At 45.6% G+C, this 67,185-nt stretch overlaps 8 protein-coding genes and 1 non-coding gene across 21 annotated transcripts in view; 3 read left to right on the top strand and 6 right to left on the bottom strand.

Annotated features, from left to right (window-relative positions):
• The window catches only part of fgfr1a (fibroblast growth factor receptor 1a), a 22,866-nt gene extending 7,858 nt beyond the window's left edge, over positions 1–15,008 (bottom strand). For 2 of the 5 annotated variants that reach the window (XM_076730419.1, XM_076730421.1), the window contains exons 1-8: positions 14,871–15,008; positions 10,365–10,545; positions 5,326–5,568; positions 5,032–5,121; positions 3,845–4,017; positions 1,834–1,957; positions 768–958; positions 363–516 (exon numbers count right to left, since the gene is read on the bottom strand). In XM_076730419.1, the coding sequence (XP_076586534.1) occupies positions 363–516; positions 768–958; positions 1,834–1,957; positions 3,845–4,017; positions 5,032–5,121; positions 5,326–5,568; positions 10,365–10,518 (1,129 nt within the window). In that variant the 5' untranslated portion in view covers positions 10,519–10,545; positions 14,871–15,008. Of the gene's footprint in view, positions 1–362; positions 517–767; positions 959–1,833; positions 1,958–3,844; positions 4,018–5,031; positions 5,122–5,325; positions 5,569–10,364; positions 10,546–11,426; positions 11,532–14,870 lie in introns of those variants that run through there. The other 3 variants (XM_076730422.1, XM_076730423.1, XM_076730420.1) reach the window with 2 other exon arrangements.
• Positions 15,009–23,896: 8,888 nt separating this feature from the next.
• Positions 23,897–26,290, bottom strand: ankrd39 (ankyrin repeat domain 39). Its single transcript, XM_076729910.1, has 4 exons — positions 25,843–26,290; positions 25,526–25,629; positions 25,225–25,428; positions 23,897–25,129 (listed from the first exon to the last, which is right to left on the bottom strand). The coding sequence occupies exons 1-4, from the start codon at positions 25,934–25,936 to the stop codon at positions 24,983–24,985; spliced, it is 549 nt and encodes a 182-aa protein (XP_076586025.1). The 5' UTR covers positions 25,937–26,290; the 3' UTR covers positions 23,897–24,982.
• A 1,101-nt stretch (positions 26,291–27,391) lies between these two features.
• On the bottom strand, positions 27,392–33,773 carry LOC143320545 (fibroblast growth factor receptor 1-A-like). Of its 2 annotated transcripts, XM_076730301.1 has the most exons (12): positions 33,690–33,773; positions 33,467–33,612; positions 31,707–31,884; positions 30,738–30,928; positions 30,427–30,571; positions 29,899–30,012; positions 29,423–29,613; positions 29,112–29,256; positions 28,584–28,697; positions 28,108–28,298; positions 27,796–27,940; positions 27,392–27,466 (listed from the first exon to the last, which is right to left on the bottom strand). In XM_076730301.1, the coding sequence occupies exons 3-12, from the start codon at positions 31,855–31,857 to the stop codon at positions 27,462–27,464; spliced, it is 1,392 nt and encodes a 463-aa protein (XP_076586416.1). In that variant the 5' UTR covers positions 31,858–31,884; positions 33,467–33,612; positions 33,690–33,773; the 3' UTR covers positions 27,392–27,461. The 2 variants fall into 2 exon arrangements, with proteins under 2 accessions (XP_076586416.1, XP_076586415.1); XM_076730300.1 differs by having other exon boundaries at positions 27,398–27,940.
• trnaa-agc (transfer RNA alanine (anticodon AGC)) lies at positions 32,792–32,864 on the bottom strand. Its single transcript has one exon. It is a non-coding gene; the product is annotated as a tRNA-Ala (tRNA).
• Positions 33,607–38,131, top strand: LOC143320548 (rho-related GTP-binding protein RhoF-like). Of its 3 annotated transcripts, XM_076730304.1 has the most exons (7): positions 33,607–33,643; positions 34,263–34,327; positions 36,709–36,846; positions 37,006–37,093; positions 37,355–37,464; positions 37,619–37,753; positions 37,847–38,131. In XM_076730304.1, exons 3-7 carry the CDS (start codon positions 36,712–36,714, stop codon positions 38,000–38,002), a joined length of 624 nt encoding a protein of 207 aa, XP_076586419.1. In that variant the 5' UTR covers positions 33,607–33,643; positions 34,263–34,327; positions 36,709–36,711; the 3' UTR covers positions 38,003–38,131. The 3 variants fall into 3 exon arrangements, with proteins under 3 accessions (XP_076586419.1, XP_076586421.1, XP_076586420.1); XM_076730306.1 differs by lacking the exon at positions 33,607–33,643 and having other exon boundaries at positions 34,251–34,327; XM_076730305.1 differs by lacking the exons at positions 33,607–33,643; positions 34,263–34,327 and adding an exon at positions 35,716–35,793.
• Positions 38,132–38,217: 86 nt separating this feature from the next.
• LOC143320547 (calcium release-activated calcium channel protein 1-like) lies at positions 38,218–42,723 on the bottom strand. Of its 2 annotated transcripts, none has more exons than XM_076730302.1 (2): positions 42,379–42,723; positions 38,218–41,096 (listed from the first exon to the last, which is right to left on the bottom strand). In XM_076730302.1, the coding sequence occupies exons 1-2, from the start codon at positions 42,490–42,492 to the stop codon at positions 40,548–40,550; spliced, it is 663 nt and encodes a 220-aa protein (XP_076586417.1). In that variant the 5' UTR covers positions 42,493–42,723; the 3' UTR covers positions 38,218–40,547. The 2 variants fall into 2 exon arrangements, with proteins under 2 accessions (XP_076586417.1, XP_076586418.1); XM_076730303.1 differs by lacking the exon at positions 42,379–42,723 and adding an exon at positions 42,117–42,174 and having other exon boundaries at positions 38,224–41,096.
• A 2,327-nt stretch (positions 42,724–45,050) lies between these two features.
• Positions 45,051–54,321, top strand: kdm2ba (lysine (K)-specific demethylase 2Ba). 3 transcript variants are annotated; one of them, XM_076730298.1, is made up of 10 exons: positions 45,051–45,207; positions 48,455–48,679; positions 48,824–48,967; positions 49,799–49,885; positions 50,276–50,554; positions 50,647–51,467; positions 51,598–51,761; positions 51,848–52,009; positions 52,141–52,359; positions 53,099–54,321. In XM_076730298.1, the coding sequence occupies exons 1-10, from the start codon at positions 45,154–45,156 to the stop codon at positions 53,278–53,280; spliced, it is 2,337 nt and encodes a 778-aa protein (XP_076586413.1). In that variant the 5' UTR covers positions 45,051–45,153; the 3' UTR covers positions 53,281–54,321. The 3 variants fall into 3 exon arrangements, with proteins under 3 accessions (XP_076586413.1, XP_076586411.1, XP_076586412.1); XM_076730296.1 differs by having other exon boundaries at positions 49,799–49,887; positions 50,269–50,554; XM_076730297.1 differs by having other exon boundaries at positions 45,066–45,207; positions 48,458–48,679; positions 49,799–49,887; positions 50,269–50,554.
• A 924-nt stretch (positions 54,322–55,245) lies between these two features.
• rnf34a (ring finger protein 34a) lies at positions 55,246–61,718 on the bottom strand. 3 transcript variants are annotated; one of them, XM_076731701.1, is made up of 8 exons: positions 61,557–61,718; positions 60,713–60,931; positions 59,411–59,797; positions 58,723–58,785; positions 58,100–58,301; positions 57,907–57,936; positions 57,625–57,672; positions 55,246–57,142 (listed from the first exon to the last, which is right to left on the bottom strand). In XM_076731701.1, the coding sequence occupies exons 1-8, from the start codon at positions 61,560–61,562 to the stop codon at positions 56,955–56,957; spliced, it is 1,143 nt and encodes a 380-aa protein (XP_076587816.1). In that variant the 5' UTR covers positions 61,563–61,718; the 3' UTR covers positions 55,246–56,954. The 3 variants fall into 3 exon arrangements, with proteins under 3 accessions (XP_076587816.1, XP_076587817.1, XP_076587818.1); XM_076731702.1 differs by lacking the exon at positions 57,625–57,672 and having other exon boundaries at positions 61,557–61,705; XM_076731703.1 differs by lacking the exon at positions 60,713–60,931 and having other exon boundaries at positions 61,557–61,705.
• A 763-nt stretch (positions 61,719–62,481) lies between these two features.
• c5h5orf34 (chromosome 5 C5orf34 homolog) lies at positions 62,482–65,821 on the top strand. The gene is made up of 11 exons (XM_076731371.1): positions 62,482–62,708; positions 63,326–63,415; positions 63,509–63,859; positions 63,941–64,203; positions 64,302–64,400; positions 64,558–64,678; positions 64,808–64,899; positions 64,980–65,049; positions 65,139–65,236; positions 65,332–65,378; positions 65,528–65,821. The coding sequence occupies exons 1-11, from the start codon at positions 62,505–62,507 to the stop codon at positions 65,707–65,709; spliced, it is 1,617 nt and encodes a 538-aa protein (XP_076587486.1). The 5' UTR covers positions 62,482–62,504; the 3' UTR covers positions 65,710–65,821.
• The last annotated feature ends 1,364 nt before the right edge of the window (positions 65,822–67,185 follow it).

Raw genomic sequence — 67,185 nt, 5'->3', positions numbered from 1 at the left:
AAACAGAGGGGAGAGAGAGCCCAAGAGCTGTGCTCGGAGGACTTTGAAGGGCAGAGGAGCGAGAGTAATAGAAGAGGATGGCAAGAGAGGCCCTTATTAGGAGGGCAGAGCACAGGCATGGGGCAGGAATGAGAACGGGTCCAACATAAACCTGAGACTAAACACTTTCAACTGTTCTGCTGGGAATTTTCCATAGCGTCATTTACAGTCAGGAGCACTGAGGCAGGAGAGAGGGAGGGAGAAACGGAGGGAGGGAGGAGAGAAACAGCTGAGGTTGTCTCCGTTTATACGGCCCTAGTTTCCCCCAGTGGTCCCAGAAGCGCCTCCAGTGTGTCGTCCCGGTGCTGCTGCGTGGTGGTTACCTGTGGACTGTGGGTATCTGGTGACAGTCAGCCAGGCCGACTGATTGGCCTGTCCTATATAATTGGACACTTTACATATATACTCTCCGCTCTCCTCCTCAGTCACATTGTAGAGGGTCAGCACCTGAGCGTCCGAGCTATTGACCCCAGAATGCTGGAAATAAAAACATGTCATTTGCAGCACAGAAAAAAGCAGCGGACACAGGATCAAAGCAGAGCAAAGGATTCACGAAAAGACGTTTTTGAGTCATGTTCAGAGATAAAACAGCAAGATAAAGTTCATATTTTTACAGACAGTGGTGGGTATCTAGGAAGAGAATTCCTCCATTTTCCTATTTAGCTTCACAAAAAAAGGCTTGATCTGGCTTGTTGCAGCAGGATTGGTCACAGTAAGTAAGCTCCTACCTTGAGGACGCGGACATACGGTAAACCATCAGGACCGACTCGGCTCCCGTTGAGCTCAATGTGCTTCAGCCACTGGATGTGAGGCTGGGGGTCGCTGAACACCTTGCACTCAAACTCCACGTCGCTGCCCACCACCGCGGTGCGATTCGCCGGCAGGCCGGCCTGCAGGATCGGCCTGTGGGGCGAACGCTCTGCAACACAACAAAAACATACAGCTTCAGCAAAGCAAACAGGCAATATCAAACACAAACACACGTGCAATCATTCCAAAGTACACACGGCTGACAAATAAAACCTGCCGCAAGTCAAGGTTTTGTTACTGGAAAGGACGGAACAGATGGCAAATAAGGTCGCCCGTATCATTTGATCTGACGCTGTGTGATTTCACAGTCACAGCCTCTAATTCCTCATATGGAGAATTCAAGTTGCTACTTCTCGGCTCTATTCTGCCAGTGTGATTATTAAGACTTGGCCACAACAGACTGGAAGGCAAGTGAAGTGTTTGATCTGCAGCCGTTACTGTGAAACAGAATGTTCCTGCGGCTCCATTTTGATGACTGATAACTCTCTAAAGTAAACTTACAAGCCAAGCATCTGGCAGAATGTCAACTGTCCAGGCTTCTCTAACCAAGACGTCCGTGGGGACGGGGGGGGGACGGGGCACTTGTGACAAAGCTCTGCCTTCACTGAAGCGATCTCACTGCTTAGGGTCTAGACTGAGGTCAGGCGAAGCTCGGGGGACAGCGGTGACGGAGGGACTGTGATTTATAGAGCCGCTGGTGTGGCAGGGCAGGTCCCTCAGGACCAATCACGTCTCTGCTGTACATGGATCCAACACTCAAACCACAAATAAATGGTCTTTATCTATCCAATGACGGACTAACAGACCCGGTTCACCCAGGTCAAAGGCTTTTGGGATCAGGATCACATTCGATTGGTGCACTGAGGGGAGAGCTTTGTGAAACTGACTGAACAAGAACAATCGTGAATATTCAACATGTGATTAAACCGCGATCAAGACTTCCTTCCAAGGTCCACGCCAACGATGACAAGAGCCGACACTTACCGACAACGTCCAGCTGGTAGGTGTGATTGATGCTGCCGTGCTGGTTCTCCACCACACAGGTGTAGTTTCCCTTGTCAGAGGGTACTACAGACTCCATGATGATGGTCCACACGTGGTCACGGACCTAAAACGATCAAAGTGACAGTGGTCAGCGTACACAACGGGACTTGATAACCTCGAGCAAAAATCAGACAGTCTAGAAGGAATTTGAAGGTCATTAAGCTCTCGTCCAGGGTCGAAATGCTAAGAATAAGCAGCACAACACTGAACAGCTCCACGAATCATTTGTTGGACTCAAAGCCAAAATGTTTTCAATCAAGTGTAATGAAGAGAGATGAGGGCAGCAGGGGGCCGGTCATGGCAGCGGAGTCTGGACTTAATGCACAAACCTGAAACAACTGGTGACTTTTTCTGCCTTCTGCTCGTATGAATCATCATAAATCAAATTTAGTTCATTTTGAAGCAACGGCTAACAAGGTCAATGATGTGTCATGTGATGATAACAAGATAACGCACTACTCCCTCTTCCTGTGACACCACCCGACGCTTCAATCAGCAGATCTTTGTCCTACTGAACACAGTCGGCAGGAAAACGGGTACAAGTTTTATATACATCTGCCCCAACCTGTCTTATTAGAACCAACTGATGTCTGGCTCTTTTTTCCAAGACATATTACAGTTTAACTTCCATAAATCTGCCAGGACCGGCAGTGTGTGATTAGCCAACGGACCTCTAAGGCAATGGCAACATCAAACATGCATACACACACACTGAGCCATACGGTTTCCCTCATTTAGCTAAAAACGTGATGAGGGAGTCCAGCTGCCTGCTGCCAGATGTGCTGTGCTTGGCTTCATATACATGTGGTCCACATTATTCCCTCCCTCCTGCACGTCTCGATGCAGACGATATGAACAATAGAAGCCGGGCCATAAAAGCAAGCGTGTGGGAGGGATGAGAGACGTCCCCGGCCGCCGATGCAGACCTTTGCACCTTGACTGAAAAAACAGCAGCCAGATGGTTAAGTACGCTGCCTGGCTGGGTGGGGGTCTTGGGGACGAAGGGAGCAGGCAGCTGAGGGGAAACTCCTAAATGTGTCCCAGCTGGGGAAGGAGATGGGCCGGGGAAGCACGAGACGAGGCTGGACTAGAACGCACCTTGATGGGAAGAGCAGATGCAGGGAAGCAGGAACAGGCACGTAGAGCCCACACCTGTGAGGCGACTGCCACGGAGAGCAGCCATTCACAGAGTCAGAGTAAAGGTGCAAACAGCACATTTACTGCCTCCCAACACGTAATCCTGTGTTATATGTCCTTTGATAAGGTTGTGTATTAACATAATGACTTTCATAACTTCCTTAAACCCAACAGGAAATGACTGATGGCACGAATTCAGCTTCGTTACGATCATCTCTGAGGGTCATGATGCCGTTTACAATAAATGGAGCCAGTATACAACAGATCCGGGCTGCACCCCTCACCTGCCTCACCTCTGCTGAGTAAACCCAGAGGCTGCAGTAAACCGTCTTATCAACGGTTATAACCTCACAGTTTATCAGCAGCCTGCCTGGAAATGGGAAGCTATCACACCACACAGCAGTCAAGTGGCACAGATACTGCAGGTATCACAGTAAATGTACTGCTGCATGGATGTAATTACAGTACAGACTGATACCCAGAATGAGGACAGCCAGTGTCAGCCGTCATCCACACGCATGGGTTGGATTGCCCACCTGGAGGTATCACTGCTAAGGTACAACGTTCCTTTTTGTGGCACGCGGTGTCATCTTGCATCGTTTCTCAGGTCAAATGTGAAACACGCCTCTGTTTCACTTGCAGGAAGTGTTTCTCACTCCTCGGGGGCGGTGGGGGGGAGGGTTGATCTAATGTGAAGATGAGATCACTGACACATCTTCCCCCCTCGTGGTGAATGAGTTTGGAGTGATTCGATAAGAAATGCTAAGGAGGGTGGAGTGTGACGAGGAAGACGGAGATGATTCTCATTGTTCACCTTGAAGCCTCCGATGCGATGGTCTCTCTTGAACTCCTTTCCATTCTTGTACCATTTCAGAGTGGGAGTCGGGTTGCCGCTGGCCTGGCAGCGAAACTTCACGGTCTTACTGGCTGGAACAGCGTGAAGCTTTTTCTCCATTTTTTCCGGATGCGCCCACTGTGGTGCCATCGCTAAAGAATAAGACAGACAGAGATCGTTAGCACATGAGCGGCGGGTACAATCAGGTGTGTTTTCTCAAAGTAAACACATTAAACTACAGCTCAAAGTTCTTTAAAGGACCCTGAACAAGCAGCTTTTACAGAGGACAGGTCCTGGTAGGGTCCCAGGTAAGGGAACAGAGCACATTCTGAACCTGAGTGGTGTGACTGGACTGCTGTGCTTGTCATGGATTGGCCGTGTTTGAAAACAGGGCGATTCATAGGTGAACCAGAACACCTTCCTCTGGAGGTTTCTCTCCCCCTGGGGGAGAATGGGAACATGCTGGAGAGATTATTTATCTTATCTGGCTTGTGAGCGCCTCAAGATCCTCCAGGAGAGGCTGGAAGAGTTTGAGGAGAGAGGGACATCTGGACTACCCAGCCTCAGATCAGAGGCAGAAAACAGATTACATGATACGAGTTCACCCAAAATAAGAATTTAAATTATAGTCACAGGGCTTGATGACAGTGGATGAGTGCAGACTTTATGCTTCTTCAAATAAAAGGAAAATCACTTTTTTAAGCTGTTGCTTTAAGATGTTATGTCATGATGTGGAGGTTTGGGGGGGGCTAAGCTCTGGAGGCTGAGGCTTGAGGTCGGCTTGTTTGCCACGCTCGGTGGCCCCTGGATGCTTTGTGGGCAGAGTGGGCAGCAGAAGCCAGATGATGAGGCCTGAGTGTCTTAATTACTCCAGAGACAAATTGGAAGACATCTAAGGTTAACCACAGTGAGTCACCGCAGTGACATTCCTCTTGTAAGAGCTGTCACTGAGGTAGTGAAAACTCTGATTCAGAGTGAAATCATTCACACAAACGTGACCCACCCACACACACACACACACACACACACAGCGGGCCCGTAACTGAATCAAAATGCTCTCAAATCGCCGACCACGGCCGTTACTCATAGCCCCGTGACTCGGGCCCAGCGGGCGATGACCATTTGTTGCAGCAGCATTAGTAACGTGAAGAGATCAGCACACTCACGCAGCAGTTTTTGACTTCCCAGCAGCTTGGCTTCCTCCGACGAAGACTCTTCATCTTCATCATCATCCTCAGATGAGGCCAGGGTATCGACTAGTGAAAGAGAAAGCAACACAAGAGCAAAGCAGTGAGCCAAGTTCAGCGTCACTGAAGGGTCGGCGTGCACATTTGATGATACACAGACTGAAGCTGGAGACACGATTAACACTTTCTGATGATTACAGGTTAGTCTGAAAAATGGAACAGTCTATAATCTATCTAATCTATAATGTCTCTGCACCTTTTCGACGACTTTACCTGTGACGTTGAAGTAGACGCTGTGGTTGCCGAAGGTAGTGCAGGCATACAGACCGGAGTCCATCAGCTCCACGGTCTCGATCTCCAGCTGGCCGTTGCGGATGCGCGTGTGTTCTCCATCCACGACTGCCACGTGGTCTTTGGTCCAGTTGACGGCGTGGACGGGGTCCCTGGCAGGGCAGCTCAGATCCAGACGATCCCCAAGACAGAGCGTGAACAGCTCTGCTTGCGTTTCTACAGAGACTACCACGGAAAACAGGAGAATGGCGCCGTGAATGCATGAAAGACTTAATGTCTTTGGCCCAAACGAACTATAGGATCCATACTGGAAGTCATTCACAGCAGGACTGTTCCCACTCAAATAAACTGCACATATCTCTGACTAAATAATAAATAGTGACGGGGAACAGAGTGTCTGAAGTGTCCACAGAGCGCTCGCACAGAACAGGGCTGCAGACACATCGAAAAGCACTTCAATCATAAAACAAGACAAAACAGAGAGACAGCAGAAAAGTCCGTGTTTGGTTTCCTCTTCGCGAACCGCCGGCCGAATCTCTCCCCCAAATTAAATCACATCCCAAATTAGTTAAGGCCCTTTTGTCAGGCAGGGAAGGAGCTACTTTGGAAGGGAAGGTGAAATTCAATTAGAGGATTGAAGAGAGGGGAGGTGTCACGGAGCGAGACACCTGAGCCCCCCTGTTCTAAATGACTACATATTCTGCAAGGGGGAGGGGGTAACCCAATTATGCTGACACGCTGTCCATCACAATGGTGTTGTTTGTCCAGTTACAAAAGGTAAGATCGTCACTGGACAACTTGACATTCTTGCTCTCAGGTCGCATTCATGCCAAAAACGTGCTCACAGTCCACTGATCATCAGCTGATCGGCTCCATCACTTGATGTGAGGAGATTGTGAATATGCAAAACAACTTCCCAGAAAAGTATGAATACAGAGGGCAAGCAGAGACAAGCAGAAAACCCTGCACCTGAGAAGTTCTGAGTCTCAGAAATGACCCAAATGCATCATTGATTATTCAAACAGCTGTCGATTATCTTTTCCTTGACTGTTCGATTGATTGATTGATTGATTAATTGTTTCAGCTTGAGTTGACAGACTTCTGTTGTCACCATAAAACAACCCCCTGTGGCAGCACCATAACCTAAAATCTAACTCGCTTTTCTCATCCTCCTTTCCCGTTTCCCACAGTCCCTTCGGCATAATAACAAGACAAACTGAAGTGGATGATCAAATGCTGCGGACGTAAGCGATCCCTCGTGATGAGATTATTCTGAAGCGTTCCCAAAGCAACACCGTGTGTTTGTACGTGCACTTCCTTACAACAGGAGGCACGTCTATAGAGCACAACATCGGCCGATCCCTCCCACCGTCGTAACAAAAGCCTCCAAACAATAAAGGGGAAGAGGGAGCCGGCGAGCATGTGCACGGGAGCGAGCCGGCGAGGGCCTGCAGCGGCAGGTTCGAGTGCCAGTTGCTATGGTGACCCCACTTGGGCCTAGTAAAGGTATTTCCTGGATCACATATGTCTGACAGGCCCTTAATCCCAGCAGGAAAGGGGGCCAGGGGGTAGGATCAACTTTCTCCTCAAAAACAAAACCAAAGCAGAGGAGGCATTCAGTGATGGGCTGCAGCCATCAGACCTGGACACAGCGTTTAAAGCAAGGTGTCCTCACTGTGTGTGTGTGTGTGTGTGTGTGTGTGGGGGGGGGGGGGGGGGGGGGGGGGGGGCGCACCAGCATGTTTTTGCTGTCCCTCCCCTGTAAATGGAGATACCACTGATAAGACTGTGTCAACATCCCAGCTGTTAATCTAGCTGCAGACATCATAAAGACGGCCGTAAAAGCTGTAAAATGTGCTGGTCGCTTTACTGTCGGCCACCGTCGGGACCATTTGTGCTTCTGTGACAACCCTCTTGAAACTGGAGCGAGAGAAATCCACCCCGCCGACGTCCAACAACAACAAGAGGCGATGCATTTGTGAGGGAGCGGGTGCAGAAACATTAAGCTAACAGTAGTATCGCTCACAGTAAATGTGTTTTCAGCTCTTCACACTGATCTGACTGCCAAGTTTCCAGCATTTCCTTTGAATCTGAGGATGTTTCATCTCAATTAATCCTCCTGCTGCCGTGATTGGATTAAAATGGATTAAGGAACATATTTTCAGAGAGCGGCCCATCTGGAACGGTCTCTCGTGTGTTCTTCCGACCGTTTGGAAAAATTGATTGACATCGTTTAAAATCAGCCTAATTACACAAACCATGAGAGGAATTTTGCTCAGAAGAAAGCAGGAGAGGTTTTAAACTGGAGGGGGGGGGGCTCACTAGTCTGTAAATACAAGGCCAACTAAAAGGAAGAGTTGGCGCCAGTCTATGGAACCTTCTCCGGCTACGAGATAGGAAGCAATATGCCGCGTGAATGACTTGTGGGATTTCCTGGCCTCAGTGCAGTGATGGTTGAATGCAGTGAAGTCGGGCTGGTTGAGGCGCTGTGGTGGCACATGCAGGAAAATGACTGTGGCAAGTTTCCTCTGCTGGTTTGACGGAGGCAGAGCGAAGGGGAGGGTGGCGTGGAGAGGGGGCTGATAAGAGACAAAAGGCAGGACTCGCAGGAAGCAAAAAGAATAGGACAATGCCTATTAGCAAGCCCCCAAAAAGTCCAGCGAGCGAGTGTCCCTCCTGAAAGCACTCCAGTGGAGGACCTTTTCAATCCTAAATGAGCCGCTGACAATCAGCATGGATTAACACATGGGAGCTACAAGGATTGCTGTGCTCTGCAGAGCCGGTCCAGTGTCATTCAAATGAGCTCAGCTACATTTAGCTTCACATTATGGCTCTAATGAACAAACAGGAAAAGCAGGAGCCCTGAAAAGCATCACACTTCATATGCTGATCCAGTTCTGTTGCTACTGTCTGCTCTGCTGCAGGTTTGTTAGGAGCCAGAGTCTGAAAACATCTTTAAATGGTCTGCAGAGACTCTGCTGCCACACAGACTGAAGTAACCCTCAAACATCATGTGTGCTTCCTCACACAAAGGTAACAATCAGGACAACTGATTAAGCTAAGCTACTAAGATGTAATAGTTTAGTTATTTTACAGCACATTACTGTTCCTCTAGCTTCAGCTCTTTGTGTTATGTGAGGACTTTTATTGTCATACATGGCTTTTATTCATCAGGCACCATTTAAAGTTCAATTTTAAGTGGTTTTGTGCACAGATGTTGAATTTCTGAACACATTTTCCACCATTACTTCTTACACTTTTTCACTTTTGTGTTGCTAGCACCATGCTAATGCACCATCACAATATACTTTCACAGACAGATGATGAACAATACGCAATAAAATGTGGAAACGAATGCCAGCAGGGAAACAGTCAAATGAAGCTGGCGTTATCCTTGAAGGCAGTTCACTCTCAGTGTCAGCAGAGCCGAGCTCCTCCGGGCCCCGTCACTGTCTGAGGAGCCGCTGGCCCTCCGCTGAAGGGTCAGCGGCTCGTCTGCTTTGACTGACAGCAGAGCATCAAGTCAAAGAAATCCTCCAGAAGCACCAAAAATACTTTCACTGTCGCAACCACAAAATATGTACCAGCGTCGGCAAAAAGCCCAGCAGAGATCCTCTGAAGGGCCACGCTGAGGAAACGTTAAAGCCCTGTAATCGTCTGAATGTCTGTCTGTGAGGCCCTCGATGAAATTCAATGACATGAATTTGTTGGCTGAATATTCTTTTCTCATGTGAACAACCCACAACGGAAAGCCGCAAGACAAACAAAGAAGCACGCATAAAACATGAGCGCTTCCATATAACTATTTTGTTTCCCAACAAGGACAAAAGGAATGCAACCAAATGCTTCTGCTGTGATTGTTTGTCGACAGCTGAAGCCATCCGTCACCCAGCGGGGAAGCGGGGGGGAAAGTGAAGCATTCCCAAGCAGGAGTCAGCGGGGGAGCAGCAGGCGAAGCACAGAGGCGCATAGATAGTACCTGGCCATTTGGTGATTAAGAGCTGGGTGGAGCGGCAAATGCATCAGACACCCCCCACCCCACCGCACCCCACCCCGCTGGAAATTTATGGCTCACCTCAGAAGACAAACATGCTGCTCAGAAACTCTATCCTTCAGGAAAAAGGAGGGCTCACAGAAGCATCTTAGCTGGCTTTTTTAGAAAAAAACAGGCTAATTTATAGCTTCCCTGGCAGTTAACTCCTCTCTCAGTGACAACAAATACCTTTTCATTACAAAGGAGGAGAGGAGCAGGGACTGCGAGGTAGAGGGCTGCCCTCGGGCTACACATGGGAGTCATTTACTCCTCCCTGTCCCACTGTTGGCTTAAACACAGCCGCACCAAGTTTATTTTAGGGCTTACAGCCCAAGAGAGACCCTCTTGCTTAATTACTCTAATTATAATGCAGAGCTTTATCATATTCTTTAGCTGCTCTCCACTTCCGACTGCAGAGTGTAAACATCCAAACCCATCTACCCACAAGTCCAGGCAGCTATTACACTGCTGGACCGTTTCCAAGAGACACATTTTTAAGGATTCGATTTCAGTGCCTCTTTCCCCTTTTCAGAGCTTGTGTAACAGCCATACGGGATAACTTCTTTGTGGGAAATCTTTAAGTTGAACTAACCGGTTTAAGAACCAAATGAAACTATTAGACCTAAAGTTCAGTCGGCATTAAGCTCAGAGGATGAATTGGTTTAGCGAGGGAGCACAGAAAAGGTTTTCCTGATCGTCAGAAACACTCTGAAGTTACATCTGACGCAGTAAAATGCCCTCAAACAACACCAGACTCAAACGGGGGTGGTGGAGGAAACACTGACGCTACAAAGGACAGACTTCACCAAAGCCTGGAGTCTGTTACGCTTACATTCCTGCACTCAGAACAAAGCTTTGATTATCAAGATAAAACAGACTTAAGATGTTTAGGAGTTCAAACAGTTGCATGATATTTAATAATGCTGCACCCAGAACGAGCAGCAGCGGAATAAAGCCAGAGCAGCTTTAAGTTATCAAGCCGTCTTACCTTCACCAGCGTTGGCGGGCTGGCACTGGGTCCTTAAAACTTGGGCGAATAAAGCCAGAAACAGAAGCACACTTGGCCTCATCAGCATCCTGCTGAGGGAGCTACAACCACTGACGTCTCTGCGACTGGAACTCCATTCAGACCTTTGGGGCATCAGCGGCGGGTCATTCACAGTGCTCAGCTAAAAACACAGAAAATAATAGGAGACAAATGAATGCACGACCACGTCAGCGAGCTTCAACGGTCTGAGTAAGAAAAACAGTGAGTCAGAATCGAATCAGGGACCAGTTTGTGAGGCAGAAGCACACGTTCACTTGGAGGACGCTGGTGGAAAATAAACTTTGATATGCAACAATGAAAGTGGGCCACTTCGAATCTTCGGTTCCTGGAACAAAGCAGCTGAATAAACTCTTTAAAACTGTATTTTCTTTTCACAAACAACACTTTTATTGACATGGAAATTCCTCACAGGTCAGAAAAGAAGAGAATATTCTGTGTCTCGAGGTTCAAGGTGGGTACTTCAGCTCTGAGGCCTGCCTGTACAAAAACACTGATAAGCAGCAGGAACGCTGCGATAGCTCGGGCTAACAGACAGCGCACACGTCTTCATCGTGGCTGAGCTCGGACCACCAATCCTGCGTGAGGAGCTTTTGCTTTTGCCTCTGGACCAAAGTGGAAGGACGTGCAGCCCCCTCAGTGCAGCGGGTGACCGTCACATGAACATCTGCTCGCATCATCACCTCTGCAGCATCTGGCCACAGAGATTAACACTTGCCCCTAACCCCCAGAGCCCCCCTTGAGGAATTTGTTTAAGACCAGAAAAAAAACTACAGTCTGTTACATGACACCCTTGTAGGGAGAGACCGCCAGCCCATCATTTCCACGCTGAGAGATCTATCACCTAACAGTTGGTTTTGGTCCCCGAGCCCAAAATGACCCCCCTGCAACCATTTGCTCCCGAAAAGGGTCAAACAAATGCTGGTTTTTAAGCAACGACGACTCTTAAAATCAATAGTGAGGCAGCAGCGGCGTCACATCTGGATCGAAGAGCCCCCGACTCACGTTCTCATTCACAGTCACGTTCAGATGCAGCTGTGGTTTCCTTTAAGAGGCGAAGGCTCGTGCGAGTGTTCATCGCTCAAACGTTCGCTGTGCTCTCCTCAAAACCAATTTCACTTTCCAAGAATGGTCCAGTGTTCCAGCAGCAGAGCTGGGTCAGGGGGGTCCGGGGGGGATAAAGAAGCTTGGTCATCGCGGCTCTGTAAGCAGTGAGTCAGTGTTTGGGAAAGCTCCAAGAAAAGTGCTTCTGCTGCCAGACAGAAGGAAGCGACCACGCTCCCCCGGCCCTCATCACCACGAGGACCGTCAATAATCCAGAGGAGGAAGCAGCTTCTTCAAAGTGTGACACAACGCGGTGTCATCGGCCGCTCCCACGGGAGCAAGAGTTAAACACACAGAGCGTCTTACGATGCCACGAGCCGTGAGCGGGTCCGAGCACAGACTGGACGATATCATCGGCCGATACTACAACCAGCGAGAGGAACTGCAGTACATAAAAGTAAAGGCTCCGTTTGACCCCACTTTGCCTGATTGATTTACTTACAATCCAGTTTTTACTTACAGTCACTAATAGAGCCAAAGCCATAAATCAGCCTGGCTAATATTAGCTAACTGCAGATATATCAGATTGTCACACACACACAGAAATGAAATGTGAGTTTATATAACAGTAAAATATCCCATTCAGCATGAATTTAACACAAATCCTTTAAAAAAACAGGACTGTTGTTCATATAATGTGTATTCTGTGTTTATCAGCGATTCTATATTCTGTCATCAGATATCTTAAACTTCCAGGTGTCAATACACTTACAATAATTTAATTTTCAGAGACATTTATTAATCAAAAATGACTGTTTTTTGTACCTGCTGTCATTAGTTTATTGTGTAACAGCCTCAGGACCCAGTATCTAGATTCCCACATCACCTTTCTCACACCTGTGAGTTGACAGGCCTCTACTCTGACCAGTAAGCAACGAACAACCCATCTGGTATTAAACTGGGAGACATTTCACAGATAATAAATGACCTGGTCTCGCCTTCGTGCTTCCACCTGGTATTTTTATGTGTTCTGGTTATCCTCACTGAGATTAGATCTCTGTCCTCCAGAGCAAAGAGCAAAATCAGCCCCAGTCTTCCTTAAGAAATCATAGAGTATGAGGACTTGTTGAGTTTTGGGAAACTTTAAGGACTTTGTGAAACACTGTCCACAACAAATTCTTCATTATTTGTTCCCTCTTTTAAATTCGGCACATTGAATGCATCAAATTATTAATTTGTCGGTACAAAACCTGCTTGATCTGGTGCGTTGCAGCACTGCAGACGTCTCTGTGACTGTCTGCCTTCTCTGAATTTGAACCACCTAAATTTTAAGTTAGCTAGTGTTAAACTCAGTGTGGATGTCAGCATGTTGTATGGATTATGTTCACGCCTCAGATCCAAACACAGTGCAAACCAAACATCTGATCACACTTTGATCAGGATGCATTCACACCTTGTACTAACACGTCTACTGGTTCTGTATTCACCTCAAACTTAACCAAACTGGTGCAGTAACACACTGACTGACAGGTAAGTCTAACCACCTCGCAGTGTTAGACTTGAACTGAAATACCCCGACCGACACACATCCATAGATTAACTGTTTCATTCCTCATTTCAGCGCACACACACACACACACACACACACACACACACACACACACACACACACACATCTCCACCTTCATTTTGAGACCTTTCATTATCACTCATACCTGCTGAACTGCTGCCGTGGCATGAAAACACAGCAGCTCACATTTTCCAGGAAGCAACTTGTAAACGTATGAAATTAAACCGAGTAAGAAGATGGAAGTAAAATCCATCATCTGATAAACACATTCTGCTCGGAAAATAACGGATAAGAATAAAAAAAAAGTGCATTTGCTTCATTAGAAAAGCCAAACATCACCTTTTCAACACAACCTCTCGTTTTTGAAGAGCTCGTAGGAGATGTGAACACAGGACTGAAAATCTTGCCACTGAAAGAGGTTAAACTAAACACATTAGAACATGCAAGACGCATTGAGCTTCTCTCATTATTCAAAGACAAAGGTTAGAGGCCTAACCCACAACACGGCCCGCACCGTAATTACTGTTCACTGCCATCCATGCATAAAATTCCTCAGCTCCCAAATTCTGGAGCCCCCTGCCCGGAAAAGGCTGCGGCCCCAGCCAGCAGCAGCAGGCCGGTCTGCACACGGCTGCAGTTCATGGGAGCATCAGACCATTTCCCCGAGGCTGCTGTTTTCACAAAAACACACACTTCTGGGTTTTTCTCTGCAGCCTCTCAATCTGAAGCGCTGCCTTCCCACCGGAGGGGGATCAGGTGTCATGAGATTACGCTCAAACGTAAAGACAGCTAATGTAAAGCCGTCATTTGGCTGGTGCGTAGATCTAAAGCGCTTTGTCCTTCACAGTGTGCATGAATGTGTGTTTTCCCAATCCAGACACAGGATTTGAGTTCAAACTGCATAAAACTTCCAATTGTGAAGGATGAGTGTCTGTAATTTCCCTCCTGCAAGGAAAAAATGTAACTCCACACCACACTTCTTGGTGGATCCAGTTATAATAAATACAATCATACAGTCCAAGTGACAATAATTCGGTGCCATGGGAGCAGCCGAGTAAATTAAAGGGCAGGGCTGCTCCTCACTTCCCATTATATGGTTGAGGAGAAAACTTTTTTCCTCCTGGCTAACTAACTCCCTGTGGGGATGCTGCTTTCCTCAACCATCCATCTTCTCCTTCTCCCTCTCTATCATAACATTTAGACATTTACAGAACACACTTCACGACGGATGTGGCGGAGACGTTTAAAAATGAAAATGTGATTTGTCTCTGGGTTTGAATGGCAGAAATGCTGGGTTTTAAGGGTTGTGTTGGACGCTTTGGTCTGTGTTTTAAATGCTGCAGACAAAACTCAGGATGGAAGAGGGGACGAGGACCATTTCTGAGGACAAGCAGCACAATTTATAACACAACAAAAACACATATCGAGATAATACAGAAGGTCAGAGAGGAGTTATGGATGCATGAAGGCAAACTAAAGCCATGGTGCGCAGTTTTTAGAGATGATTTAATGTGATTTAAGGCCAAAGCAGGTTCCTGCAGGCAACATTTGGGCCTTCAGTCTGAAGAGTGGAGGAGATGGAGGAGGTTTGACTGCACATGAAGCAAACTGAGCTCCTGAAGACAGGAAATTATGGACAGGCTTCCTTTCTTACTGCTAACTAACTAACACGTTCCAACATAGAAAACAGGTGGTTGAACGTTAGAAATGAATGAGGTGCTTGTCTTTGAACGTGTCCCGTTCAGGAGATGTTCATCAGTAAAGTCAGCTCGATTCAAAGAACCTGAGCACGTAAACACACCACGAAGTGACGCTAAATCAAAGTGAAATCTCACCTTTGCTGGCGGCTGTTGGTCTGACGAGGAACCGACGAGCTGAGGCTGGATGCAGGAAAACTTCCCGAGAAACAGACCCGATAGATCCAGATTTAACGAGCGGTCCGTGAACGAAGCTCACTGACTCCGAGCTATCGGCGTTCGGCTAACAGGTTTGCGCATATTTCTGCCAAACTTGTGCGGCAGAAGAAAAGAATGTGCGTCCCCCACTCCGAGAAAAAACCCAAATAACCACCGGAGCGGAAAAAACTTCCGACGCGGTTATAACTTCGCTTTTTTAGTTTAATTTTAAAGTCTTTCCTTCGCGACAAGCTTCTTTTATCCCACCTAGCTAACCTTAACAGATCCAAAGAAACTGCGCGAGTGTGCGGGAGTTTTCTGCTCGTCCCTTTATCCCAAAACGTTTCTCCTCACCTCCGAAAACTGAGTCCTAAAGTTCTTCAACTCACTCGGACGAAATATCCGAAGAAAAAACGGTGTTCGCGGTTAAATTCTTACAAAAGAGCGATTCTGAAAGGAATCCTGGAAAGTATTTGGTCCGTTCCTGGCGGAGAAATGCTGTTAAACAACGAGAGTCCGGGCCGCTCCAAACCTCCCCCCTTAAATCTGAGAATATGCGCATCCTCCGGACCAGCGTCAAGACAGCGACAGTCACACAGCCAAGCTTCCGGTGTCTGCTCACAAATTAAAAGCCAATATAAACAACATCCGGCGAACTGGGGCTGCTCGAAAACAGTTATCGGGCTAATTAGATCTGCCTTGTGAGACAGATCACAGGCTAGCTTATTATTTTATTATTTTTATTTAGTTTTGTTCTCTTTGTGAAGCGTCTTTGAGTGTCCTGAAAAGCGCTATGTAAGTTTAATGTTTTATTATTATTAGATTTTTATTATTATCATCTTCAGAGTTAGCACATTGAAGTGTTTCAGAGTGGGGCTTAAAGGGAAAATACTGTTTAGATGAAGCAGGAAATCGCTGGGGAGGTTTTATTTATTGAGGATGTGCTTTCTTTGATAAGATAAGACTTTATTGATCCCAATCCAGGGAAATTAACTTGTTAGAGCCATCAAGTATTACAAAAAGCAGAAAAACAGTGGCACAAAAGGATAGCAAGATAACAAAAAGTGTACAGGATACAGAATAGAAAAACTACTATGCATATGTACATTATGTACAGATTATAAAAATGCTGAATGCCATAAAAATCTTACAGCCATAAAAAGTACTATTGCCAATATTCTAATGAGAAAAAAAAAACTGTTAAAGTCATATGTTGTAGTGCACTTGAGAAATACTGTTGCATTGAAATGACATTGAATTTCATGAATCTATGTGTATACACAACATATACAGTTTATAGAAATACTGTTGCCAACATGGATAATAAAGAGTGTTTTCCACAGTTGAGATGGTTACTGATTAGAGCTAAAACAGAGGAGCACATTCAATCAAAATGGAGAGCAAACGTTACCAAAGTGTTGTCACTTAAAAATGTTTTGTTAAGGTTTTACTCTTTGTCTAACTTTTTTTGTTGGAATTAATTTCTTGCTCGTCAAAGTTTCTTTATCGTGTGTTTTGTTTGTTAAGCTCACCTTTCATAAGAGGGAAATTCGACTAGAACTATGGCGCATGTTAAAATGTGACTCATTCTTTGCACAATATATTCACTCCACGTTGTTGTTTTACCTGAAAGTGCAACCGTTATTTTGAATGTCACCCAGCCGGAAGTCGGGCGTTATTTATGTTGTTACTTTCCAGCTTGACGCAGGTTTGGGAGAAACCTGGCTCCCCCTGGCTCCCCCTGCCATCCACAGCGCCTCTCCTGCAGAGCTCCACAGTCTCACGGCGCTCTTTGCATTGTGGGACGCACACAGCACAGGCTAATACTGTGATTATGAATAATTATAGTACTCCTGCGTTACATTTCAAATACCATATAATTTTCAGAAACTCACAACAAACTCAGTCCTGATCACAACAAAACGCTAACAGAAATGCGCACATGAATATATAAGAAATATCAAATAAATATAAAACTAAAGAGTTCAGTAAGATCCCTGTGAGATGTTTGAATTCAACAGACACTTTTATTTTGAAGGGATGCTGAGAAAAGTTCCATGTAGACTCAACAATGATAAAAATGTTTGCTGCATTTTACAGAGGAGTTGAGCTCTTATTGAAAACTTTCATGACAAATTAAAAGTGTATTGTTCTTTAAAAAGTGGAAGCTGAGCGTAGATCATCAGCAGATGTGGAGAGATGCTCGCTGACAGAACGTGTGGCCGACAACACCAGAACGCCTCTGAGGTTGTTTTCTTTGCAGGATTCCGACTGACATGAACGCAAATGCAGAGAAAATAAAGCACTTTCATCAACTTGGCGTTCAAGGCAACGATAAAGCAGCTTCATTGTGCTGGCGTGAAGATCATATGCTTTGGCAGCATTTCAAAGAGCATCAGAATTTCAAGTGTATCTGCCAACTCAGCACAAACACAAGTTTGCTCTGCCTGATCAAACACATAGTTCATATCTGCAGAGCTCATATGGTCTTTGATTTCACGACACGGTTGACAAATGATTGACGACTGAAGCTGCAGACACATGAATCCCAGCTTGGTATTTAGATTAAAGAATGGGACGACAAAGAAACAGACTTGTGTTTCAACATGTGTTTGCCTTTCATCTTCCATGCAGCGTGAACCTTGTGTGAAGACGAGGACGTTTGGAAATGAGGCGACCTTATTATTTGCTTTATTAGAAATCCAAATTGTGTACTTTGAAGAGCAGTCCAGGAGCGTCGCACATAAACACTGAGGCTCCGACAAAGATGCTCCTGCTTTGAGTCTGTAGGTGCTGAACTTCTCTGATACCTGTAGAAAACAACATGACCTTCCTGCTGTTACACTGACCGTAACAAAAGCCCCAAACTGAGCTCCTATCAGCAGACGCAGGATAATCTTGGCGTGACAGTACAGGATGTGTCTGCTTTGACTCATCCTGATTAGATTAAGTGTCATTGATCTGCTTAAAATTTGAATTTTATTTGTGAAAGTAGAGAACAATATAAACAATAGGTTTATAAGCCAAACCTCCTGCAGCCGGACACAAACGCTGCCTTTAAGTGCAGCACGCAGAAGAGTTTAGAGGAGGATTTACACGATTGTTTTGTTCACTTTGACACTCGTGTTATTAGTTTAAAACTTCTGCTCAGTGTCAGAAGCTGCACTGACTTCCTGGAGTTGTGTCATTGCCATCAGATTATCAGGCAACAAGCAGAGAAAGAAGAAGTAGTTTGGCAGATGACCCCATAACCTCTGTCTGCAGTGCTAAGCTAAGCTAACCGGCTGCATGTAACACCCAGCAGCACAGCCGTCTTCACACTTCAGTGTTTGTGTGGATTAAAAAACGAGACGTGGAGCTTTAGAGATGCTGGTTGGTGGATTTTGTTTTCTTTGGACAGTCAGGATAGTAAAGAAAGCTCTTTGTGCTAAGCTAAGCTGACGGACGGCAGCTTACAAAACAGACATGAGCACGGTTTACCTCTTCAACTCTTGGCAAAAGGGCAAATATGTGTATTTCCCAGAGTGCCGAGCGTGATCCCAGAGGACAAACTTCATGTTGTCATGTTTCAGATCGGTGTGTTCTGGTCAGACACTTGTGGATTTTGGGCTGAAGCTGACTTCACAGGAGCTGCTGACTTTGGAGCAGATGGAGTGTGAATCTGACAACCGCACACATACCAGAGAGCGAGCAAGCGTGTTTATTAGAGTAACGAACAGTGAGAGTTAACGTGCCATCGGCCACATCTGACGAGCTCGGAGCATCAAAACACGGCTGAAGATCTTTGATGCAGCAGCAGTTTGGAAGCAGACATTTTATGGACGTTTCTTCTTCTTCTTTCTGTGTCACTGATAAAGAGCCGCCTGCAGACGTGAGCTCTTAATGACGAGTTCTGCACAGGACGCCAACGCTTGGGCCCAATCCAAAACACATGGTGACTGTTTGTTCCTCTGGTTGCTTATTGTGTCGCTGTGATGACAGGAGGTGAGCGATGCGTCTCAAACTCTGTTAATCTCCACCGCAGTCTGAGCAGACACAGATTTGGGTGGTAAAATTTGTGCAAAACAGATTAGGCAAAGTTAAAAAACGGCAATTGCAGACCAATAAAAGACGGTCTCTGGTTGTTTATAGCGGCACGGGGGAGACGTGCTGTCTGTTGTTCTGTCCTGGCACACTGAAGGGAATGAAAGCAGGACTTTAATCATTAACTCGTGCCTGTGATGTGTGCATGCCACGGTCACCCAAGAAACATACGTACAGGTCAGCTGAAAGGCTCTAAAGTGAAGGCCTGAATCAAAATGACACGTTCTACCTGTGAGGACAGGTAAAATGTGTTCACAGGTCGTCTGCAGGGGCTGAGCGCAGACACAGGAGTCAGTGAGCTGAGGTGGGACCTGGACTGCGACGGCCTTAAAGTCAGTTGAACGTGGACGCGGTCTGTTTTAAGACGAGCTGGGGCGTTTCTGATCGCTCCTCACTTCCTTTCAGCGTAAGGAAATGTGCCGGACACCATTAAAGCCGGGGATACCTTATGCAAAAGCAAACCGAAGGCAGGCTAAGCCACACATCAGCATGCGGACAAACAGGGAGTCATGCAATCCTCAGAGTGAACAATGTCTCCCCCGGGGACGCTTTGCATGATCATTTCCCTAGCAGCTTCTTCATCGTCCCAAAGTGGTGTTTTATTGTCCTCGCGCTCCGTGTTTGCATTCCATTGTTACTGGGCGAGTACAAATATCCTCCTTTATGCACAAAAACCTCAGACGGGCCCTCCACTCGAGCCCGGCCCTCATCCATCCATCAGCGGCGCCCCTGTTCTACACGGGGCCCCCCAAGCCGGGCCCACCGCCCCCAGCCTGCTCTTTGACATAACGCTGTTGTGGCTTTCCGGGCCTTTATGCTGGCTGTTGTCTGAGGCAGATTGAAGACCCTTTGTGTGCGTCAGCCCCTGTCCTGAGCGGCCGGGAGGAACCTGCTGGGCTGCGAGCGGAGAGACAGGAATGCGCGTATGAATGGGCCAGTGTGCGCCGGGCACCTGCTGACAGAGGGCCGGCGTGCCTCCCCGAGTGCTGCTTCATCAGCGTAACCATCTTGTTCGATTACACGTGCGGCGCGGTGTTGCGTTCCCTCGTCATTCACACTGAATGGGAGTGTTGTCACTGCAGTTGTGAATATTTTGGGGTTGTAGAGGAATATCTGAACAAACGTGACGTCAGCTGCTTTGTTAGCTGTGAGAAATTATCACCAGCTCAGTTCTGCCTTTCTGTTGTTCTGTATTCCACTGATGTCTGACTGCTGTGAGGAATCTGATTGGTCTGCACTGATTTCTACAAACGAGGGCTTGATTTTACATGAAATCTGCCTCCATTTCCACCAAAGAATGAGTATGACATCACTCTTTGACCACTTCTTATGACCTGAATCACACTTTCCTTTAACTTGAGCAGTGGTGGAGGAAGAATTCTTAACTTCAGTAAAAGTAATGATCCCACTCTACAAAAATACTCCAAGTCCTGCATTTAAGATGTTAATGAAGTAAAAGTCTTGTCAGAAACAATGAAAGTACACATCATGTGCAGAAGAAGGTGTCTGTGTGAGGGTCAGAATTCATATTATTATACTGGATTAATATCATGAACACATTAATGTGGATGAAGTGGAACTAACTTTAATATCTTTATGTGTTCTTAGACAGTTTAATTCTATGATAACATCTAATTTTTATTCTACGTTCATCATATACATCATGTGTCCAAACAGAGACGAAGTATAAAACAGGTGAAATACTCAGTTAAGTACTCTCAGTTTGTACTTCACAGCCATCCTGCACTCGCCTGCACACACAGAAACACACTGATGGTCTTGGCTGTGATGAAAAAGAGGAAACTAAGATTCAGTGATGTATTTTAAATAGTTGCTCAGTTTTATGTGACTCACAGTGTGTTTGTGTCACTTTGAAGTTAAATGACATTTGAACACGTTGGATAGCTGGTGCACATCAACATATTTACATACTAAATGTTTTCTTTCTTGTTAGCAACCAGCTAACAGAGGATCAACATCAGCATTGAATAAGGTCATGTTTCAGTCCTCCTGATGAGTCCAGCGTTCACGCTCCTCTCAGCGGATCCTGGCGTCCACTCCTGAGGGGAACGTCTGCTAACTGTTCACCAGCTAGCTGCTCCGCTTTACGTTGTCTGACAGTCTTTAAACACTCATGTGAAACCAACCTTACTGACAGTTTGATCTGTGAGGATTTACTGTGTAAAACAGCAGACTGAGAGTGAAACCTGATGAATTCACAGAGCTGAAAATGTGACTTTAAGCTCCACTGTGGACGACATGAACAACATGCTGGAGCTCCACTGCAGCGACCAGCAGGAGATTTACTGAGTTCCTCTGCAAATTTGGCAGATGATACATAATAATTTGATTTCTAAAAACAGTCTGGTATGATGGGACTTGGATATATGATCCCAAAAGGTTCATTAATTGTCCTCTGACTCATATGGTACAGCTTATGGGTTGTTTGTCTGGCTCTGCTTTTGAGAAGATTACATCTCCATAATCAATAAAAAGAAGCTTAACCATCCACCACAGAGTCTGGAAAAAATACATCTGGGAAAATAAACTTTCCTCCTCAAATATAACCACAATAACACAAAAATCACGGCATGTTCACTGAGCACAATTTCCTGAGGAAACTTTCACATGATTACGGTTGCTGGTAGGGACGTTTTGACACTGTCCAGATGTGTGAGCTGCATTTCTGTCCAAGTGTCGCTGCATGAATCCAAATTCCACTGACATGGCGTCCACATCCAGCATTCAGAAGACTGGAAGATCTTTAATGTGCTTTCAGATCAAAATATAAAGCCAGCAGGTCCGTTGGTGAAAAGCGGGTATCACATGGTCCTGGATCACTGATGAGGCCGACGTGTCCACAGCCGCGGTGCTGACGCCTGGACGGGCTGAGCCGCGGCCTCTGGACTCTGATCGCCCGCCGACCTGCAGAGCGGAGCTTCAGATCCGCAACATCACTGCGAGCAGCAGACAACACGCTGCTTTGAAGTGGGAGTGGACCTAAATTGGATTATGCAGCATCTCTGAGGAGCAGCTCCGGCAGATTTGATTACACACACCCCCTCATCCCTCAGCCAACACCCGCACCCCCCCATGCAGATGAGGTGACGTGGGGTGGCCCCCCATGCCAGAGTCTGGTACTCCACTTCTTAATGTGTGCCCATCTGCCAGCCATTTACCTGATTACTCCGGGATAACTCAGACAGGTCGGGCTCTGCCAGGGCAGCTGGGGGGCCGGAGAGTGGCATTAATTTTACACAGGTGGACGCAGGAGAGATAAGGACCAGACGAGCCTTTAATCTGTGAAAACAAGCATCCAGACAGCACCAAAATGGAGGAAGCTGACATCTGGTCAAATGGAAAACGACTGTGAATTAGGCCAGTTTTTGTCGCCACTGAACTGCTAATTTTGCAGCTTAAACATAATTGTCAAACTGGAGGGAAACACGCAGAGAGCAAGCTGCTCTCATCATCCACTCTGAGGCTAAAGTGCTGTTTAAAATAAAATCCAAGCACTGACTTCAAATCCTCCACGCAGGCATGGCACACAGACCACCTTCTATTTCTGAGGAAAATAACATCCAGTCCTGGTTTAACTCGGGCTCATTATGGTGGAAGTGGGTTCCAGGGCCAGGAAGTTTCATTGCTTTCCAAATAAATCTCACTAAACAGAGCTGTAATCCAAATTCCTCATCTTGCTGAGTCCTCCCCAAGTCCTCACGTTACGAGAAAGCTCTCGAAAGCTGGGCTTAGAAATCACACCTTATCCCTCCAGATATCACTTGTTGGGACATTTCAACAGACAGAACTGAGCCTAGAAGCAGTTCACTGAAAGAAACTTCTTTTTTTTAAAGTATGGAAGAAGTCAGACTGCTCATTTTCACCCAACAGTTTGTGATGGTTTCCACATAAAGGGGCAGAGCAGCTCTCTGACTCCAAAGCAGCTCATGAAAAGTTATGAAAAAGAAGGAGGCCCTTTAATATTCCTCCGGTTTGAGCCGTGACACAGAGGGTTTGCATTACCTCGCTCACTGCTGGCAAATTTAAGACATCAACTTTGATTATGTGACACAGGAGCTGGCAGGGGATCAATCAGGAGGTGCTGTGGGCGGGGGCGACAGCCAGGATGACCGGCCCGACTCGAGCAGCATAATGCTCTTTGTTTTGAAAACAAACAGGGATCTTCCGACCAATCACCTGAGAGAAAAAAGGCCGGGCGAACCCCTGCCATCCCTGACATGTGGCGCTCAGGGCGGGCGATCCCAGCTCGGCTCCTCAGCTGTGGAAGGAGGAACTCGTCACCGAGCGTAAACAGCTCTCTTGGCTCAGTTCTCCGAGCTAAAACACCCCCATCCCACCCCATCTACCCCTCGACACCCCGTCTCCTTGTGCCGTGTGGCGTCAGCTGCAATGAGCTCCAGATGTGGCCTGGCACCCCTCCAGTCACGGCACTGGATGTGGTTTGAAGGTAGTTTGGAAACACCGCCCACCAGCGGACCCAATGAAAGTTCCTCAGACTGCAGCCGGAGGTTTCTGTTGCGGGCTCGGACGCTTCTGGACGGCTGAGGGGAGACGGCGTCTGCCTCCTGTGTGTGCATGTTTTACTTATCGAACATGCTTTGAATAAGTAAGTATATGAGACAATAGCTGAAAGTATTTCCATGTGTTTCAGTAGATATGGAAATATCAGCATCCTTTATTCACCCCCAGGCCTCCATCCTTTGTTCTCTTTGCATATAAATACTGGTTCAGAAAGCACTCAGTAATGAGTCCAGCCTTCGATAAAGAGTCATCTGAGTGAGAGTGGTGAGATGAAAGCCAATAACTGCTAATCCTTTAAAGAAGGTCTGAAAGTTTCCTTTAAAAAGACACACAAACAATATGCGACGGTGAAGCTCTCCTTTAATTCTGCTTATTTTTCCATCACAGTAACAATAATTCACAAGAAGCACGAGGCGTGACTAATGAGCAGCCGGGATGTGTGGTCTGAGGTTACTGCTTCAACAAAAATACAAAGAGATCAACCATGAACATCTGCAGGAGCTCCGAGTTTTCACCGAAACACTGAGAGACATGAGAGTGTCCAGCAGGAGCAGCTCAGACGTGTTACAGCAGCAGACACAAGTTTAAGAGATGTCTGCCAACACAAATGTATGAAAACGACCTTTACATCATGTCATCTGCTGCAGCGATGGACTGATAACTTCATTAATTCACAGGAAATAAGCGAGCAGGATGGCATAAACAGAACTTGGCTGAACATCCACGATGTCTTACTATCAGCTGTAACAGCTGCACTGATGCTGTTCGAACAGTTACCCCGTTTAGTTTTCCAGCAGTGTGGAAGGATCGAATGAGGTCACTGTGTGAGCTGCCAGCTGAATCATGTGGGGTATTTTTTAGACTACAGCGCCCCCTGCTGCCAAACACTCGAAGTCCAGCAGGGCTCACACGCACTCGCTGGGCGGCCCGGAGAAGATGCCGGCCTCCAGTTTGAACACGAACTGCTTTGTCAAACGTGTTCAAGGCAAGCAGTCATTAATGCTGCAGTGAGTCACTTACAACGAGCTTTCTGACTCAAAATGCTGCATTTTGTGTAGTTTTTATGTCATTACAGCATCTTTCAAATCACTCTGATGGCATTAGTATTTATTTGTTGTTTTCTTTGCTTTTAAAGTCCAACAATTTCACTGCCCAATCAAATACCTCAGCTCTGAGCTGCTCTTCATGACACAGACACGGCTGATGTGCTGCTTCAGACAGGAAACAGGGAGAAAGAGGAATCTGACATGTGACAAAGGTTCCTGTCATGACCGTGTGATCATTCATCCACCAACATGCTCCAGATGCTGGTGAGACAGAAGCAGTCAAATGAAGTGAAATGAGTGTCATCCTGACTAAAGTGGACCTCACCTAGTGTGTTTTCATCTGTCTGCAGTAACTCACGCCCAGAGGCGGAGCGTCTGATGTCAGCGAGGTGGTTTTAAGAGCTCCTGCAGGTCTCCCTGCGGTGCCAGCTGGTAGGGAAGCTGCAGCCTCTTGTTCACCTGGCTGCAGAGTGCTGGACGCTGCTCCACAAGCAGCTCACACACCTCCTGATGACCCTGTTCTACAGCCTGCTCGAGCATTGAACACAACAAACACAGCCACAGATTAAACGACCATCAAACTCTGGAATGGTTTTATGATCTTATTGCTGGCAGGTCTGTACCTTATGTAAAGGTGATGCACCGTCATCATCACAGAGCATTGGGTCCGCTCTGTGCTGCAGCAGGAGTCTGACCACATCCAGATGACCACAGTAAGCTGATCGATGGAGCGGCGTGGCTCCACCTGGTGTCCGTGGAGACGCACAAGCACCATTCTCAAGAAGAAACCTGCAGACGGCCTGATGACCGCTGCGACTTGCATAGTGCTGCAACAAAACACAGCAAAATGTCTCAGGAGTTTAGATACATGAGAGCAGAGGACGCTAAAGCACACATAGACAAACGTCTTCACAGCACGCCCACCAGAGCTGTGTATCCAGCCGAGTCTCTCAGGTTAGGGTCTGTGCCCTTCTGGACCAACGACGAGACCCTCTGCAGGTCCCCATCCATGGCAGCAGACCAGATGCCTGCACAGAAGAACACACACACACACACACACACACACACACACACACACACAGCATGTGAATGCACTCCACTGAAAGCTCAGTCAAACCAGGAATGGATTAATGTTAGCTCGAGTTATTCAATGGAAGCTTAAACATGAAACACTTCGAAATTATTGAAAGGTTGCTCTATTATAACCAATTTAACCACATTACAGACACATGGACGCAAACCTCGTTCAAAATCCATTTCATTCAGCGTCTGGTAAACACTGGGAGAGGAGACAGGATGGGAGCAACACGCACAGTGGAGCCCGTCAGACGCCATTGTGTTAACGGGCACAAACAGGATAAAAACACGTTCAAACCTCAAACTGAACACGAGTTTCTGAGTTTATTTATAGCATATTTTCATTATGCTGCTTGACACTTCCGGGTTTCTTCTTCTTCTTCTGTTAGTGGTGGCTACCACTGACAGGACGAGCTTCTAAACACACAAGCCGAAAAATAAAGTTAAGAAGTCAATGAATGTTTAACCAAATGATAAAAAATAAAATGTATAATAATCTAATTACAGGTGAAGACACCGTGAGTGGCCTTTTACTTTACTTCTTGTTCGACGACACATACAACGGTTAACACAGCTAAACGTTTGCCCTAGACCACCAGACGTAAACGTGCTTACGTTACCACGAGCTGACCAATTGCAGAACTACCTTCAGAAGGCCCCCTTCACGGACTGTCTGTAGATCAGGCTTTCTTTGCGAAAAAAAAGCAGCAGCACGTAAATTTGTATTTTGGCTGCATCATGAATGTGAAAAGCTAAACTTTGCGTCGTTGCAAAGGATCATTTCAACATTTTATATAAGATCAAAAACCTACTCATCCTTTTTATTTAATTTATTGTTAATGTGACAAATATTTTCTATTCCCTTTAATGTTCTACATTGCTATTTGCACAATTTGTGTATGTGATGCGCTGATAATAAATATAATAACTGAAGTATAGTATAAAAGGACAGAGAGGGTGAGATATTAATCTTTTAGTCATAGCTGAGTTTGGGAATAACTTAATGTATGGACGCGCAGCACTAAAATGATTGTTTCTCCGAAAGCTCATGAAGGCATCTTCATTCTCATACTGCAGAGCAGATATTGGCTGCGACCTGCTTGGAGGCGGGCTTGGATGTTCCGGTCCCACCCATAATACCTTATTTGTCGGTTTAAAGTAGCATACAATGTAAATACTCAATTAAAGTACCTCAAACGTACTGAAGCGCAGTACTTGAGTAAATGTACTCTATAGCTGATTTTGTCACATTAATGTCAGCATTTCTTGTTTGTTGTTTCAGATTTCAGAATGATAAATAACAATAATATATTTATCATAACGCTAAAAGATTTGGTAAAAGGTGAACTTTGAAATTCAAGTAGTAACATGTTCATCATCATATTTAGATTTCTTTTCTCCAACACATTTACATCAGAGGGGGGCAAAACTGAGTTTTATGAAGGTACAGTGTCAACCACAACCAGTAAACTGACAGAGCCAAAGTAAACCTTTGAATGTGCAAAGGATTCGAGCCTCCTCCTTGTTGGTGGAGTGATGTTTGTGATGGCAGTCAAGCTTCTCAGCGTATGAATACATGACATATAAAACAATAGAAGAATATGTTATGACTGATTCAAGGGAAGCAACATTAACAAAAAGACAAAGTTGGATAAATCAAATCTTGAGTTTATTAAGTAAACAAAAGAAAAGAATTAAGATATGGATGAGAGAGGGACATCTAAACCCTGCAGAACAGCTGCCATCAGCACTGAGGGCTGGTCGGCCACAGCTGCACCTCTGGTTAACCTGCAGCCCAACAGAACAGAGAAAACAATGTCCAGCATGTCCATTCATCCTGGGACTCATCTGACGAGCCAATCAGGAAGCATTTCATCTCTGTTCTACGTGAGCCTCCTTTTTGAATGGGTTTTGTTTCTTGACTATCTGAGACACAATCAGCTCATTATCGTGAAATGTGACAATAAATACCAATTGGTAGCATTGTCTTAAATGTCTTCCAGGTGTCCTCGAGGAGGCTCTGTCCTTTGGAACTGAGCAACACACTGAACAGCTGAAAGTAGTAATTAGGGTTAAAAAAAAATGGAAATATAGGAGAGAGACAGAACCACTGATACCTTCAACAACAGTCAACCATGCAGAGTGATAAGAGAACCCGATTAAATTGCCCGCCAAGCAGGTGTACACCCCAGCATCATCCAGAGACACATTTCTCAGTTGGAGGACTTCGATGCCCTTGTTGGTGGCGGTACCATCAGCGGTCTAGAAAATGACAAAGGAAGCAGAACCAACAAGAGGCCCAAGAGGGGCAAGAGAACCATGAGTAAAGGATTCTGAAAGAGAAAGGGGGATGGAGGAGTGAATGAATGCTTTATAAAAAAGACTTAATCTGGCTTGTTGCATCAGGATTGGTCACAGTAAGCTCCTACCTTGAGGACGCGGACATACGGTAAACCATCAGGACCGACTCGGCTCCCGTTGACCTCAAAGTGCTTCAGCCACTGGATGTGAGGCTGGGGGTCGCCGAACACCTTGCACTCAAACTCCACGTCACTGCCCACCACCACTGTGCGATTCGCTGGCAGACCGGCCTGCAGGATTGGTTTGTGGGGCAAGTGCTCTGCAAAACAACAAAAACAAAATGAACATGATCCTGTAGATTCCCCCCACCCCCCTACCCCCCCTCAAAAAATAAATTGTCTATTTATTGCCAAAGGGGTCAAGGGACACCAGTGTTACCACTAAAGAAACTTACTCTGAGCTCTGGACTGTGATTCATAGAACAAATGGTGCACAAGTGAGTAACAGGGCAGGTCCCAGAGGAGTGATCACTGCCCTCGGATCCATCGTTGAAATAGGCTTAATCTATCAAATGGCTGACAACAGAGGTGTCCCTTTGTCTTACCTGTTGAAGTTTGTTGAGGCTTTTTCCTCGCTCGGGTTTGATTCTGGCCCGGGGCCCTTTGCTGCTTGCCGTCGTCCCCCCTCTCTCTATTCCGCCTTTCCTGTTTCTCTCCGGCTGACACAAACATAAAAAATAAAACTCAACAAAAACAAAGCTGATGAAAAGACCCTGTTCACCTGCATGAAGACTGTTTTTTTAGGGGAGGGTCACATTTGACTGGTTCGTCAGGTGGGAGATATTTTCTGAAACTGATCCAACATGACACAAGAGCTGCATGGATATACAGGAGATATGACCTGTGGACGGTAAATAGTTTAGTCACGTGGTCAATCCCTCGAATGCATCGCGATTAACCACATGTTTACTTTCACCACAGACCTCAGAGCATCCTGAGGACCTTTCCATCAGTTTCTGCAGAACAAGAGTCAGAAAAGACCCTTGTCTGGCAAATGTGAGGGTGGACAGCCAGGCTGGGGTTGGAAAAGTGGGAAAATAGGGAATATAGGAGAGAGACGGAATCACTGATACCTTCAACAACAGTCAACCATGCAGAGTGATGAGAGAGCCCGATTAAATTGCCCGCCAAGCAGGTGTACACCCCAGCATCATCCAGAGACACATTTCTCAGTTGGAGGACTTCGATGCCCTTGTTGGTGGCGGTACCATCAGCGGTCTAGAAAATGACAAAGGAAGCAGAACCAACAAGAGGCCCAAGAGGGGCAAGAGAACCATGAGTAAAGGATTCTGAAAGAGAAAGGGGATGGAGGAGTGAATGAATGCTTTATAAAAAAGACTTGATGTGGCTTGTTGCATCAGGATTGGTCACAGTAAGCTCCTACCTTGAGGACATGGACATATGGTAAACCATCAGGACTGATTTGGCTCCCGTTGACCTCAAAGTGCTTCAGCCACTGGATGTGAGGCTGGGGGTCGCCGAACACCTTGCACTCAAACTCCACGTCACTGCCCACCACCACTGTGCGATTCGCTGGCAGACCGGCCTGCAGGATTGGTTTGTGGGGCAAGTGCTCTGCAAAACAACAAAAACAAAATGAACATGATCCTGTAGATTCCCCCCACCCCCCTACCCCCCCACAAAAAATAAATTGTCTATTTATTACCAAAGGGATCAAGGGACACCAGTGTTACCACTAAAGAAACTTACTCTGAGCTCTGGACTGTGATTCATAGAACAAATGGTGCACAAGTGAGTAACAGGGCAGGTCCCAGAGGAGTGATCACTGCCCTCGGATCCATCGTTGAAATAGGCTTAATCTATCAAATGGCTGACAACAGAGGTGTCCCTTTGTCTTACCTGTTGAAGTTTGTTGAGGCTTTTTCCTCGCTCGGGTTTGATTCTGGCCCGGGGTCCTTTGCTGCTTCCCGTCGTCCCCCCTCTCTCTATTCCGCCTTTCCTGTTTCTCTCCGGCTGACACAAACATAAAAAATAAAACTTAACAAAAACAAAGCTGATGAAAAGACCCTGTTCACCTGCATGAAGACTGTTTTTTTAGGGTAGGGTCACATTTGACTGGTTCGTCAGGTGGGAGATATTTTCTGAAACTGATCCGACGTGACACAAGAGCTGCATGGATATACATGAGATATGACCTGTGGACGGTAAATAGTTTAGTCATGTGGTCAATCCCTCGAATGCATCGTGATTCACCACATGTTTACTTTCACCACAGACCTCAGAGCATCCTGAGGACCTTTCCATCAGTTTCTGCAGAACAAGAGTCAGAAAAGACCTTTGTCTGGCAAATGTGAGGGTGGACAGCCAGGCTGGGGTTGGAAAAGTGGGAAAATAGGGAATATAGGAGAGAGACGGAATCACTGATACCTTCAACAACAGTCAACCATGCAGAGTGATGAGAGAACCCGATTAAATTGCCCGCCAAGCAGGTGTACACCCCAGCATCATCCAGAGACACATTTCTCAGTTGGAGGACTTCGATGCCCTTGTTGGTGGCGGTACCATCAGCGGTCTAGAAAATGACAAAGGAAGCAGAACCAACAAGAGGCCCAAGAGGGGAAAGAGAACCATGAGTAAAGGATTCTGAAAGAGAAAGGGGATGGAGGAGTGAATGGATGCTTTATAAAAAAGACTTAATCTGGCTTGTTGCATCAGGATTGGTCACAGTAAGCTCCTACCTTGAGGACATGGACATATGGTAAACCATCAGGACCGACTCGGCTCCCGTTGACCTCAATGTGCTTCAGCCACTGGATGTGAGGCTGGGGGTCGCCGAACACCTTGCACTCAAACTCCACGTCACTGCCCACCACTGCTGTACAATTCGCTGGCAGACCGGCCTGCAGGATCGGCCTGTGGGGCGAACGCTCTGCAACACAACAAGAAGTTTGGCGAGCAGTGACGCAAACACACAATATCAAAGACAAACACATGTGCAATCATTCCAAAGTACACACGGCTGACAAATAAAACCTACCACTCATGAAGGTTTCTCTATTGGAAATGTTGGGGGCGAATGGCAAATAAAGCCGCCTGTGTCATTTCACAGATCTAACCGCCAAATTTCCAGCATTTCCTTTGAATATGAGAATTAATCCTCCTGCTGCTTTGACTGTATTAAAACAGATTAAGGACCATATTTTACGAAAGCACCTCAGAATAAAGTGGTCTGTCTTGGGACCAGGACCTATGAAAAGAATAACATTTTACATGTTGATCTAGTTGTATTGCTACTGTTATTAGTACTGTCAGCTCGACTCCAAGTTTGTCGTATCCAGTCACAGACTCACACATCTGAAAAACATCATTTCAAATGGTTTACAGAGACATAAAGTCACATAAAGTAATCCAGCGCACTCAAACATCATGTGTGCTTTCTGATCTTCTCTCATAGGTAATAATCAGGGGATCAGGAGTTCTGAACAATTCAAATGCAATTCTGCTCATTCATTTATTCTTATTATTAATATCCATCATGAAAAAAGGTTTGTCAGTTGCGTTAAGGGACCACCCAGAAGGACGTGTGAGTGTAATGTTTGATGTTATTAAGTAACTGCTGTTTACAGATCTGTTTGTATTTCCATGCTGCCTTTTTTTGGTATCGATGAATCGCCTCATGGACCAGATCAGACGATGTTTGTTCTTACCTACAGTGTTGGCAGGCCTGCACTGGGTCCTTAAAACCTGGGCAAATAAAGCCAGAAACAGAAGCACACTTGGCCTCATCAGCATCCTGCTGAGGGAGCTACAACCGCTGACGTCTCTGCGACTGCAACTCCATTCAGACCTTTGGGGCATCAGTGGTGGGTCATTCACAGTGCTCAGCTAAAAACACAGAAAATAATGAAGTGGGTGACGGTCACGTGAACAACTGCAGCATCTGGCCACAGAGAGTAACAGTTGGCCATCGTGGCTCCGTAAGAAGTGAGTCCGTTTTTGGAAAACTCCATGAAAAGTGCTTCTTTTGCCAGACAGAAGGAGCTGCAGAGAGCAATCGACCACGCTGTCTTTTCACTTTGCCTCTCTCTCACACACACTGAAACAACCAGGTTGGTTTCATGCAGGTATCAAAATAAAAAATCCTTGAATAGCCTCAGTAATGAAATGATAATAATTGTAATTTTGATGTGCGTTTTGTTAGTAAGTCCTGTAAAGTCTCTGATGGGCAAATGTCATATTGATATAAAAAAATCTCACAAACACGGTTTAAAAACATTTTTTCCTCCTACCTGTAGTGCTATTAATCCAGCTATGTCCGTCAGATGTGGGGTGAATCACACACACACACACACACACTAAGCGACAGAGTGTAACACACACAACTGTTATGACCCTGTATGAGTTTATCTACCAGAGTCTATTTTGATCTGTCAGGGGGTGAGCAGAGGACACAAACAGCTAAAGTCCAAGCACGACTGAATGAAGACAAACTGCTGCGGGCGAGGTGGCCGAGAGGTTCAGACAACGGACCACTAGTGTGGTTTGAATCACATCGCTGCAGTGGAGTTATCTTTGATTTTACATATCAATAAACTTTTTTAAGACAACTATGGACTGTGACAAACAGCCAGTGGAGCTGGCTGCTGGACACCAGGATAAAGTGACTGACATGATTTCAGGAAGTGAGACAAACACAAACAGGTGTTTAAGCTGATTGACAGTGTGATCGTTCATCCAAACAATATGCTGAGACTCATTATCTCCCAACACAAGGAAGCAAACTAAAGTCTTGTGGAGAATGCGGGCATCGATCCCGCTACCTCTCGCATGCTAAGCGAGCGCTCTACCATTTGAGCTAATTCCCCTGTGACTCTAAGCTAATTTAACTTTTGATAAGGCAGAGATGTTAGAGATTTGGTTAAGGCGATGGACTGAATCCAATCCTCCACCTGGTGTCACACAAGCACCATTCTCAAGAAGAAACCTGCAGACGGCCTGATGATTGCTGCAGCTTGCATAGTGCTGCAACAAAACACACAAAATGACTCAGGAGTTTAGATACAGGACACTAAAGCATGCACAGCCAAATATCTTCACAGCATGCCCACCAGAGCTGTGTATCCAGCCTCTCAGCCTCTCTGAACCTTTCCAGTTGGCAATACTGAATGATAGCACTCGCAGCTGCAGAAGTATCTTCAAGAGACAAGGTTTGACCACCCAGTGTGGCTCTGAATGCTCTCATCTCCTTTTCGACTTTGTTCTTTTGTTGAGTCATGTCAAGCCCATTGCTTGACATAGAAGCTTCTATTTCCTTCTTCTTCTGACTCAACAACTACAACACCTTTCTCAACTGGAGAAAACACGCTACTGAAGTCTTTAACCATTTTCCATGAAGAGGACTGGGTTATTAGCTGAGTTGTTGCATTTGGTGCATCTTTGATGATCACAGTGTTTACTATGGCCTCACCTTTGACCTCTGGATCGTCACTGCTGATAGAAGTGGACTTTACAATGTTAGTTGGCCATTCTCTTTCATTGTGCAGATCTTCTAGCCACCTGACCCACTGCTGCTGGTAGCTTTGAGGGATGTGCTCGCCCCAACTGTAGCTCAGCCTACAAAGGTTTTACAGCATCAATCTGGCAGGTAAGGTAAAGGGGGTCATACACTGAATTTACAATAGAAAAAATACCTTGTCTTGTGCCTGGTCTTTCCTGGGCTGCCATCTTGAACCTGAAGGTGTCGGTTTCTTCACACCACTGCAACCCCAGTGTTCTCTCAACAGTCCTGAGCGGCCTTTCTTAAGGCAAAGCTAGCACAGCTGGGTGATGATATTGCGCCAAACAGATGAACTGTCATTCTGTACTCAGTGAGATGTTGTGTCAGAGAGGAAGCAGAGGAAATCTATGTCCTGTTTTGCAAAATTGACTTGGTGATACTTTGCCTGTATATCTGCCATCACTGCAATAGGTTCTTGACGAAACCTTGTGAGCACTCCAAGTAGAGAATTTGTCAAGTCCGGTCCTTGCAGTAACTGACTGTTGAGTGAGGGACCTTCAAAGCTTGCACCACAATCAAAAACCACTCTCAGGGTTCCCTTTTTTGGATGCTGTGCAGCACGATGTGGGATGTACCAGACTTTGCCTGCTTTCCCTTCCAGCTGGTGTTCTGGCACCCTCTCTGCGTAACCTTTATTTATGACATCACTGAGAAACTGAGTGTATGCTTCTTTAAATGTAACATCTTTTTGCAATTTCCTTTTCAGACAGCGAACCCTCTGCTCAGCGACGTGACGGTTATTGGGCATAACAACATCGTCATTTCTGAAAGGTAATCTCAAGCAATAATGCCCATTGTTAAGTTCGGCCGAGCTGTTCATAATGTCAATAAATTTTAGAACTACTTCCTTTTCCATTGATTCGAGCCTGTGAGACTTTGTTTCCATTTTTATGATTTGGTGATGAAATGGATGTGTCCTGAATGTTTCCAAAAACTGGATTAGAAACAATAGACACTTGTCTCTCAATGAATTTGACAATGTCACTTAAACCTGCTTGACATTGGTGCCTCTCCTGCAGCTCATGGGCACCGTTCCTCCATTTTTCCCTCAATTTATAAGGTAGTTTCAGGATAATAGCACGCATGTTAGATGGCATGTTCATCTCTGACATGTAACGTCATGTAATGTTGGACATCCTCCATAGCATTACAACAGACACGGGGAAACAATGAAAAAGCTTGCAAAGCCTTGATGTCCTCTGATTTCACCGGTGGCCATCCCAGAGCTTTCTCCATACATGCACTAGCTATTTTTTGCTCATTTCCAAATCGTTCCTGTAAGAGTTCTTTTGCTCTTTGGTATCCCCTGTCAGGTGGCATTGTCCCTTTGTATATTGTTCCAGGAAATACAGGCGGTCCATACTGCTAGCTGCCTTTCCTTCCACCCTGTGCTGCAATGCTCTTATAAATGCACTATACTCAAGTGGGTCTCCATCAAAGGGTGGTATATCTCTTGGAGGGAGTGACAGTGAGGACTGTTGCTGTATCAGAAGAGCTGTAATGTCATTTTGCCGTTGCATGGTGGTTAACAGATTGCATTGATCCACATCGGTTTGCATTAGGTCAGTGTGTTGAATGGGTTCCTGCATAAATTTCATGCTGGGTTCCTGTGTGTGATGCACATGAAATGTTTCCTGAGTTCTTTGAAGCACACTTAGCTTTGGATTCAGAACATAAGGCCTTTGTCCACCATGTGCAAAATTTTCCTTGGGTCGTGCACCCATTGATATGGCAGCTTTGCTCCCTCCTAGTGATGGATGATGGAACTGGTGGTTTGACTGGTTGAACTGAGCCTCCATTGGCACTGCAGCTTTACTGCTGCCTGTAGGTGGATGATGGCGCTCGTGGTCTGACTTTGTGGGCTGTGCATCCATTGACATTGCAGCCTTGCTGCCTCCTGATGGTTTATGATGGAACTGATGGCTTGACTTTGTGGGCCAGCTGCCATTACAAGGAGAGAAGCCCTTTCAGCCTTTGCTTTTAAACATGCAGAGGAGGCTGAAGACCATGAAGACCAGCTGATGAACATGTTTTACAACCAACATTAGAAATGCTATCAGCAGGAGCAATATCGTCATTGACTTCAGAAACAGCAGCATTGTCAAGCATGTCTGTGTTTGCAGCAGCATCATTGTTAAACACATTTGTATTTACAGCAGCAGCAGCAGCAGCAGCAACGTCATTGTCACCTTCAGTGTTGTCATCATCATCATACTCATCTTGGTCCTTTTTATCAAGTAACCACTCTTCAACTTTTTGTATTATTTCATTATTATATTGCATTCGGGTTTCATACCATTCATCTTGTTTTAACATTTCATTCTCAGGTAATATAGATTTCAATGATTGATGCAACTCTTTGGTTTCCACACACAACTTTAAGAACACTTCACGCATTGTTTGCACTTCAGACACATTTCCCTTTGAAGTCATGAGTTGCTGAACTTCCTTTGTTAATTTATGGAGTTTCTTTATTCTGAGATTCCTTTCCCTTTGTTGTGATATTATTTTTGCTTCCAATGCTTTAACAGTGAGCTTGATTGGTCTTTTATCACGTTCGCTTTCCTTTTCACTTTGATTGACAGCTGCAGCCACGTCACCCATTTTGACTGATTTAAAGGCCCGAGGCTTTGTTTGAGTTGTAGCAGGATTTACCTGTATCCCTTTTGTGAGAAGGCCAATCTCTTCCACACAGAGATTAGAAGATTAGAAGATAACACAATATAATGGAATACAGCAGCATAGTATAATAATATGAAATGATATGGATTAATAGCATATCATATTATTGTATATTATTTACAGATTTGGGTGTTAATTAAATGGCGATATACTGATTCAATGTTCAACAGGATTTTGTTGCCACATTTCAGGCTGCTTCAATATTTAAAACATTCAGACAGAAGGAGCAGTTCATTAAGGGAAGGCTGAACTGTTTGTAGGTGTGTTTCAAGGTGTGAGCGTCCCAGAAAGCATTTCCAAAGCCTTTCATCTCTTCATACTCCCACCCTCATGATGGTGTACACAAGACCTGCGAGCCGGTTTAGCTTCTAGCTGCAGCTGCAATCACAGTTTTCTCTGGATTATCTCTATTTACACTGCCAGGACCTGCAGTCACGGGAAGCATCCTCTCCTCATCTGTCTTTCCACAGAACATGTCCCAAACAGGATCAGGAGCAAACAGAGGAAACATCAGCCAGCAAGAGGAATTCAAGGTTGTTATTGTAGGAGACAAGCGTTGTGGGAAAACGTCGCTATTCACAGTTTACACTAGAGGAGTCTTTCCAGAGGTACGTGGTACACAGTCGTCAGTGGATCTGCAGTATTTTCTGTATCCCAAAGTAGGATTGAATGCTGCCTGAAATCCACTTTAGATGAAACATAATAAAATGCTTTAACTCAAATAAACAGTCAAGTACTGAGAGACAAAACCAATCATTTTCTTTCAGGAATACGTCCCTACTGTGTTTGACGAAAGTGTTGTAAGTTCGCGGCATAGAGGGCAACACTGCCGGCTCCATGTCTTCGACACCGCAGGTGAGCTCTCAGTCTTCACGCACACTTTTCAGATCATCTTGTTGAACAGGTAGTCCGAGTCTGTGGAAGGCGTGTCCCATTATTCCTCAACAGGACCAGAGAAACACAATCACATGCCTGTTTGTTTTCAGCCTAAAGTGGCCGAAACAATACATTTATCCTGGTTAAAAGGACTTGAGGGGTTTTTTATTATTATTATTTTATTATAAAAGTGCTGAATTTGATCATTTCAAGTGCAGGTTTTGATGTTGTCCACATCAGGTCAAGAGGAATACGACCGCCTGCGGCCTCTCTCCTACCACGACGTTAACGTGGTGCTGATCTGCTACGACGTCATGAGTCCTTCAAGCTTTGAGAACGTCTTCACAAAGGTATTTCTAAGTGGTGTCTTCACTGTTGTCTTCTTCAGAGTTGATGTAAAATAAGTCTAGGAATCACACTTTGAGGTGACCTCCCATCTCGACCTTTTCATTATAAACATCTTGCAGTTTGTGCTGTGCAGAAATAGTGTTCAGTGTCTTGTAGTGGTTCCACGAGGTGCAACGCCACTGCAACGGGGTGCCCATCATCCTCGTTGGGTGCAAAGCAGACCTACGGAAAGACGAAGCCCTGATGAAGAAGATGTCGTCATCGGGCCAGAATGCAGTCACATACATCCAGGTATCGAGCTGAACAGAAGGATGAGGCGTGCACTGTTACCTGCTGGTGGAGTTATATTACCTTAGGTCATTTGTGGGAATTCTGTTCTGACAGGGAGAAGAGGCCAGAAGGAAGCTCGGCGCCATGCTGTACTTAGAGTGCTCGGCCAAATACAGAGAAAATGTGGACGACTTATTCAGAGAAGCGACAAAGCAGGCGTTCATGGGGACAAGAGTGAGAGAGTGGGGGAGTGTGTGTGCTCTGCTCTGATGCTCGCTCATGGCTCTGACTGACTGACACAAACTGCATCCAACTGCATGTCCGGACACATTTCCTGTGTGGTTTTCCTTTGACTTCATCGTCTATTTCTAAATAGATGTAGTGTAAGATTAAACTGGTTCCCTGTTTTGTTTTCATGGCATTTTTTGTGCTTTCAAGTGCTAAAAGACACACTGATAAAAAAAATGCACATAAAACTCACAAATCATCTCAGACGTGTTTTATTCTCAAACAACAACAACAACAAAAAGACCCAGTGACTCTTAGCAGCTGAAGAAGCTGCAGCATCGTGAGCTGCGAACACCACACATGAGCAAAACTTAACAATTACAGAGTTTGCTAAAAATCCACTGCTAAGCTGTGCATTGACAAGCAGAGGGAGCTCTCTATATACAGTAACATACACAGCATTAAATAAATAAACCACAAAATGAACCTCAGAAAAACGCCTTTTGTTTGCATTGATCTGTTTTTAAAGAAGGCACTTGGTGATTCCTATCAGAGGTGTCCAAGTGTGTGTGTGCAGCTGACCTTAACACACCTATTTTCCCTCCTGTAAGAAGTCTTCCAGAAACATGATCAGCAGTGCTTTGGAGAATAATGACTAGCAGTCTGTAAGTTATTAACCGTTAATGGCTCCTTGTTCTCTGCTTCACAGCACAGAGACATCATCATCCAGCAATTTGAATGCAAACTATGGGAGCTTGTGGTCTGCAGAGGCTTTGGCATTACCATGACTCAGCAAAGACCAGATCTGAGTGACAATAATGACCACAGCAGATTTGATATACATGCTGCAGGCTACAGCATTCACATGATAAAAAGACAAACTCATGATCATCATTTAGATTAACATGGTTACACTGTGTGTTTGTTGACCAAAAGCCTAAATAAAAAAAAGAAAATACGATCATCGTTACTAACTTAGGGGAGAATAAGATACACTGATCTGAAAATCATGTCATGGCGCATCACATGAGAGAATAAGCGATAATAAAGAATTGTCCTTCAGCTCTAAATATGTGCACGTTTCCTACTCTGAGCTCTTTGTACCAGTGCCACAGTACAGACGGTAAAGTAAAGAAAATGATCAAATCCAGATAAAACAATTCCAAAATGTGCCACAGGACAAAAAGAACACACACTCAAACCATCTATGACCTAAAAACAACGTGTGACCATGCTCAGCTTGTAAACTATGGTACAAAACAACAGTTCCAACACGTGCATGCTTGTAACACTACATTCAACAATACTTCTCTTTTTAGATTACACTGCATTTCAATTGCAAAAGCAACGTGAAATCGAGCAGATTTTTACTCGAGATTGACCCTGATGACTCCTCTGAAAGAAGAAAAATGAGTTTCTGGACACAGATTCCATCATCAGGCTCATTTTGAGTCTCTCCTGCTATAAAAACATGTGCACTGAAGTCACACTTTGGCTAAAAACAGTCCCTGACTATCGTTCATTTTAAGAGATTCAGTTTGCGAATACTGCTGCTGATGTGACATTAACAGATCCAGATCACATCGTGATTTTCCGACGCATACAGGTGTTTGGTGCTCTGCAAATAGTACAAAGTAAATCACTGAGACGACTGAAAAACATCAGGGAAAAGGAAAGCAGCAAACATCTGACACAACCTAAACTAAGTGGTAACCCAAATAAAAAGGTCCTACAAGCAAACGTTCAGTCCAGTGAGCGATGTGAGTATTAAGCAAACCAAAGTACAGTACTGACTTTCTGTATCTCTTAATTGCAAGATTCTTGCAGGTTTGAGTTGATTCTGCATTGAACACACTTATTTCAAGTTGCTTTGGATGAAAGCATCAGATAAATAAATGTAACTCCTTCTATAACTTTGGTTTTAAATCAGGCAGATGGGGACTGTAATAAATCTGATGTCTCGGTCAGACACTTTGAATAAAGGTTCGGTAAAGCTCTCTACAAAGTCGTGCAAACACGAGAAGAGGGGAAATCAATGCAACCCACCCTCGGACATCATGGCATGAAGGCCACAGGTGGATGCTGCTGAGGGGGTGAGTTATACACACGCCTCCATCAGCAGCACAGAGACACTGTGAGGTAACTGTGAGTTGATTCATTTGACCCAAATTTTCCCAGTGTGGCTGATACTGAGCACTGTGCAGTACAGCTCTGTGTCGTAGTTTGTAGCGGGGTGTTTAACTTGATAAAAAATGAGAAAAGAGGGTATCCCAAGTACAGATGTGAAGTCCTTCAGTGGCTTCAGCCCTAAAATAAGTAATGTTCAATATGATGAAACATGTCATGTAAGAAGCCACTGAGTGGTTTGTGTCTGACAGCAAAAGATTTACCTTCAAATTAAAGGTAAAATGCTTTTCCTAATATATGATGTGTAGACATTTGTGAACATGCATTGTCCAAAAAGAAGCTAGCAACTTCAAAAAGAGCATCATAATATATAAACATAAAAAATAAAAGCTTTGAGAAGACATTTCACAATAAAAGCACTGTTTAATGTCCATAGCTGATGCATGCTAACCGGCTCGACTCAGGGGAAATGCACCGCGGCCTTCAGGTCGTCGTTCTCGGCTCTGTGGTCCAGCTGGTTCTGGAGCCGAATGACCTGCTCCAGCTCCCGGATCTGCCGGTCCGTTTTGTGACTGACGAGCGTGCGGTAAAAGTGGACGGCGAACACGATGAAAACGATTCCGAACGGCACCATGATGCAGGTGGAAGCGATGGCTGCGGCCTCGCCGGAACTTATGGTGCCTTTGCCTTCTTCAGATTTGCTTTTGAGGGGTAAGAACTTCACCCAGCAGAGCAGCATCACCTCCGTCAGGAAGAGCAGAGTGCCGATGACTGTGGAGAAGGCCCAGGCCAGTTCTATGTGGCGGTGCATGCGCTCGTGGGGGGACTCGTTGACAGAGTTGAGGTTGTGGACGTTGCTCACAGCCTCGAGGTTCGGGAGGATGCAGGTGCTGATCATGAGGGCAAACAGGTGCACTGCAACCAGGACTGTGGTGCAGGCGCTGAAGGCGATCAGCAGCCCTGGAGGATAGTTAAAATCCCGCTCCAGCTGCACCTCCACCATGGCAACCTGGGAAAAACATGCAAGAAAAATGTCAATACTTGCAACACAGAGGAAATGTCTGTGTTCATCTTCACATGCAACTGGGGAATTTTATCATGATTTCTTCACGCACTTTCAGAGCAGTCATTCTTGTTTTGGTTCTTTGTGTTTGTCAAAAATCAGGAAGTTTTGGAATTAAAGCTGGATCAGACTGCAGAGTCAGAGTCTTTACAAATGCAGTAAACTATCATATCACACCACCTACCAGAACCCCCTTTAAACCAAACTGCATCCGTAAACAACACCATAAACATGGCTGTCATATTCGTATTACTGTTTGTACATAAAAACAGCTTCATGTGTCAATCAAATCAAATATAAGTATTCTCTGATTCTCTAAATCAAACAGCTTGTGGACAAAAATTTAAATTAAGGCCTCATTAATAAAAGGTTTGAGGGGCCCTGTGTTGCTTACACAGAGATCTGCACACAAATTACATTTGGATGTACAAATAAAAGCCAAATGTGCTAAAACAGAAGAGACATTTTCATAAATATCTGTCACTCCTGACGATCAATTAGTCGTTAACATGTCAGAAAAATGTCACCAGCGTTTCTCAAAAGTTTACTGTCATGCAGGAGTAAAGAAGTCAGATAATTTTTACATTTCTATTTAAGAAGCTTTATTTTCTTAAGAACTCAAACCGATTAATCGATTGGCAAAATGGTTTATCAATTTCACAGCTGACCTCTAATCGATTAATCGCAGCAGCTCTAATCATGATTAGTAGAAGTGTTTCACATTTCAGAAACGAAGTATTTCTTAACTTTTGGATCCAAATGTAGGAAACAGATGTTGATTTTTATGTTAAAAACAAAACAAAAATCGAGGTAAACAGGATGATGTTGACGCTCCAGCGGTGGCACCGCGCGGTCTACTTGTTATGGCGGAAGATTAACCGAGACTTGAGGGTGTGTAGGCGAGCCTTCTGAACTTTGCATGAACGGTTTTATCCTGTCGATCCGTTATTACCGCACTGGACTTACGTCTCACGCAAAGTCACACGCAACAACCTGTGACCTTTTCATTCTCACGCGCTGGGGTCGCCGCGCTGTCCTCGGGGACATAAAGGGACCATTAATAGACAGTATCGGCGCACAGGAGCCGTCACCAGGCCTGCGAAGAGTCACGATCGCCGCGGCCCTTGAAAACAATCATCTGCGTCACATCTGCGGTTCCTGCCGAAGGGCCGCACGCACGCTGCGAACACCGCGAGCGCCGAACCGGAACCAGCGAGGCTTCACTTACCATCGCGAATCCCGACAGCAGAGCCGAAGTGCGGCTGGTGGCTTTTAACTTGGCTCGACTCAAGTAGAGTTTTCTCCATGACAGAGCCTGCATGGAGTGCTCGTTCAAACTCATTCCGAAAGTTGCTCCAAAGTTTTAAAGAGTATAAATGTTCCGGACGGGGGATGAGGATTTACAGGACGGCGCTCGGCGAGGTCGACGGAAGGAAGGCGCTCGCAGAGAAAGTAGTTCCGATGAGGAGCGACATCTAATAAACACTAGACTGAGGGAGACATCAAACTATGTCAAAACTTTCCTGCAACAGCTGACCTGCTGTCAGAGTCTACGAGGAAGCTCAAGATACCCACAATCCAACGCTGCGCACGGACGCTGCCACGCGCCGCCGCACGGTGACGCACTGAGTCTGTGCAGCGTGTCGTCCGTTCAACACGCAGACAAAGCCGCGGTCCGTGTTTCTGGAACCAAGCAAAAACATGCATGAATCTGACTGAAGTCTGGTGCTGCCCTTTATTTCAAACAGCCATTAAAGGTTCTTACGGCTGTCTCGACCATCTGCAAAGACATGGTTAGAAAACTGTACTTTTATTTCTACCACAGTGGTGACATGATTCATTATCTTTTATGGCTGTATCTAGTTTTCCCTTTGTGCGTTAATAAAGTAATATTAGCTAAATAGACTTTCATATTAACTGTCTCAACACTGGACAACAGGGACATTTGCTCAAGCAGTACTTCAATACAAGTGTGAGCTACTTGTACTTATTGAGTATTACTCAACACTGCAGTTTGCAGGCAAATCGTGTGTATTTGACACCTTGTGTGCTTTAGCACTTTCTTACCAGTTACTTTGCAGATTTAGGTTATTAATACAAAACATAAAACAGCCAATTAACTATCATATCATGCATGTTAAGATACACAGCACACTTTTACTGCACCACCAGTGATGCTCACACATTAATGCACCACTAATTCTAATCTTAAAAATGGGTCATTCTGCATCATGCATACTTCTACTTTTGGGACTGAATATTTTGTTGCTAATGTTTAGGTTGTTAGTACATCCACCATAAAATTAAAAGCTTATTTCTGTCGTCGTGCTGCTGCAGCACAGGAAAAAGTCTGAAAAGTCTGAATAATCTGAAGTGTGTAGACACAGAAACAGTAACAGCAGGTCCTGATATGACCTGGAGGTCAATTAAGTGAGGAGGATTTGCACTTCTGACCACTGGATACAAGAGAATGAAGACAGTAATCGCTGCTTAATGCTACAAATCAGTTGCAGAAACACATGCACATGTTTGTGTTACTAAGAATCTATAGAGAGACTTAGACTTAGACTTAGACTGCTTCTTTATAATCTATAATATGGCTCAGTTCAGTTGTGGACATTTACTGGATAATACAGTAGTTTCTGGTGCCGCTGTGGAGTCAGTAAACAGGATTTAGATTTATAAGGGACACTTATAATGTCCCTGCACACCTGGAAATTTTAATTTGAAGTCTTCACCAGATGTAATTCCACAGTCTGAAGGAGTCGTAGGCATGAAAATTAATAGGGCTTTGCCCTATTCTCTGACTTCTTTCTCAAGCTGTCTGCCATAGATTGATTCCTGATATTACCACTGGATGACGCTAAAGTAACACCCTAAACACAATGACATTACATGGTTCATTATAATATCGTCATCTTTATATCATGCAGTCCTGATTAAACCACTGACACATTCCTTGTTGTGTTGACTCTGCACACAAGCACGCTGAGTCTAAAATGAAGCAATAAATTAAATGTGAAAGTGCTGTCTCTCTCCTTTAATTTGAGTATCATCATCAGATCAACAGTGCGACTGTGGGAACAGTAAACATTTAATGCCTTAATAATCCCCCAGAATCAGAGGAACAGAATGTATCGGACAAATGAACAAAGTCATCAATTTTCACATGTAGTGACACATCTTGTGCAATCAGTCAAGACGTCTGTGACTCATAGACATATGTGGATATTTGAAATATTACGGACATTAGTGTCTGGTGTTCAGCAGGTGAAACACCTGCTCAGGTGAACTGAGGTAGGGTGACTTTGACTTAACCAGTCAAAAATCAAGGTCATATTACAGTACAGTACAGTACAGTACAGTATACTGGAATGTGTAAAAATATGAATAATCAACAGTGACACCAAACCCATTACATACACCGTTAAATAAACTAACTCAAAGGCGTGTCAGGGTAGTGTAGGAACATTCATAAATTAATACGCCCTTGAGGATTAAGATGTTGAATAAATCAAATGAGCCTTCAGAGTATTTAACCCCTGCATTCACTCAATGACTCACAAACATGTCACACAAAAACAAGCAGAAGCGAAGCCGGACGTGTGTAGGAGTGAACCCTCTTGTCTTGGCTGCTTCTCTTCTTTTCCTGTTGGCATCGATGCTGCTTTCAAGCCGTTCGTTAACAAGTACATCGAAAGGTTCTTACGACGCAGTGCAGCGCCATTTTTTATTTATACTCAACTTTTACCTTACGTTACTGATTTACTTACTCTTTCGTATTTAAAACATACAAAAACAAATGTTCATCTCGGCAATTTTTTGCTAATCTGAATGCTGTGAGTGCAGGAAGTTAGTGTTTCCCATGTTTCCTGAACGCCGCACAATGAACAGCGCTAGCAGCTGCCTTCAACGTGAAGGAGGGGGGAGGTGAGCCGAGCTGGAGGTTCGTTCAGCCATGTTAGTTTTCTCTGCCGTTCACGAACGATGAGAGAGAGGAGTCATGGCCTTGTCATTGAGCGGAGACGATGAGGAATATGATTCAGAGTCCGAGCAGGTCAGAGCTCCTTCATTTCCTTATGTGTTTCTGTCAAAGTGTGCCGTCGGAAAGAAAAACTTGCTGCTAGCGGAACCGTGTTTTTCTTCAGTTGATCCGGGTTAACGTTCGGTTTTCACCCGCTCTTCTTCTCTGTTTCTGCCCGGGTTGAAAAGAGAAAGATGTCTTTTAAACCTTCCGCTGCGCTTAAACAGGTTACAGGCACGAATACTGAGCTAACTTGGCTAACCTTACGTGTAAGCTAATGTACACAGAGCTAAACAGACTTTGGCTGCTATCAGTCTTGGTACCTTGCCCGTACCAAACACACCGTGTCCTCTCCACCTTGGACACCATCCATCATGTTAGCCACAACTGACTCATTTTTCTCAGACCTCTCGATACAGAGCAGGTTCATCCAGTGACATTACAAATTATTGGTTGTGCCCAGAAACTGTTCTCCATGAATTAGCTGTAAGATAATCCAACTCCATGCTAGCAGAACGTGTGATTTACACATGTACGCTCGCTAACATCCCCTGCGTCCTCTTACAAAATGCTTTTCCTGTGATTTATTTCCTGTCACTTCCTTAGCTTGCTCTCACCAGACTTTAGGCAAAGTGTTGTTTGGGCAGGGACCCAGGAGGGGGATGGGGAGAAGAACAATGAAGTAGCTCTGCTTCTGTTGCTTGCAAGTCCAGTGCTTCCCAGACTGGGGTCCAGTGACCCTCTCACACCGCCCAGAAAAAGATGATCTAGCTGGATTTCAACTGATTTTTCTCCACTTGTTTTGCACCAGGAGGAGGAAAATTCAGCCCTGCTAGTTTTGGTCAGAAGTTGCACTCAGTATGTTGTCTTGTGAGGGTTATTTGTGGTATGAAGAGGAGTCCACTGCATGAACGCTTTCTGTGAGAGAGGTTGCACAAGTCCCCTTTAGACATTTGGCCCCTACAGCTCAGACGAAACATGAGAAGCGCTGACATAAGAGCCAGCTCCTTGTGCTTCTTACACAATGTGTGTATACCTACAACACCCTCTAACAGATCATCAGAGAGGTTATTTTTGACTTCCTCTGCTTTAACACACTGCTGAAGACAGTCACTCACTCGTATATATGTTGAGGACCTCTGTGCTCGAGCAGCAAACGACGAGCCTTGTGACTTCCTCCCACTGAAATCCACGCTGAGGCTGAGTCAGACGACCGCGCTCGGAATATAGGCCGTGTTTTTGTTCGCAGACCTCAGGAACCAATCCCAAATTCCTGACATATTACTGCACAGAGTTACTGTAAAGGCGGGTCAGCTGATAGCGGCTGTGCGAAGTGGCCTGTGCTGCTGCGATTTGTTTGTAGCCACAGTTTTATGCTATTTATTTAATGCAGAGGGCCATTCTGGAGCTGCACATCTAAGAGTTTCACTATTATACTGTGTATGATTGTGAAACAAGGTGAAATATTGAGAACGGAAGAGACGTGAAGTATTTGTTGTGGCCAGACTTTGCATGGACGCTTTGACTTTGTGCAGAGTCTGCAAACCACACTTCAGATGTGTGATATTAGAGAAATGTTTGTGTCACAGCGGTTAGGAAAATAATGAACTAAGCTAAAAAGTGTGTTGTTGACAGCCGCCCCCCTGCAGCATCAGCAGCAGCCCCTCTTTGATGTCCCACTCCTGTATTTCCATGGTCGTCAGATGGATTTATGGAAAGCTGTCAGACGGATTATCCCCCATCTCCACCACATTCTCCATCAGTAACACACAAACTAAAAGAAAACACGTCTCTCAAAATCCTCTCAGATCAGAGCGCTGATCGCAGTCAACAGATTCAGACTGTTTTCTCTTCTCTCTCCACGTAATATCACTCAGAAAGTTGTCAGCCTGGAAAGTCCGGCTCCATTTTCTTCCAGTTTGACCTGTTTGACCAGCTCACATCAATCCAGCAGTGCCGTGTAGATTAAAATCAACATGTGCTGAAATGCTGTGCAGCAACAGAGGAAGACTAAATGACATCAGAAGAGTCCTCACAGCCTCGCGGTACATCACATCCTCCCCCGTGAGCTTATTTTTATCCATCTCTCGCAGTCTTCAAACGTTTGCCACCAGCGAAGCAGCCGTGTTGCTGAGGTAACCTCTCCGGCTTGAACAAGAATCTCTGTGATGGTTTATGATTCGTCTCATTTTCATGGAGCGTTACGGTCCTCACGCGGCAACAGGACTCAAATGTGTGGCTGTGTGTGTGCGTGCTGTTTTTTCCCTCACACATGTTTAATCAGCAGGTCAGCTTGCCTTTCGTTTACACCCTCAGTCACACAGAGATTATATGTTCGCTTTCCTGCAGGAAGGTCAGAGCTGCGGTGAAGGTCGCGCTCTGATGAAACACTTGTTTTTGATCCGCTAACTTCCACCGTTTCATTTGATGCCAGCGCAGATTCTCACTTCGAGGCCTGAAACAGTTCATTGATCAGCAGATCAGCTGGAGGTTAATCGGCAACTATTTATGATCTATTGATCATTTCAGCATTTGCTGTGTTCAGCTTCTGAAATGTGAAGATTTGCTGGTATTCTCTTATTTATATCAGTGTAAAATGAACATTTTTGAGTTTTTTTTTTTTTTTTTGAGACCGTTGATCCAACAAAAACTGCAATTAGAAGGCGTCGCCTCAGGCTGTGGGACATTTTATAGACTAACCAATCACTTTTCATTAAAAATACATGTTTCTGTTAGTTTGAATGAATAAGTGCAACCAACAGATGAACAGATAATGAAAGTGATCACTTGTTGGAGCCCTACAGATATCATTTGTTTCACTTAAATACAGTTCCCATAATGCTTTGTGCAGATGTCTAAAGACATTTCTTTATGAGTGCCTGTTTCCATGTGTCTGTATTTAATGAATAACATTTAAAAACCCCTTAAAGACCCAGTTCAAAAAGCCTCCCTTTGTTTCAACCATCACAACAAAGAAATAAACAGTTAGAAAATAATTACGATAGAAATTCTAAGTTGGCTTGTAACTGTCAAAAAGAGCGGGAACAGCTTGTTATGACAAACGAACAGATTAATCATCCATAAATCATGTTGATGCTTGTATCAGGCGTCATTTTCATACCTGTCCTGATCCTCAGGTTCAGCACTGATGAGCTGGTTAATCTACAGTTTCAGTTTCACCCATTATCTTCCACAAAGACACATTTGGTTTTTCCAGGCGTAAACTTGTCAACCTCCGCTGACAGAAAGCCTCCAACCCCTCTCACTGTTTGTCTTCCAGCAGCGGGCGGCCAACCGGCCGAAGCCAAAGGTCGGGACGTCATCGGCCGTTAAGCTGCCGTCCAACCGCAGCTCGTCCGGAGCCAGACGCAGGAGGACGCGCTGCCGAAAATGTGAGGCGTGTCTCCGGACCGAGTGTGGAGAGTGTCACTTCTGCAAAGACATGAAGAAGTTTGGAGGGCCGGGACGCATGAAGCAGTCGTGCATTATGAGACAGTGCATCGCAGTAAGTTAGTTAAAGCAGCGCTTTCGCTTCGGAATTTGACGTTTTAGAAGAAATATCTAATTATTCTGTGTTTTAATACCACGTTGTTGAATTAAATGTTTTTATTCCTGCTCGTTCGTGACGTTTTGTTCTCAATCCGTGCAGCCGGTTCTGCCTCACACGGCGGTGTGTGTGGTGTGCAAAGAGGCCGGGAAAGAGGACACGCTGGAGGAGGAGGAGGACAAGTTCAACTTCATGCTGATGGAGTGCTCCATCTGCAACGAGATCGTCCACCCCAACTGTCTGAAGGTACAGAGGGCCGGGCTGGGAACAGCTGAGCGACTCCACCTCAGTCCAGTCATTCGCTCGCTGACTCATTTCTGTTTAAGTAGTGTGCCAGGAATCCCAGGAGATCCTGACTTAATGTGAGTGACTCAGACGGTTGGACTGAAGGTAATTGGACGTGGAGTCGGTGTTGTTTATGTAACACTGAACAAACTCATTGTTTTTATGTGGTTCAGAAGTTTTTATAACTCAAGTGTGACGCCGTCATGTTTGAGGGTTTGACTCCACCACATGCTGAAGAACACAAGGGACTGGGGAAGAAACATTGGCTGAATGACCAAACAAATGAGCTCAGTGCATTAAAAGGATGCGAGAACGTGGACGTCACAAGTGGCAGTGCTAAAAGCGTTCTGTGAGATGAAGGCAAAAATAAACGTAAAGCCGCACACGCCCTGTTTGTAACTGTTAAAACTCAGCAGCTTGTTGGTAGCAAAGGCTCCGTCAAACCAGTTTTTCAGACCAGCGCTGGTTGTTTCGCAGCGTGCACCAGCTGAGTTATTCTGTATCTTCAGTTTGATGCATAACATGCTTCAGTTTACCCGTTACAGCGATTCATAGGCGCGCATGTAAGCTCTTTAACTCCACTTCCCTTTTCTGTTTCACGCATGAAGCAACAGTCTGCATGTTAACTGTGGCTGAGGTTAGACTGTGCTGACCTGCCAAACGGGCACACGTCACAGCAGTCACTTTCACTTCCCTCGTCCTGTTTGTGTTAAACAAACTGTACATCGGGCTCCGTTGCAGCCTGCTGTTGTTCTCGCTGAACTTTGCCTCTTTTTCTCGTCAACTCGTCAGGTGAGCGACGCCTCAGGAGTGGTGAACGATGAGCTCCCCAACTGCTGGGAGTGTCCCAAGTGCAACCACGCTGGGAAAAGTGGAAAAGTGAGTACAAATATGTGTGAGTCACAGGATTTAGATTACGTAACTGCTTGTTAAGAGTGTGTTGGAAGAATTTTCACAATTAGATTTGTGACCTCTGCTGACTTTGAGCGTTGCTCATCGATATCTGTTGCTTTTTAAAGTCCGTACTGCTTTCTGTGTTTAACTTGATGTGTGTTGATCAGTTTGCCACTTCCTGTTTATGCTTTCCTAGTTTGTGAAAGTCATTCACATGTGACTGTGTGTCGCAGAAGCAGGAAACCACTGGCACCATTGTGTTTCAGTCACACTGTATTAAACCTTGGCTATACTTGCAGAACATTGGTTTTCCGCGTCACGATAGGCTGAAGGTATAAAGTTGTCTCGCACTTTTTTCCCCCTTTGGTATTGAAGCAAAAAAGGGGTCCAGGGTTCAAGTACGCCTCCAACCTCCCTGGCTCTCTGCTGAGGGAACAGAAGCCTGTGAAGGAGGAGGGGGACGTTTCTTCTGCAGCCAAGAGGAGACCAGACCGAGAGGAGACCCCCAGGTTCAGACCCGACGAGTCTCTGCACCGTCAGCCGCCGCTGCTCTCCCCCTGCAGCCTGCCCCGGCCCAGGCCCGAGGACAAGCTGAGGAAGAAGAGGAAGCTGTTTGATGATGACGAGGACGAGGATCTCGGTGTGAGGAAGAAGGTTTGTATCGTTTACAGCGACTGATGACTGAGATGTAAGTGTTAGGGTAAAAATCCCAAACCAAAGTCATCTAAACTATTTTTTTCCTGCAGGAAAAGTCGGATGATCCTTATTTTTCCAAACTTTTGCACCAAATCAAGACAGAAGAGGAGGACGAAGACGCGTACGAGGAGGAGCATGAAGAAGGAAGGGAGCCTCACTTCCGGACTGGTTTAGACAGGAAAGGGCGTTTTGGAGATGCTGAAGAAGAAGGTGATGAAAAAGACTCCCACAAAGAGCTTTTGAATCCCTTCATTAAAACGACGCCTCTTGGAGACAGCGATCAGTCTCTCTGCAGCTCTCCGCAGGCCGGCCCCAGCAGCGAGGGCGGGAGTGAGACCCAGGAAAAGGGCCCGCGTCCAAAAGCTCGCCGAAAGCGGCGTTTACCTAACAGAGAGCTGAGCCGAGAGCTGAGCAAAGCACTGAACCAGGAAATCCAGAAGACGGAGGACTGCCTGGCCAACGAGAACCGCCAACCTCTCAAAGTGGAGCCGGAGACGGAAAACGAGGAACCCAAGAGGTTGTTCCACAACGGCAGTGAACTCGGGGATCAGAGGCCCCACCTCAAGACCAAAGAGATGAACGGGACCCCCTGGGAGCTGCGCCACTTCTACCCGAGTCAGATCACTCCGCTGGGCTTCAACAGGAGCACCCCAACCAACCGGCCGGCGCCCCCACACTCCCCGCCCAAGTGTGTCCAAATGGAGCGGCACGTCATCCGACCCCCTCCGATAAGCCCGCCCCCGGACAGGCTACCTCTGAAAGACGGTAAAACACACATCCTGCAGCGCGAGGTCTGGATGACGATCTTTGGTCATCTCACACACCAGGAGCTGTGTGTCTGCATGAGAGTCTGCAAGACCTGGAACAGATGGTGAGTCCACGTTCAAAGCTCAAATATTTCTGCACAGAGTGTACAAATATTCCAATCAGAGCTTCTTCTTTTCCTCTTTAATGTCACGCAGATGTAACATTGACCCCAGATTTCTCTCCCTGATGTGCAGGTGCTGCGATAAGAGGCTCTGGACACGGATCGATCTGAACCGCTGCACCTCCATCACCCCTCTCATGCTCAGCGGGATCATCCGTCGACAGCCAGTTTCTCTGGACCTCAGCTGGACCAACATTTCCAAGAAACAGTTAAGCTGGCTTATTAACAGACTGCCAGGTACATGAAGGAAGAGCGATTCTCCGTCTCTGGTTGTAGTTTCTGTTGTTCTGCGTCAGTGTTTTAACGTGCTGCTGTGTCTTCAGGTCTGCGAGTGTTGAAGCTGTCGGGGTGTTCCTGGGCTGCTGTGTCTGCGCTCTGCACCTCCAGCTGCCCTCTGCTGCGCACCCTGGATGTCCAGTGGGTGGAGGGGCTCAAAGACGCTCAGATGAGGGACCTCCTGTCTCCCCCTACAGACAACAGACCAGGTAAGTCCGTAGGCGGGGTTTATTCATCCCTCACGTGCTGAAATGCGTGAATGCACTGGACTCTCTACTGTGTGACTCTTGACAAAACTCAAGACTTGATTGGTGGTCTTCTCCGCGTGTCCGACTCACAGGTCAGCTGGATAATCGCTGCAAGTTGCGGAACGTGGAGGACCTGCGGCTGGCGGGGCTGGACATCACTGACACGTCTTTACGTCTCATCAGTCGGCAGATGCCTCTGCTGTCCAATCTGGACCTGAGCTACTGCAACCACATCAACGACCAGTCGGTCAACCTGCTGACAGCGGCGGGGACCACGACCAGGGACTCCCTCACAGAAATCAACCTGTCAGGTGAGAACTGAGGCGGTCCTGCATCGTTACGGGGGCTGAAACAAGAAGTTAGGTGCTTCTACTTTAAGTCTGCTTCCCTTTGTTCTGGTTTAATAAACCATGACGGTGACAGCGAGCCAGCAGGTCAGGACACCAGCACCTTTAAACCACAGCACATACTTACAATTAAATTCCACCGTCCTGCTGTGTTTTTCCCACTGTGACGAGCCGAAAGGTCGTCTGTCTGAACGGCTTCATGCTGCTTCACAGACTGTACTTCAGTTGCTGCCACAGGTAACCAATTAACTGTCTGGATGCACCTGGATAGGCGGGGAGAAGAGGCTGCGAGGCTGTGCTTCTTTATTCATGCTGTGCATGCCTTCATGTAGAGGGTGTGAGCAGACACACCTTCAGGCCAGACAGGTGCATCGCAGCTCATTTGAATGACAGAACCTGCACAGAATATGTTTTTACACTCAGTCAGGAGCAGTTTTGTATGTCCTGCAGCCCCTCTGCTCCGGATGCTGCACGGCTAAAGGTGAAGGAGACTGAAGTGAGTCCAGTCTCAGCAGACCTCAGAGGAAAGAGCTGGATGTTTGCTACATAATTAGCATTTTGCCCTACTTCCATAATCCCCATGTACTGTGGGATCTTTTTCTTGACGATGTGCATCCAACGGAGAGATTTTCAGATTTTCTCTGCAAAGACTCTTTTAAAAGATCGAGCGTGTGACTGATTTTTCTTCTCTGTTTCCCTTCAGTGTGTAACCGGGTCACAGACCATTCCCTAAACTTCTTCAAGCGCTGCGGAAGCATCTGTCAGATCGACCTTCGCTTCTGCAAGCAGGTGACCAAGACGGCCTGCGAGAGGTTCATCGCAGAGATGTCGGTGAGCGTGCCGTTTAGACTGAGGGAGGACAAACTGCTGCAGAAGTCGAGCTAGTTCCCGACAGGACAGAAATCACGAAAGACTCTTTGCACTTAAAGGAACAATTTTCTTCTTTTTAAACTTTTTAAACCTCTGAATCGGCCTCACAGTGGATGGAGAGCAGAGATGAAGTCTTCATATAAGCAGGTGATAAACCGTCACCGGACACACAGAGAGGAAACGGCATGCATGCATCTGTGTCGAGACTGTGCTTTTATAGAGACCAGCTTGTGATTGGCTGTCGGGTTGTTTATTTTTATCCTTTAAATATCTGAAAACAGTATTTTTCTACGAGCATCATTTCATGAGTTTACAGTGTGTCAGGAGCTAAAGCAGGAGAGGCTGCCCCTTCCTCACTCTGCCTTCGTACAGGTGTCCTCCATGTGCCAAAACCTGTGTTTGACCTTAAAGTAACTTCAGTATCAGACAGAAAAATAACTGAAACATCTGACGAAATGATCAGAAATACTTACCCAAACATTTAGAAAGTATCTGAAGGACGATAAATGTCGATTCCTCTCACGCCCTCATGTCTTCACTTACTGTAATACCTTCATGAATTGTTGAGTGTTGTGTTTGACGGGGTTTCTGCAAACATTTCAACATTAATTTATTGATTTTTTTATTGCAGTTTGTATTTATTCCTTCATTCAGTAACGTGACGTCTCGACCTGGGTCAAATAATGCTTACGGATAACTTCTCGTGGGTGGTTTGAGCCTGTTGCAGCATCAAGTTGGTGGGTTTAACACCTAAAAAGCCAGTGGCAGGAAGTTGACAGTCATAGCAAGCGTGTGACTGACAGCTGCTCTGAGGCTGACTCTCTCACGCTGTCACACATCTGGCTCTTCACACAGGCTTAAATTCACAGCTCAGTGAAAGACTTCTGCAAATAACTCGTTTGCATATGTTAAGACGATAACTCCATACAGTAGGTGTCGTGTGTGTTTTGGGGTGTGTTGTGCTGTAATCTATCACCTCAGGTGGACGTGATGATGTTTATATTTGTAAATCCAAAAACTAAGTGCTAATATGCATTAAAAGACTTTGATTTGTACCGTCGCTGAGTCTTCTTTTCACCGTGGGGTCGGTGTCGTCGCCGTCTTTTCCTGCTCGTTCCACAGTGATCTGTCCCTCAGTGCACCTCTTTGCTCCAGAGTCAACAACAGAAGTTATGGAATCCTCCAAAAACACCTGTTTGGAACATTCCACAGGTAAACAGGCTGATGGGTAACAGGTGAGAGTGTCATGATTGGGTATGAAAGGGGCGTCCTGGAAAGACTCAGTCAAGCGAGGATGCTGCTAAAACATGAAATGTAAAATAAAGCTAATACTGTGGTCGCCTGCCGAGGAGCAGTAAAATGTCGTAAACTGTTGTAGTGCAGTAAACACACTGTAAACAAATACTGTGACGTGCATTTGTGGTAAAATGTCTCTACACCTGGTGCCACTGAAGTTGGAAAACATGTTCACACGTCTGCTGAATGAGGACCTGTGAGAGCAGCGGTGATCACAAACCTTTAACACAGCGCCATCATCAGGTCAGGTTTGCTTTGGACGAGACTTCTTGCTTTCCCATCAGCCTCAGCTGTACTTTGTATTTAATGCTAATACGCAACTGTTAGCATAGTTAATATGATAAACACTGTACCTTATATACTGTATACTAAGCATCAGTACGTTAGCATGTAAAGCTCGAGCTCACCTTCCAGATTTTCCCAGGCTGGGAACCATTGATGTACAGTTTAGATTTTCCCAACGTGTAAAATGTCATGTAGCACAAGAATATCATCTAAAACAAAACAAGTAATTCCATACACATTTCCCAAAGACGAATGTGGAGTTTTTAAATGTTAGTCATCCAAAAACTCCAAAAACTGATGTAAACCAATCACTCAATCATCAAAACTGTTAATCATGTTGTGCTGATCATCTCTAATTATCACTTTATCCAGGACGGTACGAGGACACAGCTTGTGATGCATGATTATACAAAAACAGACTTTAATTAAAATCTTTAATTACCAAAATAAAAAGTTCAACATTCCCAAATACAAAGACCAAACCTTGCACACGATTACACGCTCTCTAAAGGAAAAGTGCGTCCTGCTCCGCTACTGTGCACGACGGCAGGGGACATCTTTACTGTGATAGCAGCAGTGTTGACTTCATGTGGGGACAGTAGAGAGCTGGACTCTTCTCAGTGAGCGGGATTAGAGGAAAACTGAGTTTCACAGGTGGGGAGGATGAGGAATAACATAAGCAGTGTTCTTGTCATGCTCTGGTTCAGAGGGAGGGAGACTTCAAGCAAATCTATGCTGATTAAACACACTTTAAACCACTTGACAGTAAAACAGAAGGCTGTTATAATAAAGTAACCCAATCCCAGGGACATTTCAGTCATCTGATATTACACAGTTCAAACCAAATGGAAAAAATATAGATATATACATCTCATATGGATCAATATATGCAACTGTACATTAGCAAGTCATTGTTTCTATATACTTTGTATACCACAGGTGTCAGTAAACTCGTAGCTATATCTTTGAATAGTTAGGTCAATACATTACTCCTACGTGAGAGAAAACCAACTAAAACGCATTAAGACACTTCATTCCACCCCCAACAATACACAACAAGAAAAACCAAAACATTCAGTTTCACATCCACAGTTCAGCTGGAAATCAGGGAAGATGGTTGGATGAGTTAGCACCGGTTTTTGTCTTTTGTCTCCGCTAAAGTGCCGAGACAAGACAGAGGTGACAGCGGAGGTTAGCTATTGCTGTAATGACCGACTTTTTAATCACCATTTCAACGAGTAATGCACTACAAGAAACGCCTCTATGACAAAATAACAGAGTAAACTTAATAATGGATTGACTTCATCAAGACGGCGCAGCGCCTGACGAGTAACACCAAGTTTAACTTGAAAACAAAGTCACGCTTAAGTTTGGACAAGTATTCAAGAGTCAGTAGACGAGTACCTCAGCCAGCGTTACTGCTCGTCTTCATGTGGGCTGTGAGCTGTGGAGTGTCAACACAGTGAGAACAAAGTGCTTTCTGGTAAAACGTGCTGAAGAAACAACGGTCACCCACTGGACCGACACAGTCGAGGGGGAGAAACGGGTGAGAAGCGTCAGGGCCTTACCCATTATTTGGCACCTTGTTCAGTCACCCCCTCGCTCCTGTGTGTGAGGTTCAGTGTGTGTGTGTGTGTGTGTGTGTTACTAAGATATGTAGTCACTTGCAGCAGTTGTAAAGAGACGTGCTCTTAAGAGAACTCAGCGGCGCCGAGTGCCAGCTACAGTTTATAGGCAGATCTGAGGGTGATGAGTTGTGTTTGACAAAACTGCACGTGGCCGAGCGCCACACATTCTTTGCTTTGAAAAACTGTAAGAAAAGCAAAACAGACACTTCGGAATGAACACGGATTAGAGATATGTTTACTTGAGGAATGACTCGTAGGCGGGTACGATCCTTCGTTCTGCCCGCTGCTGAAACTGAAGAGTCAGATTCTTCAGAAAAACACATTTCTCAATGTTTCAATGTGCAAATAATGTGAGGATTTAGGGAATACAAACATGGAACATCCACAAAACCAGTCTTTTGGGGACTGAAAGGTTGCGAGCTGCATGGTTGACTTAGTGTACAGTCTGAGTCCGAGCTGCGGCGGTGACGCAGCGGTGCATTAGGACTTGAAGACGTGCACGGCCCTCACGACGTACTGCCTGCAGATCGGGCACTCGTTCATCCTCTTGCCGCACTTTGTGCAGGTGACCATGTGACCGCACTCCAGGAGGACGCAGTCGATCGTGGCGTCCATGCAGATCCTGCAGAGGTTGTCGTCGTGGATCGTCAGAGGACCCTTCTCGCCATCTGCAAGACGAAGACGCAGAGAGGTGACTGGAAATGTCAAGAAGAGACAGAGTGATACGTCACACGCTGAGGGGGGACAAAGGGGGGGGGGGGGGGAGGACACTCAGCAGCCGAATGAAACGCCTCGTCTTATCCAGCTGCCTTTTCTGTGTGAGGTCGTGCTCACAATCTCCTCAATACGGCAGCTGTCAGCGTAATCAGCTGCACGTTGAACACACGAACAGATGAGCGAGGGAGATGGATTTCACGGTGGATCAATGATCCTGTAGCACGACAAATGAAACTGAAACGTCCACATTGACTGTCATAAACGAACAGTAAATGCCATTCCACACAGAGGGTCCGCACGCACGGCAGGGCGAATGACAATGGGTTCACGGTGAATACAGATGTGGTGACGGCGCTGTTGGTACGATGAAGGGGCGAGTCACAGATGGTACGCGTGACCACGGGAACAGTGGCGAGGAATCTATGAGCCTTACCTCCGATGGCACCGTTGCAGATGGGAGGGGAAGGAGGGAAGGCCACCACTTTAGTGTGGGAAGAGCAAGGCAAGCAAGAGACATTCAGCATGAGTGGACGAGGAAACTTATCATCATCATTATCATTATTATTATTATCATTATTATTCTTATCATCACTGCCTTCAGTGTGTCACACTGTCAGAGGAAGCAGAGATATTAGGCTTCCATTGCTAAAAACAGGATGTGGTTTCCAATACTGACATTTACAACAGTGCAGGCAGGGATTAAGTGGCAGCTTACCTGTGGTTACAGTACTGCTCACATTTTCCACTGCAAGAAAAAGAAATTCACGTTACTATAGCAGCTAATTACAGGCAGCTCTGCACAGTGCGGCAGATACTCTGAGTTCAGCAGAAACATTCGATGGCAAATCGAATTAACTCTGATAGTGTGAGAGCTAAGAACACAGTACTTCCTCAGAGTTAATACCCACACGACTTCCTGTTCTCCTCCGTCTCTCTGTACAGTCTGCTGACGCGCTCCACCAGCTCCCACTTCTCACAGCACCCTGAATAGTTGACAAAGTTTCTGGCCAGGATCTCCTTCAGCTGCCGGACAGACAGGCCCTCGATGTCCCTCAGGCTGGAGATGTCTGAGAGAGACGCTCTGGCCCGACGTCGCGTCTGAGGACTGACCTGAACGGAGACGAAATCAAGACGTTAGTGATGAAATAAGGCTGGAGGATGAGATTCCCATGACAAACTTATTTTATTGCTTAACAGGCAGCTTCGGGCAAAACAGTCAAATGGAGTACAGATGACACGCCGGGACAAAAACTGCATCCAGAATCAATAAAAATGTAAGTTGTCATTTCCCAGAATCCCCTTTATAGTGAGAAAGCACTACAGCTTGATACTTCCTGCAATTCAAAATCAATTTTTCTTTCCTTGTTCATCATAAAGGGGTTTATTACTGCTTCTTTTGTGCAATTTGAAGTTTACTGAGACAATGGAGACGCGTCACCAAGGATTTCTCCTTATACTCCATTTAGCAACAGAACTGAAATGCACTGAAATGCATTTGTAAATACTTCACATATGAGAAGTCACAGATCACCTCAGGAGTGTGTTCGCTGGGGTCCAAGTTGAGGAGAGACACAGATGTGGCGTCACCGATATCCTGCAACACAACAGCAGCGATAACAAACATGAGTACGCACTTCATGCAGGAACAGGCCAGTAACCTGAGGATCAGGATTAGATGCTCTTCAGTCGGCCCATTGATACCTTGTGACAACAATATCTCGACCTTCCATTCATAGAAAAGCTTACTGCTCGCTAAGCGGGCCAAGTACAAGTATTTTTAGTGGATCCTGGCTGCTTGGAGCTGAGCTGCCTTTGCACTCCAGCCGCGGGGCTTCTTATTCTCTCTTTCACTCCTGAGCAGTTTCTTTTTAGCCGTCTTAAATCACTTTAGTTGTATGTTTGTCTTTGGTGACATGTCAAGTGGTTCCCATAGACTCATCTGTGGCAGCTCAACAAATAGCCTGAATAGCCTGATGGAACAATGCACAAAGACCTGCACAAATAACTGAAGACCTGTGGAAAAACACTCTTCAGAGATGCAAGCTTTGTGTCTGCAGGCCACCATTACTGGAAATCCAAACTTTTACCAGTCAGATTAACTATTTCACCTGCCACCTTAGTTTTAAGAGCAAACAAGAGGAGCCGTGTTTGAAAACTGAGAGGCTAGAAGACGTCCTCCCGTGTGGTGTAAAAACAGGCATGACTTATCTGGTCCTCACCTGGTTGGTATCAGAGCTGTCGCTCCTGCTGAGCGGCTCCTCCTGAGAGGCAACGAAAGCAGACAGCTCTGAGGCGGACTGCGTGGTAGAAGGGGTCGGTGTATACAGGGAACGCGAGTGGAGGCTGCCTGTGTCGGGGTCCTCCTCTTCCTCAATGCCTTGGTGACAGAGCACCAAGTCCACCAGGTCCTCTTTTTCCCTGCAGGTATCGGTGGGGATGTTGCGGAGCAGCAAGTACTGGCGCAGGTCCCTGACTCGTAAGCGCATGAGTCGCGGCCGCTGAAAGGCTGTCGCCTTCAGCAAATGACAAGTGGCACAAATGCGCAGATTCTCCTGAAGCACGGAGCACAGAGAGCAGAAGCTCTTCTTGCAGTCGCAGCAGATATACTGCAGAAAAAAACAAGATGATGGAAATGAAGCAATTTGGTATACGTCCACAACTTCTACCCGGCGTTACTGCCAAAACTCCCACAAAAAACGCTGCATTTGTCATAAAAATGTGGCCAAGTGTTCCTCTTTATCCCTTATTTCAAAATTAAGTCGTGATGTGACAAAAAAAAATGGGGAAAACAGGAAAAGTGAAGAGATAATATTCAACAAATTACATGTACTAGAAAGCCAAAAGACCTTTCCTGAATTTTTCAATCACTCACATCTGCTCTGCCTCTCCGGGCACAGAGACAGGAGGCAGCTCATTTCTTTTAAGTGACAAACATCAAACAGTAATAAATGCAAGACGTGGGATTCGCCTGGCATGGCGAGCGAGCGAAGCACAGGGTTCAGACAGAATGAGACCCTGAGCCATGCATGAACATGAGCTCTCTGAAGGTGATATTACAGAACAAGTATGTCATCCATCTGTTTCTGCAATCAGCTAGAACAGCGCGGTATTGAATTGGTCGCCTCTGGGTGTAAATTAAATTAACCTCGGCTGCTTTTTCCCCACTTCAAAATACTGTTTCAGCTCTTTAGAAAACAGAACATTTTCTCTGGTGTAATGACTAAGATTTAAGAATATTAAAAAAACAGAAATAGTGCTTCATGCTCGAACAGCCTTAATTGATTTTGCTTTTAATTTTCAGTCCAACGGCCAGACAACATTAGAAATACCCATCATAAACGTAGACAGGAAACTGAGCCGAATAATGTGCAATTCATCAACATAAGTGCCGAAAATAGATGACTTTCCACAGCCAAGCACAGCAAGTAATTAGTACTTCTGCCTAAAATATTCATTGAATATCCCCCTCTGCTCCTTCAGTTAACATGTACTGGCATCACACACATCATCCAGATACCCACCTTCCTCCTGAAGACTGAGAAGGCCTGACCACAGGCCTTGCATACAAGACTGGGACTCCCTGAGCTGGTGGGCGGGTATGTGGAGTATCCCGCACTGGGGGCAAATCTGAAGGGTCCAGCACCGGCCCCAAACCCTGGCTGCTGGCCTCTGACGGCCCCGGTACCCATGACTTCATTCAGCAGACCACAGCATGAAGCCCACATGGACGAGGCCCCTGCCTGACAGTCACAAACACCTTCACTTCAGTATTTCCTACCTCCACATTCATCTTGTTGAAGCTAGTGATGACACTAAAAGAATACGAAACATGAATGAGTTCATCTCTGCCAGCATAATTTATGCAAACGATTACACCAGAAACAAGTCCTACTGTTTGTACAGAGTCTACAAATGAGTACATATGATAAATGAGATGACTACATGCCTTTACCTACACTGCAGGGTAAACACAATGAAGCACAAACCGTGCAGACAGGAAGAGGAAGCAGCTAGAACTGTCAAAACACAGCACAAGCAAACAATTAAGCTACCTATGCTACACAGTTAAAACATGTTTGATAACAGGCTGACGTTAATGAACGCAGAAAAATAACAGAACAAATCTGCAAACAAATATGCCGAAATAATTTCATGTTTAATATGAATGTCAAGTTGGTGTTCAGTGACAGCTGTCAGAGTTGCTACCTATCCGACCGTTTAGATGATTTCGCTAGCACAAGCTAGTTAGCATAACGGCAGCTTGCCTGATACGGCGACATGAGCTAATGTTGGCTAGCTACTGCTAGCGATAGTCTGAACAGAGCAAAAAAAAAAATGGAGCGGAGTTATGTTAAGAAACTGCACCTTCATTGTAGCTCCGGCGTGTCTACTGAGAAAGACCAGACTGACGGTGTAACCATTGCAAAACGAAGCGTCACTGATTTGGCAGAACTGCCCGAATGCGTCTTGATGTGATGAGAGCAACGGACACCTGAAGACTGCTGCTGCTGAAGCTGCTGCTATTGCTGCTTCTTCGCTCTGACGCTGCGGCAGCCTGCACGCTGCTACGTGGTATTGCTGCCCTCCACAGGCCACATGAAGAATTGCGTGTGTCCATATCGCTACTGTAGTGATGCTTGTATTATGCTACAGCAGCTGGTCATGGGCAAAAACTATTTTAATATGCTGAACCCGTTGGACAGAGCGAATATGTTAGAATTTGGGGGTGGAAGCCATAATGTAGTTAACCTGCTAAGAAGATATGAAAGACATTATGTTTCAAGAATGTTTACTTTATGTGAGAAGTGATCAAGGCTGTCACTTTCCTTTAAACAGTTTTTATTAGGTGTTGATTATAAGAAGGGAGACATAATCAAATATTTCAGTTTTTTTAAAGGTCACATTTTATATATGTAAACTAAATTCTTAGTTGTAAATTTATTGTAAATTTGGTAACCATCTTTCTAGTATTTTGTATGATAAGCTTTGCAAAATAAAATCTTAAATATTAAACAATGTTAATATTCATGTTTTTAATTTTGTTACTGTATCTTATTGTTAATTGTTGTTTGTTTTATGTACTGTGCTTCACAACACAACTATGAATAAAGTGACTTAGTGTAATAATTGAAAAGACGTTGCTACGTTGCTAATGCTAATAACGGCACTTCCGGTCCGGCTTGCTCCCTCGGTCAGCGCGCCAATAACAAACGTCCCCCTCTGATGACGTTTACAGTGACCGACGCGTCACCGTGTTTTGAGTTTCAGCGCGTCTCCAACCCGGAAAAAGTTGACTCCGTTCGCAGGTTTAACATGGAAACCGGCGTCAGCGTCAGTTCGATGATCATGTATGAGGATGAATCCGTGGATGTTCGTTACGGAAACGGAGCCCAGTTGCAGCTGTCGCCGTGTGGCTGTGAATTCGTGCTGGTGAAGCCCAGAGACCCCTCCGGACATCCTCTGCAGCCCGCGGAGAGAGTCCGACAGAGGACGAGGTTCACCATCAGCGCGTATAAGGTGTCAACACACAGTCTGAGCGCTTCTTTAGAGATGGTTTAAGGCTGTTATCTGATTGACTGTGTGTTTTAAGAGCCTCAAACTGGACCTGTGGGTGGAAGAAGTATTCATATTTTTAGTAGTAACACCACAGTGTAGAAATACAAGTACAAGTCCTGCATTTGAAATCTTAAGTACATATGTATGAGCATGAAAATATACTAAAGTACAACTAGAAAAAGCACTCATTAATCAATTGCTGAATGACCCTTTCCAGAAAAAATATATATTTAAAAAAGTGGGACTAATTTTAAGATACTTTATAGATTAAGGAGCTCAACAAAACATTGTTATTTATTATTAGATGTATTTTCATATTACCAATCCGAATCTGCAAAGTAAAAAGTTATCAAATGCATGTAGTGCGGTAAAACGTACAATATTTGTCTTCAAAATATGAGCAAAAAGCAGCATCAAATAGAAATAAATACCTGAGTAAAGTACAAGTATCTCACAATAGTACTGACTTAGATTCCCTCACAGGCTAATGGCTGTTGTTTGCAGGGCTAAATGTTCACAGTGGTTGTTTTCTGCATTCAAAGTGCATTTACATTCAATGTTATGATGTGATTTTGCAGGAGTTGATGTTGGCTGCGTTGGCATTTAGGAATAAGTATGCTAGTCGACCATATCTGCCAGAGGAGCTCATCCCCGCTGACCGCAAGAAGGTACAAAGAGCTGTCACCCAGCCCACTATCACTCCCTCAGATCCTGTTTGGTGATGATGTCAGTGTCTGTGCTTTTTGCATTTCCTCCTGCAGCCTTTTTTCAGCATTGACTCAGACGTGCAGTGGCCTGAGCGGCCTCCCTGTGATGCTGAGCCCGGACCTGCAGGCGAGACCATCATCAGGTCGGAGGAGGGGCGAGCTGCGCTGACGCTGTCGCTCTCCGGTGAAGAATTCTCCGTGGAGTTCACGTGCAGCCTGAGTCGGACTCAGAATCAGCACCACGGCGAGCAGGGTTTCAGCAGAGACTCGGACTGCAGCACAGGCGGTCAGCCAGTCGCCGAGGAGGAGACCAAGGAGGTTCATCAGGGAAGAAGAAGCAGAAGGAATGAGGCTGTTAGATCGAGGTCTTGCTCTCCTCAGACTACCAGCACTGCTCAGCCGAAGGTAAATGCAATTGATGCTAATTTCTGTGCTTCTGTCACAGGTTTGGTTAAATATTTCACTTCCCTTCTCTTCCCTTTCCAGCCAGAGGGGACGTATCAATCCACCACAGTGGTCCAGCATCACTCCTGCTGCGCTGTCGCTCCCATCTGGTGCTACCCTCTCTCCTTGGCTCGCCATCTGTGGACGGCTCGTCTCTCTAAACCTGAAGATGTCAGAGCAGAAGAAGACGGCGATCTCACCCAGGCACGCAGGACAGTAAACATGGTGGACATACCTGTTACAGACAGGAAGTGTCACCTGCCTCAGGCGCTGCCTCTCACATGCCCATCACCTCACTGGCACAGGTGTAACGATCAGCTGACTTGAGTAAAAAACAGACACGTGGAGCACTATTTAACAATGTTTACTGACTGATTTAAGCCTCCTTACTCCTGTATTTAAGGTGGAAGGTGAAAGACCCCCTGGACAAAAAAGAACATTCAGACCAAGATCTTCCAACAGAGCTGGTAAAGGTGATGTGGTGTCACGGAGTCATTTACAGGTAGGACCTTGAAACAACAACTAAGTTATTTAGATTTGTTCAAAATGAGAAAAAAATAGCTATGTCATCACTGCCTACCTTAAGAAGAAGAAGCAGTGATACATAATACACACAGCTGTATCATAAGTCTGTGTTCACCTGAATGTCTCCTGTGGAGGATGCTGGGCGGGGCTGTCTCAGTCGTGGAGGTTTCCCCAGGTGACGGGTCAGTCATCCGGTCCAATGGTGTCCTCAGCACTTATTTCACCCATTACAAACCGGAGCTCCTGTCAGGGCAGGTACGTTTCAGTGTCGACTATATTTTCAAAAGCATTGGAGCAAAACTGCAACGGCATTCAAGCTTGAACTTATTTGCATCTTTCCATAAATGCACAACAGCTAATTCACTGGTTGTTTGTATCTCACAGGTGAAAGAGGTAACATACCATCTGAACAACCTTCCACCTGACGTACCTGGACAGCTGTACTCCATATGTTCTATTGTGAATCGTGCCAGCAGGTGGGCCACTGCTTCGTCACAGTCTGATCAATCTGACGACTTTATTTTTCCGTCTCTGATGTCGCGTCGCTGTTTTACAGGATCCTCGCTTGCTACAACGAGGCCAAGCAGTCACTGAGGCTCCTGGCCACACCCAGCTGCTTGCAGGAGGTCAAAGACGTAGACCCTGCTGATGTTACTACAGCTCTTGATATCTGCAGCATTCAAGCTTCTGAACCTTTTTGTGATTCGGTTTCCAGGGCGGGCGTTTATCCAACCCGACCACGACTGATGAAAACCTGCTCAGTCCTGCATCTGTTGAGCAGCATGTGAATGTCACAGAGACAGCAGAAAGTTGGTGAGTTTCGTTTTTCTGACCTTTGGGTTCTTGTTACAGAGAGCTGGACACTGTTTTAACATCTCGTGTTTAATGTTTCTGTCCGTTCACTGCAGCTCAGATCTCGTAGCTGCGGAACTGGAGAAGATAAAACGATTCAACTGTATCCTTAAACACTGGGATGACGGCACTAAGAGGCTGTGGACATTAACATGTACATCACATCAGCTGGTAGTCTAGTCACATGTCCTGTCACTGCACTTAGATAACGGTGAGGAAGATGATGCTTCCACCTTAACGCCCTGAGCCCAGTTCTGCTGGAGAACAACCACCTGTTAAGAAGTGAGAAACGAGGTGCAGAGCTGGAACGTAGCTCCGCAGACGAGGTGATGCAAGAAGTGATGAATGAGGACTGCATCGCCGAGGCTCTGCAGAGGACGTCCAAAGCCATACAGGACATTGATGCCCTCATATCTGCAGCCACGCTGACCTAAGTCCTGATTAAGAGAAACGTTTAAGAAGCAGAAACCTCAACGTTCGAGCTTGAATGTCGGGACTTTTACTGCTATATGTAAAGACTGAAATAAAGGTTTGTACTCAGATGTTGGCACGTGGCTTTTTTACAGTTAATCATAGAATCCTGTATTTACCTACAAACTGTCAAAAATGCAAACCTGGCATGACTTTAGGTCAGATGCCAACAACATAAAGTGTTTTCCTGGTTGCAGATTACCACGTCATTATCACCACGCAGTCCCTTCCTGTCAGGGTTAAAGATAAGAACTTGCAATGGTGTGAACTGGCTTCAAGACCTCCAAAACTGTGTATATACAAGGTGTGACTGATAAAAAGGGGCTCGGTATGACACGTTTCACTGTTCCTGGGTTACTGACTTAAGTGCACATCGTATTGGTTTTAGCTGACAGGCCAATCAACAGACGGGTGGGTGGGTTCGAGCAGGCATCACTTGCCATTTGTCACTCAGTTAAGAGTCCAGTACTTCCTTTATAGCTGGATCATTTTTCTTTGGTAAACACATGTATCACACGGTCTCCGGCCACACAGACAGACACAGCGCTTACATCAGGTGAGTAGGTATGAAACTTTGTGTAAAATCTTCATGGTTCTCTCATGTTTTTGCTTCCTGTTCAGTGTTGTTATTTATGTTCTTGCTCGTCACCTTTGTCTTTTGTTCCTTCACTAATTTCTGGTCAAATTAAAAAGTGATGACAAACACAGAGATTTTCTACACGAACCTGAAGGAGTCATTTCATTTTCCTCTTTATAGTCACACATTTGAGGACTCATGGATCACTTCAACACAAGTTGTAGCTTGGCATCAGATGCTTCCTATAAAAGACCTCTACAACAAAAGGTGTGCACCGAATCCTCCGTGAAGGCACGAATCGCTGCCTTCGAGAAGAATCTGTCAGCTGCTCCCATCACAGCCAGAAGTTCTCTCACTCCTAAGCCTGCCTTTGAGAGAAGATGCACAACTACTGTCGCACAGACCGTGAAGTCGTCGTCACTCAGATCATTCAAACCTGCTGAAACACAGACAGGCAGGGACTCCTCTGGATCCTCTACGCCTTCACATCCCAAAAATGTGCTGAATTCAGCACTGAAAGCAAATCCTGATGTTTCCAGCCAAACCAGTTTCTCTCTTGAACCAACCACACCAGCATGGATTAATTACAGAAGACTCAAGTCTACCGCAATTCTTAAACCAGAAAGCCATGAATCCAGCGTGCCATCGTTTCCCAAAGTGCACCAGAGCACCAAACTATCTCGGGCACGGCAAAGCAGTGTTACCAAAGAGCAAAGTTTGACTGGCAGGGATGGCAGGGTGGAAAACATCATCCGTGTTAAACCCCCCAAACTCCCAGAGAGGCAGAAACCTAATCACAGCAGAACACGTGGAACCCACAGGAACGTCCAAAGAGAGAGCACCGACCCTTCTGTTCCCAAGA

This window comes from Chaetodon auriga, chromosome 5, assembly GCF_051107435.1.
Source record: "Chaetodon auriga isolate fChaAug3 chromosome 5, fChaAug3.hap1, whole genome shotgun sequence".
Taxonomy (NCBI): Eukaryota; Metazoa; Chordata; class Actinopteri; order Chaetodontiformes; family Chaetodontidae; genus Chaetodon; species Chaetodon auriga.
This window is presented reverse-complemented; position numbering and strand designations above follow the sequence as displayed.

What these genes read in the sequence shown, in the direction of transcription:
- rnf34a (XM_076731701.1), bottom strand. An exon ending in GGAGGAGAACAGGAAGTCGT is followed by an intron (nt 57,937 to 58,099) that starts GTGGGTATTAAC and finishes TTTTTCTTGCAG; the next exon opens with TGGAAAATGTGAGCAGTACT. An exon ending in GAGCAGTACTGTAACCACAG is followed by an intron (nt 57,673 to 57,906) that starts GTAAGCTGCCAC and finishes CCCACACTAAAG; the next exon opens with TGGTGGCCTTCCCTCCTTCC.
- ankrd39 (XM_076729910.1), bottom strand. Translation starts at nt 25,936, where the DNA reads ATGGCGTCTGACGGGCTCCACTGTGCGTGTTGCTCCCATCCTGTCTCC. An exon ending in CGGCTGGATACACAGCTCTG is followed by an intron (nt 25,429 to 25,525) that starts GTGGGCGTGCTG and finishes GTTTTGTTGCAG; the next exon opens with CACTATGCAAGTCGCAGCGG. An exon ending in GTGCATCACCTTTACATAAG is followed by an intron (nt 25,130 to 25,224) that starts GTACAGACCTGC and finishes ATGCTCGAGCAG; the next exon opens with GCTGTAGAACAGGGTCATCA.
- LOC143320548 (XM_076730304.1), top strand. Translation starts at nt 36,712, where the DNA reads ATGTCCCAAACAGGATCAGGAGCAAACAGAGGAAACATCAGCCAGCAA. An exon ending in CTAGAGGAGTCTTTCCAGAG is followed by an intron (nt 36,847 to 37,005) that starts GTACGTGGTACA and finishes ATTTTCTTTCAG; the next exon opens with GAATACGTCCCTACTGTGTT. An exon ending in CCATGTCTTCGACACCGCAG is followed by an intron (nt 37,094 to 37,354) that starts GTGAGCTCTCAG and finishes TGTCCACATCAG; the next exon opens with GTCAAGAGGAATACGACCGC.
- kdm2ba (XM_076730296.1), top strand. Translation starts at nt 45,154, where the DNA reads ATGGCCTTGTCATTGAGCGGAGACGATGAGGAATATGATTCAGAGTCC. An exon ending in TTATGAGACAGTGCATCGCA is followed by an intron (nt 48,680 to 48,823) that starts GTAAGTTAGTTA and finishes CAATCCGTGCAG; the next exon opens with CCGGTTCTGCCTCACACGGC. An exon ending in CCCTACAGACAACAGACCAG is followed by an intron (nt 52,010 to 52,140) that starts GTAAGTCCGTAG and finishes TCCGACTCACAG; the next exon opens with GTCAGCTGGATAATCGCTGC.
- LOC143320547 (XM_076730302.1), bottom strand. Translation starts at nt 42,492, where the DNA reads ATGAGTTTGAACGAGCACTCCATGCAGGCTCTGTCATGGAGAAAACTC. An exon ending in TGCTGTCGGGATTCGCGATG is followed by an intron (nt 41,097 to 42,378) that starts GTAAGTGAAGCC and finishes TGTTTTTCCCAG; the next exon opens with GTTGCCATGGTGGAGGTGCA.
- LOC143320545 (XM_076730300.1), bottom strand. Translation starts at nt 31,857, where the DNA reads ATGCCCCAAAGGTCTGAATGGAGTTGCAGTCGCAGAGACGTCAGCGGT. An exon ending in ATGGTTGACTGTTGTTGAAG is followed by an intron (nt 28,698 to 29,111) that starts GTATCAGTGATT and finishes TGTTTGTGTCAG; the next exon opens with CCGGAGAGAAACAGGAAAGG. An exon ending in GCCTCAACAAACTTCAACAG is followed by an intron (nt 28,299 to 28,583) that starts GTAAGACAAAGG and finishes GTTGTTTTGCAG; the next exon opens with AGCACTTGCCCCACAAACCA.
- c5h5orf34 (XM_076731371.1), top strand. Translation starts at nt 62,505, where the DNA reads ATGGAAACCGGCGTCAGCGTCAGTTCGATGATCATGTATGAGGATGAA. An exon ending in TGTCACGGAGTCATTTACAG is followed by an intron (nt 64,401 to 64,557) that starts GTAGGACCTTGA and finishes TCTCCTGTGGAG; the next exon opens with GATGCTGGGCGGGGCTGTCT. An exon ending in ATTGTGAATCGTGCCAGCAG is followed by an intron (nt 64,900 to 64,979) that starts GTGGGCCACTGC and finishes GCTGTTTTACAG; the next exon opens with GATCCTCGCTTGCTACAACG.